This window comes from Scyliorhinus canicula, chromosome 18 (genome assembly GCF_902713615.1).
Source record: "Scyliorhinus canicula chromosome 18, sScyCan1.1, whole genome shotgun sequence".
Taxonomy (NCBI): Eukaryota; Metazoa; Chordata; class Chondrichthyes; order Carcharhiniformes; family Scyliorhinidae; genus Scyliorhinus; species Scyliorhinus canicula.
Window position 1 is genome coordinate 23,978,083 of NC_052163.1, and position 72,089 is coordinate 24,050,171.

General features: G+C 44.0%; 1 protein-coding gene across 1 annotated transcript; it reads right to left on the minus strand.

The window, feature by feature from the left end:
* Positions 1–11,604: 11,604 nt before the first annotated feature.
* Positions 11,605–41,842, minus strand: cbx2 (chromobox homolog 2 (Drosophila Pc class)). The gene is made up of 5 exons (XM_038777118.1): positions 41,717–41,842; positions 41,540–41,583; positions 33,003–33,068; positions 31,844–31,913; positions 11,605–14,446 (listed from the first exon to the last, which is right to left on the minus strand). Exons 1-5 carry the CDS (start codon positions 41,786–41,788, stop codon positions 12,986–12,988), a joined length of 1,713 nt encoding a protein of 570 aa, XP_038633046.1. The 5' UTR covers positions 41,789–41,842; the 3' UTR covers positions 11,605–12,985.
* Between the last annotated feature and the right edge of the window lie 30,247 nt (positions 41,843–72,089).

Consider the following 72,089-nt stretch of genomic DNA (forward strand, 5'->3'; position numbering starts at 1 on the left):
CGGGATTCGAACCCGGGTCCTCAGCGCCGTAGTCAGCAATGCTAACCACTGAGCCAAGGTGCTGCCCTAAAGACGTTTACTATTTATAAGTACATTTGTAATATTGCTGAGTTCAGGAAAGTCACAAATTTGGTTTAAAGCCCAGTTTGTATTTTGAAAAATGGATTTCTGAAATAATTAAAACATAGCAATCTGATCAGGTCAGCTAAGGGAATGCCAAACCATAAAATTAGGTTTAAGCAGTCAACATAATTCATCTAAATCCACAATTAAATTACAGAATTGAGATCATTCTAACATATTAGTTGTTTAGGACATATGGAACTGTAGCTTTCAAACAGTGATGTTATTCTGGTTCTGTTCAATGCACTCCATGTGCCTCACCACAGTTACACCAGGGGATTAATAATTGAACATGAGGCAGGGAATTGGGATTAAAAAGACAGAGCTGACATGACTAACAGATTGATATGGCTGGTTCAATAGTTGAATGGCCTATTTATGTTCCTGTTGCAGCATCAAGGACTTGGAAAACAAACTGCAGCCTTCAATTAAAGCTTCTATATCTAGTTTTCATTGAGCTCCCTTAATCTCAATGAAATGTCAATGATGATAGTACAGATCTGCTCTTGAAGATGTTGCCTAATAGCAAAGAACTTGTCAAGAATGTAGATTTACAGGATTTATTGATGTGCATTTTTCCCAGGGCACAATTATCGAACCTGCTGAAGTGGCTCTGAAAGGAATCTGGTATTATTTTAGAATATAGAAGAGTTTCTTAAACAGTAGGTTATCTTCATGTTGTTTTGAGTCGGAAGCATTAGACGTTTTATTTCTTCTGATAATTTATAACCTAGAAATTACAGTGCACATTTTCAGCATATGAGCACTAGTGTAAAGGAGGTGTTAACCCATTTGAAAGAGAGTAAAATAATCAGGCTAACACCATCATTAAACAGGCAAAATAATTTTGTATAAATGTATTATGTGTTGGTACATTAATATCACATAACGTAATTGCTAGGGTACTCAGTAATTGTCTAATGAACTGCTTATTATAAACTCAGATTTAGTTGAGCGTGGGTTGCAAAGTAAGACATGACTGATTCACAGTAAGTCACATTTAGTGGCAAAGACAAATGCTACAATGTTCAAAGCTGCATGGGTAACCAGCAGGGATTTATTAGCCATTGAAATTTTATTTAAATGGGCTTTCTCACAGGCAACATTGCTTGCCCTTTTGAAATGGCCATAGAAGCTTGTGGTTAGTCTGATCCGTTTGAGTGGGCTCCTGACACACAGGAAGCATTTTTGTCTTAGTTATTTTTGGTCATTGCACTGTTTGATCTAGTTTTCTTATTTGTCTATTTTGTTGCTGTGTCGGCCTGATTCTTTGCAATGCAAGATTTGTATTTTTATTTGCATTTCTTAGAACTGTCGTGTTTTCAGCTGCTATTATATTTGCAGCAACCAAAATGAGTAGGATCAGAATTCCTTTGAGGTGAATAATGAAGGGGAAAGAGCAGTTTTTGAGAGGACAAATGTGGCAGGTGTGTCTCATACATTACATGTGCACCTGTCCTAAAACCACCACCGGCACTAACAGGCCATGAAAATATTTTCTGGGCATATCAAAGAAGATGTGTCTTTGATACTTCACTTAAAAGAAACCAGCACAAAGCTATGCTATAGTTTGCATGTTGAAGAGTGACTAGCTTTGCAGCAAAGATATGACTCTTTCCTTGGCATTAAAGAGTACCACTGAAGTAAACAAAATCACTTTGCTCCAACATAGTTCAGAAAATATTCCAATTTACTTAGATCCAAAATGGATTATCTTACAATTCCCTATACTGAACTCCATTCATTTCCCATTTTGGGTAATGAACCGGGCCTAGTGTTAGATTTGTTTGTGGGAGAGCACTTTAGAGATAGTGACCACAATTCGGTGTCTTTCACTATTGCAATGGCGAGGGATAGGGCCATACGGCAGGGCAAATTTTATAATTGGGGGAGGGGTAATTATGATGCGATTAGGCAAGAATTAGTGAGCATAAGATGGGAACAGAAACTGTCAGGGAAAGGCACAAATGAAAAGTGGAGCTTGTTCAAGGAACAAATACTGCGTGTCCTTCATAGGTATGTCCCTGTCAGGCAGGGAGGAAATGGCCGTGTGAGGGAACCATGGTTCACAAAAGAGGTTGAATGTCTTGTCAAGAGGAAAACGTAAGAAGTCTTACAACACCAGGTTAAAGTCCAACAGGTTTGTTTCAAACACGAGCTTTCGGAGCACTGCTCCTTCCTCCCAAAGTGCTCCGAAAGCTCGTGTTTGAAACAAACCTGTTGGACTTTAACCTGGTGTTGTAAGACTTCTTACTGTGCTCACCCCAGTCCAACGCCGGGATCTCCACATCAAGAGGAAAAAGGAAGAGTATGTAAGGATGAGAAAACAAGGTTCAGTTGGGTCACTTGAGGGTTACAAGGTAGCAAGGAATGAGCTAAAAAAAAAGGGCTTAGGAGAGCTAGGAGGGGATTTGAGAAGTCTTTGGCGGGTCGGATCAAGGAAAACCCCAAGCCTTTTTACTCTTATGTGAGAAATAAAAGAATGACCAGGGTGAGGGTTGGGCCGGTCAAGGACAGTAGTGGGAACTTGTGCATGGAGTCAGAAGAAATAGGAGAGGCGTTGAATGAATACTTTTCTTCAGTGTTCACCAAGGAGAGGGGCCATGTTTTTGAGGATGAGAGTATGATACAGGCGGGTAGGCTGGAGGAGGTAGATGTTCTGAGGAAGGATGTATTAGCAATTTTGAAAAACCTGAGGGTCAACAACTTCCCTGGGCCAGATGGGATATATCCAAGGATTCTTTGTGAGGCAAGGGATGAGATTGCAGAGACTTTGGCTTTGATCTTTGGGTCCTCACTGTCCACGGGGATAGTGCCAGAGGACTGGTCAGTGGCAAATGTTGTTCCTCATTCAAGAAAGGGAATAGGAATGACCCTGGTAATTATAGGCCAGTTAGTCTTACTTCGGTGGTCGGTAAGTTAATGGAAAAGGTCCTGAAGGATAGGATTTATGACCATTTGGAAAGATGCAGCTTAATCCGGGATAGTCAACACGGATTCGTGAAGGGTAAGTCTTGCCTCACAAATTTGATTGAATTTTTTGAGGAGGTAACTAAGGTAACTAAGACCCTGATGAAGGTAGAGCAGTTGATGTCGTATACATGGATTTTAGTAAGGCGTTTGATAAGGTTCCCCATGGTCAGCTCATAAGGAGGTGTGGGATAGAGGGAGATTTGGCCAATTGGATAAGTAACTGGCTATCACAAAGAAGACAGAGGGTGGTGGTGGATGAAAAAATTTCAGTCTGGAGACCAGTTACCCGCGGTGTACCACAGGGGTCAGTGCTGGGTCCTCTGCTATTTGTGATTTTTATCAATGACTTGGAGGAGGGGGCTGAAGGGTGGGTCAGTAAATTTGCTGATGACACCAAGATTGGTGGAGTAGTGGATGAGGTGGAGGGCTGTTGTAGGCTACAAAGAGACATTGATAGGATGCAGAGGTGAGCCGAAAAATGGCAGATGGAGTTTAACCCTGATAAGTGCGAGGTGATTCATTTTGGTGGAAAAAATTTGAATGCGGATTACAGGGTCAATGCCAGGGTTCTGAGGAATGTGGAAGAACAGAGAGATCTTGGGGTTCATGTCCACAGATCTCTGAAGGTTGCCACTCAAGTGGAAAGAGCCGTGAAGAAAGCTTATAGTGTGTTAGCGTTTATTAACAGGGGTTTTGAGTTTAAGAGCTGCGGGGTTATGCTGCAACTATACATGACCCTGGTGAGACCACCGTTTGAGTATTGTGAGCAGTTCTGGTCACCTCATTATTGGAAGGATGTGGAAGCATTGGAAAGGGTGCAAAGGAGATTTACCAGGATGGTGCCTGGTTTGCAGGATAGGTCTTATGAGGGAAGCTTGAGGGAGCTAGGGCTTTTCTCTTTGGAGGAGGATGAGAGGTGACTTAATAGAGGTTTATAAGATGAGGAGGGGATAGATAGAGTGGACGTTCAGAGACTATTTCCTTGGGTGGATGTAGCTGTTACAAGGGGGCATAACTATAAGATTCAGGGTGGGAGATATAGGAGGGATGTCCGAGGTATGTTCTTTACTCAGAGAGTGGTTAGGGTGTAGAATGGACTGCCTGCTGTGATAGTAGAGTCGGACACTTTAGGAACTTTCAAGTGGTTATTGGATAGGAACATGGAGAACACCAGAATGACAGGGAGTGGAATAGCGTAATCTTGGTTTCGGACAATGCTCGGCACAACATCGAGGGCCGAAGGGCCTGTTCTATGCTGTACTGTTCTATGTTCTATGTTCTAAAACATACAACAAGAGATTGGAAAAGAAATGCAATCCTTTGTCAGAGACATTCCTTTTCTTCATTGCTCAGGTGTAACCATGTAGCAGGTTGATCAGGGTAAAAAAGACCAATTTATAGGCATATGACACTATTGGGACAGTTTCGCTCATCAGTAATGCATATCTGGGAGTCATAAATATACTGTGAGTCCTGGTTAGCACTGTTGCCTCATGGCACCAAGGACCCTGATTCGATCCTGGCCCCGGGTCACTGTGTGGACTTTGCACATTCTCCCTGTGTCAGCGTGGGTCTCACCCCCACAACCCAAAGATGTGCAGGGTAGGTGGATTGGCCACACCAAATTGCCCCTTAATTGGAAAATAAAGAATTGGGCACTTTAAATGAGAAAAAAAAAGTATATTGTGACCTTCTTGCCTCTTGCACACAGGCATAAAAGCAACACATTGTCCTATTGTTTGATGATATCAGTTGTAAGAGACTGGTGGAGGTGCTGTTTGTTATTACAGATGATAGATGGATCAAACTGGGGGTTGGTTAGCTCAGTTGGCTGGACGGCTGATTTGTGATGCAGAGTAATGCAAACAATGTGGTTTCAATTCCCATACCAGCTGAGGTAATTCACAAAGTCCTTCTCAACCTTGCCCTTACCTGAAGTGTGGTGACCCTCAGTTTAAATTACCACCAGTCAACTCTTAAAGGGGTGACATTTCCATCTAAACTCTAACTGAGAGTACCCAAGAATCAAGATCCAAATACTGTATTGACTATTTTGCTAAGCTATGATCTCCCAGAATCATCAACAAAAGAGGTGCATTGTGTCTGCTTGGCATCAAGTACCTATCTATTTTAATTCCATTTTCCAGCACTTGTAGGCTATGACTTTTCACGTGCTCATTAAATGCTTCTTAAATATTGTGAGGGTTCCCACCTCTACCATCTTTTCAGGCATCCTCTGAGTGACAAGGGCTTTCCTCAAATCCTCTCTAAATCTCCTGCCCTTGTCTTAAATCTATGTCCCCGGATATTGCACCCTCTACTAAAGGGAAACGCTCCTTCTTTTCTATCTTATCTATGTCTCTCATGATTTTGTACATCTTGATTAGGTCTCGGATTTAAGATAAACGCTGGAGCGTTTCAGTTATGAAGTGGAGTTGGTCGGGCAGCGATTGTTTTCCTGAGAGCAGAGAAGGAAAACAACCGCAGCTTGACCAGCTTCTTTTCATAGAGATGCTCCAGCCCCGGCAACATCTTGATGAATCTCCTCTGCACACTTTCTAGTGCCATCACATCCTTCCCACAGTGTGGTGACCAGAACTGCACACAGTACTGCAGCCAGGGCTTAACGAGCGTTGATACAATTCCATCATTTCTCCCTGCTCTTATATTCTATGCTTCGGCTAATAAAGGCAAGTATCCCATATGCCTTCCTAACCATTTTATCTACCTGTCCTGCTGCCTTCAATGATCTATGCACATGCACCCCAAGGTTCTTCTGGTCCTTTATACTTAGCATCCTACCGTTCATTGTGTATTCCCTTGCCTCATTAGTCCTCCCAATTCACTCAACCACCATCTTTCACAAGGATGCTATTTCATGAAGTGATGTAGTGCAGGCATGCTCCTATGTTTCCTACAAGGTGATTTCATTTGCCATTGTGCCTGTTGCCATTTACCCTGCCCTTATAAAACTGTAGAGCTGAGAGTTCTGAAGAGGTCTTTTGCTTGCTTGCCAGATGTTGTGCAGTCCTGCCTACTAATAATATTTCCTTTCGGAAGAGAAGAAATCGACCTTGCTCCCAGCTTTAGGTGTCAACCTCGGTTTGGTGATGGCATTTCACCTTGGTGAGATTGTGGGGTTTAAGTGCCTGTCCAGAGACATTAGCACATAGTACAAGCTGCTACTTCATATCAGTAGTATGGGGTGGGGTGGTGTGCTGCATTATTAGAGCTGCCATCATCTAGATGAGATGGTAAACCAAAATCCACTTGCCCTCTGATGTGGAGGTAAACACCATCGAGTTTGGGAGTTCCCCAGTGTCACATTCAATACTTAGCATAAACAAAAAGAGATTGAATAGTCACATGCCCCATTTTGCAAATTGGCTGCCACACCACTTGCATTTCAACAAAAATACTTCATTTTGTTTGTAAGATGTTTTGAGACATCTTGATGCCTTGAAATGAAATGTATATATGCACACGAGTTATTTTTCAAAATGTATTTGCTATACGTTTCTTTTAACAAATCATATCGGTTTATAGTTGTTTAAACATATGTAAATTAAGAAACTAAAAATATTCGACAGTAATTATTTGGGTTTATAGAAGGCAGATATTCCACAATCCTTTCAGGATGTCAAATAGCCGAGAACTGTAATGTCACCATAATAATAATCTTTATTGTCACAAGTAGGCTTACATTAACACTGCAATGAAGATACTGTGAAAAACCCCATGTCGCAGATTCTGGCGCCTGTTCAGGTACACAGACGGAGAATTCAGAATGTCCAAATCACCTAACAGCACGTCTTTCAGGACTAGTGGGAGGAAACCGGAGCACCCGGAGAAAACCCACGCAGACACGGGGAGAATATGCAGACTCCACACAGACAGTGACCCAAGTCGGGAATCAAACCTAGGACCCTGGAGCTGTGAAGCAACAGTGCTACCCACTGTGCGACCGTGCTGCCCCTACAAAACAAATGTAATGAGAGTGGGACCCATCAACACAGGCTAACTGTGGGCATTTTTGGACACATTCCCTATGTAAGCAGGAAATATTATGTATCAGATAGAATGAAGAATAGCAATTAACCTGCTAAAGATTTAAAATAAAACCAACTTGGTTGGCAAGCACTGCATGTCACAGTGCCAAACAGACCAGAAAGTCTCAAATTTAATTACCAGCCTATTCCTTTCACTAATCTTTGTGGGGTGGTTTTAGGGTTGCTCCAAGTGGCTTGAGACCAACAAATGCAAAACACACATGACTGTTATTCAGTGATACATGCTGGAAATATGTTTCGGTGTGGATGTAAGGTTAACAGCCTTAGTTGCAAAGCTCCCCATAATAAAATAACCCATGACACCCATCAAGATTTGCAAGTGAAGAGCTAGTACTTGGATGATACCAAAGGAAACTAACACCTATAGAACTGCACCTCAGCAAGGCTTCCACATGCACCCCTCTCCTTAACGTCTCATGATAGATTTCATGAATGTTCATATTGCATCAGGAAGATTATTCCCATCGTCAGGTGGTCAGTTATTGGACCCTTGACTTAAGGCCCAGCTGAGTCTGACCTGGACCATGGTAAGTGCCATTCCCCTTCCTCATACTTGGCCATTGTGTAAATAAGCCAGAATCCAATTTAGGATCACTTACTGCATTGTTTACGCTGGTGCTACCCTTGCGTAAAATGCTGAAGTGTCCACATGCTTCAAGTGGGAGGCAATCTGTGTCCTATTACAAGCATAAGATAAACTTACAAATTTGAGATACAAATGGATGGTGTATGTGCTGCACTTGCATTGAGTATTTAACCGATGATCCTTAAAGTGATTGCCAGAGGAACAGTCATTAGGTCCCAACATTATATAACCTTCTTGTGTCCAGCACTGGAAAATCTCTGGGGGCGATTCTCCGAGCGGCCATGCAGAACAAGCAGAGTCCCACCGGTGTGTTCAGCCCTGGTAGCTGCCGGCGGGAACTCTGCGCGAAGGGCCGGGGTGTGGCTTGTGGAGCGGGGAAAAGTGCTCCTTCACCAGGAAGAAGGGGGGGGGGGTCCAATGGGGTCTAGCCCGCGATTGGGGCCCACCAATCGGCGGGCCGGCCACTCACCCCCACCTCGGGCCTACTTTGTTGCGCGGCCGGCCCCTGAACCCCCACGCCCTGTTGCGTCGAGAGCAGCGCGCTGAAGTCCCCTGCGCATGCGCAGGTTGGCGCGACCCAACTGCGCATGCGTGGGTTGGCACGGAGCCCATTTGGCACCGGGAAGGGAGGCTGGAGCGGCATGAACCACTCCAGTGTTGTGCTGGCCCCGTGGGGACGGAATCGGTCGTCCATGTGCCCGTTTCGTGCCATCGTGAAACGCGACGGCGTTCACTTAAGTCTCCATTTTGGAGAGTCGCCCCCTCTCTCTCCTAATTCAATAACAACTGCAGTCCCAAAATCCTAAATGTCTAGGCTTTCACCCTCTATTCACTTACATTTCTGCAGCTAACTAGCTGCTGAACCACACCTTTATCCCCCCTAGACATCATTGCTTCCTCTCACCCAGGTCATTCCACCAGTAGGCTCGCATCTTTGCTCCTTTAATGGATATGACTTGAAAATGTATTTGGCAGAATGGGATCACTAAATCCGTTGGATCACTTAAACGATTATCTTCTCCTGCTCGCTGTTGAAATTGTTCACTATTCCAGAATCATCCTGGAATGCAAAACTTTCTGCTTTTCTCCATTTCATACCAGTTTTGCAATAACTTTGCCCAGCCTCCCTCACCCTCTTAGTGAGATCATCCACTCGGCTGCCTTCGTTTCCCCTTGAGCATTAGGCTAAACTTCTTCAGGTGTCCCTCTGCCCTCTTCCTGAATTCTCATCATTTTCTTCTTTCTCTCCCATCATCTTGTCCACTAGATCCACTTCCTCCACCCCATTCCCACTAAACTGCCGACCACCCAACTTCCTTCCTCATCCCCAACATCATTCTTATAGTCAACAATTATCTCTCCTCTTTGAATGTCATCAACACCCCTCTTATCTCAAAAACTGTCCCATATCCACCTGCCTTTTCCCCTCTTTTCTCAAAAACTGTCCCATATCCACCTGCCTTTTCCTCTCCAAAGTCCTTGATGTGCTTTTCCCTCCCAAAGCAACATCCACCTTTCTCAGAATTCCACATTTGAATCCTTCTAATCAGGTTTTCATCCTCCCGTACTGAAACAACTCTCAAAGTCACAAGAAATTGTATGTCTGTGGTAATGGTAGATTATATCCTTTCCTGTCATTTTCAATCTGTCTGCAACCTTTTATATAGTTGACCACACAATTGTCATCCAATATAACACCGTAGTCATCCAGTCCGATTCAATTCTCATCTATCTAGTAACCATTGAATCAATTGTAATGGTTTCTCCTTCCAGTCTGCGTCATTAACTTGAGTTCCCAAAGAATCTAGCTTTGCCCTCGCACCTATTTCTCCTCTACATGCCACCCCTCAGCAACATCATCCAAAATCCCATTGGCTTCCACATACATGTTGACAAAATTTGCATCAGTACCACTTCTCTCAACCCTTCCATTGTCTTTAAGTTGTAAAACTGACATCCTCTACTAGCCGAGTAAAAATCTCCAACGAAACAGTGGGAAAATTGAAGCTACTGTTTTTGGTCCCTACCACAAAGTACATTTCCCAACCACTGATTCTATCCCTTTCCCTGGCTGAAAAGGAGTGGTCGCAACTTTAGTATCATATTTTATCCTGAGATAAGCTTCCGACCTTGCACGGTGTCATCGTCAACATTTCAACTCTGTAACACCAAAAATAAAACCATATTCATTTAGAGCCTTTTATGAAATAAAATATCCCATGGTACCTCACAGCAACAATATAATAAAAGAGCAACGTAAGGAGATATTAGGTCAGATTACCAAAAGCTTGATCAAAAAGTAAGGATTTAAGGGACATCTTTTTGGAGGAATGTGGGCTGGAAATTCCACAGATTATAGCCTTGGCAGCTAATGGCATGGTGAAGCTAAACACACACATGGACAGAGCTGCTGGATGCAGGGATTCCAGTGAAAACTCCACCCAGAGAACACCTATGGAGTAAAGCAGCATAAACAGTCCTGTCCTTCTTGGCTGGGAAAGTGGGTGGGGGTTTGAAGAGAAAAAAAAATGAGGTGTAATAAGTGTTATAAGTTTTCCAAAATAATGACTTCATTGTGGTTTGAAATTTTTATTTACCAACTTTCTGCTCCTTTGAAAAAAGAAAACTCGAGTACAAAAACAAATTCACAGTAGCACTTCGATACACATTTTAATTTTATAAAAATTAAGTTAATGCTGAACCTAATGCTGAGAGTTAGCCTAAAGGTTAAATCTACAGCTATTCAATACCTTAATAATAAAAAGTTAGTTTCTCTCCACCCCCCACCCCCCCCCCATATTTTTCTCCTTCCCTCCCTCCACTCCTCCAAGAGATTAACTCCTTTCTCAAATATGATTTCACAACCACCAATCACTATCCAGCACCTCATCCATATGGGCAGTTATCTATTTATTAGACAATGAGCTATTTAATTTTAACATGACATTTCGCGACTTTTATGCCACCAGCCAGCCTGTTAATTAGGTTACGGACTTGGCTGGTGCAGCTACAAATAATGATCAAAAAGGATAATCACATGTTTGTTTTCCAATCCTCTTGAGATGAAGACTAAAGGGGAGGAACCTGTCCTTCAGCTGTTCAGATTCCATCAGAAATACTACATTCAGTTCAGGGCTCATAATATTGGAGGGACTGGAGGTGGTGAAAACAACAGTGTAGAATCGCCCGATTGATAGTGGGTCTTTAAATAGTTAAATTATGAAGCCGTGTTAGGCAACCTAATTTTTGAGGTATTTAAAATGATAATGGGATTCAATAGAGCAAACATATTTCCTCTGCTGGAGGAATTCAGAACAAGGGATGCAATTAAAATTAGAATGAGACCATTCAGGAGTGGTGAGGAATTCTCCCCTCCAAAAAATGATTGATCAATTGAAATTTTAAGATGGAGATTGACATATTAGGCAAGGGGATCAAGTGGGAGAGATGAGGGACACAGATCAACCATAATCCAACTCGTGTGTGAAGAACAGGCTCAAATACTATCCCTGCTCAGATGTACTCTGCACCACCAGAGTCATGGGTTAAAGTCTTGGTGGCCAAAATTCCAGCTATTTGTTTGATTCCACAATGAATCCAATACGTAATTAGGTAATTAGCCATGATCCACAATGGACCACAGACATCTCTCTCCCAATTAGAGAGAGAGAGAGAATTGTTTATGTATAGCTTGAGAAGCACCACTCTGCAAAAATGGGTCTAGGCGAAGAGGTAGGCCACAGGTCGTATGGGGATTGAACTTGCGCTATTGCTGTCATTCTGCATCATCTGAATTAACTGCACCCCCCCCCCCCCCCCCCCCCCCCCCAAAAACAGCTTCTGGTGTTTTTAAAAAACATTTAAATGGCTCATTTGAAAGAAAGCACCTGTGACAGTGCGGCATGGGGACTTGAACCCCACAGCCTTCTGTCTGAGGAGGTGAGAGTTCTATCTGCTGAGCTAGGCTGGCATTGCTGAATCTAACAATGTGGGAGACCACCAGGTTTGAAAAGAATAACAACGAAAAGGGACATAAATAGGAAGCAGTGATTGGTTAGGTTCTAAAAACCTGAAGATTTCAAATAGGACTGAGAGAAATTTGAAAAGATACTTGAATCCACAGGGGATTAAATATCTTCCCAAAAAGTTAAAGTTTAGTATTTTGTTCTATCCTATAACCTAGTTCCTGAGCTCTGTTGCTCTACAAAACAAGCTCAAAATTACATCTTGTAATTTGACACACTGCTGGTGGCCTCAAGGTCATTCTGTTTCTACAACAGAATAGCAGCCTGGATTAAAATTGTGCCCATTAACCAGTGTAATGGGCTCAGTTAACCAAAATAAATGCATGCTCTGTACAGCTTTCCTCATCAAATTGTTGAACAACACATTCTGCTCACCTTGGAGGCATTTCAAGGAGCTTCCATTGTACAAGGATCAAAGATCCACATTATCAACTAGCATTAGTTTGTTCACTTTCTATACTGTGCCCCTATGGAATATTAATTTTAATCAACGCAATTGAAACAAATAATTATGGGTGATGGTGTGAATTTCTACTGGCTGGATAGTGTCATCTCCCAGCTACCCTGCATTTCCACAGCTTGGTCAATACTGGGTCCTTTTTCTGCTGAAAAGGGCATGTACACTTGATTCTGGGTAGCAACTTTCTTCCATTTCCTGACAAATATAAATCATAAATTGTTTCAGCAACAAGTTATACTATTCCTCCCTGGTCACCTTTCCTTCTATACTTAAAAGTTTCATGCACTGACTAAACACCTAGAATATATCACAAACATAACCCTTCCATCATGGCTGGTCTCTCCAGACTCTTAACTGCTCCTGGCATCAATACAAATTATTTATTTGTTCATTTTTTCATTCTTTAACTTTCATTTTATAAAAACGGACAGTCAAATGGGATTATTATTCTGCAGGTACTCAATCAGAATCAGTTCATGTAATGCACACTACAAAATAAAGGTTTCATGAGTTGGGACTGGCGAATGGCAGCACAAATCTGGCAAAAGTAGCCAATTCAAAAGGGGCTACTTTCTACCTAATGCACGCTTTTGTTCAAAGTGGAAGAAACTGTAATTTGTGCATCATTGTAAACGGTGCTTATTGTTGCAAAGTATGGGTCAAAAAGGGCAGAAAGGCCAAGATCAAAACGGATTGCCATGGAAAATTAACAGCCGGTGACTAATAGTTTGTTTTTCAACTACTAACTCTAACAGTGTCGGATGTTGAAAAAGCCCACGCTAGTCGGACTCTCCTTCACCGTCACCGTCACTAAGTTGGCAGTTACATCAGTGACAAACACATGCTCAATCAAACTGCGGGTGGGTTTCCAATCTTGGTTTGTCTGAACCGAAATGGATGGGTTCGGAACCATGCTCGAAAATGAAGAGTCATGATCAGAGTCTGAACTCAGCGTCTCCTCGCCTGTGCTCAGCTCTGTTGGCACGTTGTTGCTCTGTTTGGCTATCTCGGAGGAAACATCCTTTTTGTCGCCGTCTCGGATTTGATGGTCAGAATGAGGGACTGAAGAATTTGTCGTCTCCTTATCCACTTTTATCTGATTCTCCTTCTCACCACCATCTTTTCCACTGCTCTCACACGATGCCTGGCTATTGGCAGCCTGTGAATTTAATACTTTATTGGAAACAACAGCATGCGAGTTCAATTCAGTCGAATTCAGTCCTGAAATCCCGACACTCCTGGAAATCACAAATGGCAAATTGTTGTTGATGTTCTTTGAAGTCAAACCTGATGGACTAGTTACGTTTTTTGAACTCAGCCCCATCTTGTTGGTACTCTGCAGATTTAAGGCATGCGAATTTAACCCCGAGTTAACAGTGTTCTGAGAATTTGGTGCTGCTAAATTACGGCCGAGTAGGCTTGGGCTCTGACTGTTCGCATTCTGGGAATTTGAATTAGCTGAACTACAAACACTGGAATTGTTTTTTATTGCTCCAGGAATATTCAACGCCTTTGAGTCGCAGTCCGATTTGCACAACTCTCCCGAGTTTCTAGCATTTCCAGGATTCTTAATTAATCCAACCTTATTTTTCTCATTCACTCCTTGCGGATTTAGCACTGTTGTATTCCCAGGCTGCATTTCAGAGGTAGATTTATTCAGTGCCATTGGACTGGCAGGATGCAAGCTGGAAGAGTGCTGGCCAGATCCTGTACGATTTGCTGTTTGCAAGGCCGACCTGGAATTATTGGATTTTGACGAATTGAAAATACCTGAATTTAGCATCCCAGTAGATATGCTCAAAGGTTCCAAAGTGCTCTTTTCTGAGCCCAAGTTTTCGTTCAAAGATCCCTCTGGTTTTTCCAGCTTCTCTTTTGTCGATTCATCTGTTCCAGAGTCACCACTTGTATCATTTCCAGATGTTTTTAAAGCTTTTCCTGGTTTGACTTTTATATTCTTTCGAAGTTCACTGCAGATAACTTTGCTGCTGCGTTTCTTTTTGCCAGTGTCTTTCAGATCAGTTTTGGCTTGGCTGATCTCAGTCTGTATCCGTTTTTGAGGGATATGGTCGGATTCCTCCCGCCGCTCATTGTTCCGGGATGTAGCCTGGGTTTGATCATCGCTCTCCTCGTCCTCCTCCTCTTCGTCATCATCATCGTCGTCCTCTTCAGAAGAACTGCTCGACTTTGATGAAAGAGGAGTTTCTTGTTCCTAAGCAAAAAAAACAAAACACAAATTAAGTGTCCCTGGAAAGTTCTACAAACAAAAATAAAAAGAAAGTGGAAATGACAAGATGCTGAAAATATGAAACAAAAGCAGCAAATACTACAAACACTCAGTATCTTTGGAAACTACAGGCAAATTGGGCTCATGAGAACATTCTGGATTCACATCTAAAGGGCGGCATGGTAGCACATTGGTGTTGTGAAACTGTTGTTTCACAGGACCGGGGTCCCAGGTTTGATTCCCACTTGGGTCACTGTCTGCGCAGAGTCTGCATGTTCTCCCTGTGTCTGCGTGGGTTTCCTCCGGGTGCTCCGGTTTCCTCCCACAAGTCCCGAAAGACGTGCTTGTTAGGTGAATTGGACATTCTGAATTCTCCCTCGGTGTCCCCGAACAGGCGCCAGAATGTGGAGAGTTGGGGCTTTTCACAGTAACTTCATTGTAGTGTTAATGTAAGCCGACTTGTGACGACAATAAAAAAGATTATTATTAAGCATCTGATGGTTTGCTCTCTGCTAATGTGTCCCACTGAATATTTCCAGCATTCTTGTTTTGGCACCTTTTAAAAGATGCTCTTGCTGCAAGAGCAAGTGTAAACAATCTATAGATCTTAGTCTTATTGACAAATCAATTTATGGCGAAGACAACTCAGGGCCGACTTTACTGGCCGCCAGGACACGGCACTGGTTCGGAGCGGAGAGATACAGGTCTGTGAACAGACCGAGTAATCAGTCCGCCCACTCTGATGGTCAGCTAACCAACAGCTAAGATCCCTTTTAATGCCGAACCATTTACAATGTATTGTGTAATATGGATGGAAAAACTACCTATAGCATCAGCTCATTTTGGCTGGGTCGTCGGGGCACAGGAAGAACAAGTGTCAAGTCACCCATGGTCGCTGTCTAGGAATACCTTCATTAGTAATTAGTTAGAGAGAGGAACATGCAGAAGTGAACAAGCAGGTTTCCTGCCTGGTTACTCAGCTGGATGATGAGGCATGATGCTGGTAGCAGTGCAGACCAAAACATTTAAATGTAAAGAGAACCTCATTTTAAAACTCTCTTGCCAAAAGCATCTAACTAGCACTTTTGCCTTTCAAATTCAACAACTAAATATTCTCAAATGAGAATTGAGGAATCCTGCCTACAAATGATCGGAAGCAAAAGTACCAGACGCGGGTAAAGACTTGTCTGCCTCTTTTCCATCATTCTTTGGAGATCGAACGACTGAGCTTTAACGTGTAATTTTATTCACAAATGATTCAGTTTTCTTGTAAAACCAAGCAGCTAATGTGATCAGTCATCTAGATTATGCACTAGATGTCGCTGATTCCCTCAAGGTACCAGCTGTGTTAAGTTAGGCTTTGTAATAATAATGCAATAGGGTTTCTGACAGAATGACCAGGTTTAGATTCTTGCTGTCACATTTCTCAACAGACATTTCCTTCACAGTTCTAGCTTTTAAAAAAAAAAGCATAGAATGTTTGGAGGTAGTTAACATTACCTGATGTTAACTTCGCAGAATCTGGATGCAGCAGTTTTGTTACTCTTACACTAGAGAAATAGTAAGGGGTACTGCAATTGTGATCCATTTGCCATAGCTGTAATAAATAACGTCCATTGCTGCCTCCTTTTCTGTATTTCTTCTCTCAACCTTTTGATTTCCCCTGCTCCAGATGGATTAACCTAGTTTAGTCATTTCCAATACTCATTTTAAAGAGGTTAACTTACTATGCTGTGCGTTTTCTGTATCATGCTGCGTATACCTTTCTAGACTAGCAAATCTATTTGACAAATAGATATTTGTATAAAAGGACCACCCAATAATATATTCAATATGTGCTATGATGTAGTTAAGTCACCTTGGGTCATCATGTGGCACATTATCAGAACAGGCAGAAACCCAATCCACCAGCAAGAGCTCCCGAGAAAGTTTGCCCTCGATTTTTGTCTGCATGTTGGGTGAATAGAGTCATGAGAATTCTCGGCTCCGGAAACCTGACTTCTAAAAATGTCTCAAGTGAACATCAGCTTTTTGGTCTGAGGGGGCAGGCTATATTAGCAGTAAGGGCAGGCAGCCCCTGGAAGTAATGAAGGGTCAGAGGAAGGCCTGCCATAGTTTGGGGGACTCGGGCGCAGACAAAGAGTTGGCCCTCAGGCCTATTTGAGAGGTTGATCAGCCATGGTGAAGTCCCTGTGCCTTGGAGGAGACGCCATGGATTTGGCAGGTGAGTGGGATCTCTGTAAACGTTGTCCAACTGGTAGGTGGCTGTGAATCAGATGGCCCGCCATGGGCTTTCCCGGGGGGTAATTGTTGCTGTGTCCATTGGGTGTATTATGGAGTCACAGCTAAGGAGATGGCTCAGACTCCGTGGATGAATAATGAACAGCGCTATGTCATCACCCCAACCATCTGCCCTCTTGTCACCCACCTATCACAATGCACTGCGGCCATCTAAAATGGCCACCTGCAAAGAATGATGGGAATTGCGGTCAGGCTTGGGACACAGACATGCTGCAGCTTGTATATTTGCAAACGGCAGGCGAGAGGGTGCAGGAATTCACACGTGCAAATGGACCAATCAAAGTGATTAAAGTAACAATGGGACCATCAGATTATCTTTCAGACTGAACAGCACTGAGCTCTTGTTCGGAGCCCTCCCAGGATTCGCCAATGAATGCCCACCCCAAAGGCGATGTTGCAGCCCCTGATTGGATTTGACCGATCAGAGGGTGAAGCCCATAGGAACTGATTGACAGTGACCCAGAAACCACCCACAAAAGGGGCAGGGAAACCTCAAACTGGTTAAAGGGCACTGGACCGGCTCCTGACCACCAATCGTAGCTCAGCTCCTAAAATCAGCCAAGTTCAAGGACCTGCAACATCTACCGAAGAACGACCATTCAGCACAGACGACCCAGCCGAGTTCTAGCTGCCATACGTGAGGAAACAGATAAGGCCATATCCACGCTGCACCGAGCAGGTAATTTGGAAGTTAAGTCAAGGTCGTTTAAACGGATAGCTATAGTCTATGTGTGCATGAACGCGTGAATACTTAAGTATATATCTAACCTTGTATCCAATAAATAAACTGTGATTGAACTGAATACTTATGTGGTAATTTGTCCAATCTACGGGGTACGCTCACACACTGTGGTTATTATAAAGAGAGAGAGCAAAGCACCCACACAGTTTGAGCGTTGACCGAGTCCCCATCGTGTGACCCACACCGGCCGACCTTTGCGACTCATGTTGCCCAATCTTCGCGACCCACCATTTTCACTTATCTTTAATGTGACCGGTGAGCCTGCTGGGTCCTCACGACCTCACTTGCTTTATTATTCAATGTTACATTTCTGATAATGACTTCAGCTAAAGATTAAGATCTCACTGCGTCCATTGAAAAAAATAAAGAGGCTTTGTCTCGAACTCGCCATTTTAGTCTTAAAATGACTTTGAAGGTTTCAGGGTGTTAAACCTTCTTTGGCCAGTGCTTCCGTGCATATAGAACATAGAACAGTACAGCACAGAACAGGCCCTTCGGCCCTCGATGTTGTGCCGAGCAATGATGACCCTACTCAAGCCCACGTATCCACCCTATACCCGTAACCCAACAACCCCCCCCCCCCCCCCCCCCTCCCTTAACCTTACTTTTTAGGACACTACGGGCAATTTAGCATAGCCAATCCACCTAACCCGCACATCTTTGGACTGTGGGAGGAAACCGGAGCACCCGGAGGAAACCCACGCACACACGGGGAGGACGTGCAGACTCCACACAGACAGTGACCCAGCCGGGAATCGAACCTGGGACCCTGGAGCTGTGAAGCATTTATGCTAACCACCATGCTACCGTGCTGCCCCCCACCATGCTACCGTGCTACATGAATTTTGAATCCAGATTTCCAGTGGCACAACTAATAATCCACACCTCAAGTAATCCATCTTTATGCTGCTTTGTTCCCGTTTCCAGCTTCTTATTCTTGGGTTGTTCACCAGAAGCCCTCTGGAGCTCGCGCCAGCTCGGCTGGCAGCTGCAAAATGGAGGAATCGCTCTTACGTGCCCAGAGCACATAACATCATTGTTCAGGACATGTGATGTGCTCTCTGCTGCCACTTCAGGCAGGAGGACTCCAGCGATTTAAAAAAAAACTCTGCTCCTGAGTTAGCGTGCTGACGTCTAGAGGTGCCTTTCTGCTCCGCTGGGCTCTGGGACTGCACATTGCTGAGGGAGCGTGCGTGCACGGAACAGCCTGCATTCTGCAAGCAGGTCACAGTCGGCACTTTTAAATGCTGGTTGCGCATTTGAGCGATTCTTCCTGTGATCGGGAATGCCACAACACATGGCCCGCGACTCACGCGCAAATGGGGCGGGGGGGCATAGATCTCACCAGCGCAGATCCAGTTATGGCCCTCTTGTGAGAGGCAGCATCCGCGATGAACGGGCCAAGAAAATTATGGTGCACATCAGAGAACATTTTGAATATATTTGCATCAAGTAATCTAGGAGTGCATTTGTTTGTGTGCTGAAGAACTCCCAACAGAACGTTTGACAATATTGGAGGGGCTTTTGAGGGCTTTGTCTTTCTCTGGTTTATGATAAGAATCGAGTGTTCAAAAACTCAAGCACCAAAATGCTCTTCCCTTCCTTCCTTGACTCTCCCTTAAAGACAGTGATCAGAGTCCATGAACAGATGCTGGGCATCAGGTGAAACTGAAAAACCTGCTTGCTGGGTGCAAGTTACTCATTCACACGGCAGCGTCACATATTAGCCTAGGTGTAGATATCGCGCCTCAATGTTATGTACATTCCAGGGAATATTGCTCACCTGCTGGCCCCACTACTTTAGCAGCATCTGACATTCCAGGTGGCAGAGGATACGCTATGTCATGGAAGCAGAGGTTCATGGAAGCCAGGAGTGTCGCATTTGGCACCCACCTCAGAAACTGGACCACTGGCCGGAACGAATGGTGTGCAAGTTGCTTCACAGTTGTGGGTTCATTCTGCACAATAAGCTGCAAGGATCCTCCTGTCAGTCCCTGTCTGTCCCTTGCTTTTTTTTCCTTTTAATTTCTGTTATTCTGCTATTTCAATTTTTGCGCACGGACAATTAATGTGCCTATGCTTTTAAGATGGACTTCACCTTTAATTAACTAGTGTGGCTGGTAAACGGAGGACTGACCTATGACCTCAGGCAAGGCTGGTCGCAAAGAACTGTTTATATTTCAGATCAGCAGATTAAAGAGAGATCAGCGCCGACACATCGTGATGGACTTGGCTTTTGGCCAATGGACTATTTTGAATTGCCTGGTCTTATCAATGCCCCTGCTGATTGGTCGGGGTTTTCTCTAGAATGTTTTTTCCTCTATGGGATTGAGTTTTCTCTTCACATTCATTTTGATCGGAAGCTGGAGAGTCACAGCCCTGATCCCTCTTTCATCTAATGGATTATTTCTGATGATTCAAAGTAAAGACCTTTTTCTCTCCACAGCCAGGCTGAACTGCAAGGAAATATAATCCATCCACTAGCTAAAGGCAGGTATAGTTGATTTAAAACACTTTCAAAAATCCATGTGGGGAACTCTGTTCTGATCTCAGAAGGCTGCTGGTCATTCTGGTGGAGTTGGAAACGAGTGAGAATTAAACAGGCTTCATCCTTTGAGTGAAGGCGCAGGTTAATAAAAAAAAGTTACAATGAGTCCCCTCCCCAGAGGGAGTCCTACAGCCTGGGAGTTCTGACTGGATGTCACTGCCAGAATCTCTACCTGCAGTCCACCGGTGTCTTTGATCCCCAAGAATCCTGGGAGGACAGCCTGCTGCAACAACCTCAACATCAGAAGCAAGGACACTTATCTTTCATTTCATTTCATTTTAATTTCTATTTCCCCATCCCCTCCCTCTCTGTGTTTGGGTAGAGGGTGGGACGGTTAAAAGAAAGGGGGGAGGGGGGGGGGGGAGCGGTAGTAGACTAGCTGACTGTTATTCTGTTATAATTATTGCGTATTTCAACTTTTGTACGGTTATAAATAAACTGTTGTGTTTAACTTGGGCAGTGAAGGGACCAAAGATTCTGCAAATTTTATATAAATTATTGGTTAACTCACTCGTGTTGGGATGCCGGGGTTAACTGCGTATTTGCTCGAGCTGTCATTCCAATGCCTTATCTGCATGTTTGCTGGCACATTACACCCTTTACAGTATGTAGTGTCTTGGCATTATGGACATGGTTTGACACCTAATTATTTACGGGTGCTGGTGTCCCCCGCCCAGATTGGAATAGCTGAGGACTTTGGGAACTTCTCAATACAAAGGAGTTGTGGCAGCTGCTAGGGCAACCTACGCATACACAAGTGTAGTGGTCACAAACCATATGTATATTGAGTGGAAGGACCGTCAGTTGACAAGCGCGTGCAAATGTGTTTTTATGGCAATATGGGTGCAATCACTGAAAAAAGCCTGCTAATTGGGCAAAGGCTCTGGCTCTTTGCTCCTTAAGATGCCAAATCTACAGAAATGAATGTGACTCCCCACATGAGCAAATAGGGATTAGTTACAGTCTTAATCCAACTGTGCTGCTGCTGACTGAAATATAGCAGAGAGTTCACCCTCATAAAAATTGAGGGGGATGGTTTACTTTACAACCACTGGTGGGTATAACTGCTTTGACCGGTTCTCCAGATCGGTCACTTTCAGCAACTCGGCCTTCAACCAGGCAAACCAATCCTTGTGCTGCGACAAGGCCTTTTCCACCCCCTTCCATATCTCACCCTACACTTTAACCACTTTTGAGATCATCACTGACTGCTCTTAAATTGGGCCCAAAGCTTCCTCGCTAATGGCTTTAAAAGGATTATTTTTTCTTCTTGCCATGCCGCTCGAACTGTCAATTCATTTGCTTGCTAAACTTCTCCAGTAATGGGCGCGACAGTTATCTTCCCTCCTTCACCATCCTTCGAGGTGAGCTTCTTTGCCGACGTATTCGACATGACTCCATTGAGGAACAGTTCATAGCAGGTGTTTGGTCATGAAAAGGGATCTTAGACAAAGACCCAGCCGGGAGCCACTTTACGTGCATCTTGCTCCTACATGACATCACCGGAAGTCGCAATGCACACTTCTGAAGCAATGCTCTTCCTGGGTGCAAAGTCATCAGGGGCAGAAATAACTGGCCTTGGAGTCCAGCCAACCCACCCTCCAAGTTTCCAATGAGTTGTTATTCGTTTTAGGGCAGTTCAAACAACTTTAAAGCAAATTTCACTGGGATACCTGTACCTTTCCAAAGGGGTACCCCAGCTATCCAAAGAATAGCTCCTACCAGGCCCATTCTGTGCACATCACATTTCAGACACTTGTGAAACCAAAATCTGACTCAAGTGGTGACAACTGCTGATTTACATGGGCAGCTAGCTTGATGAAATGCCCATACAAACCCCAATCCAGGCCCCATTCCCACCCCCACAAAAAAATGATAGATGCCACGTTTGAAGGTGGGATGGGACTACCCAATTCCTGGCGAGTCTGGCATTTTCACTGCAACAGAAAGGTGCCCATCGTACTGAAAATTCAGGCCTCTCTCTTTTCAGTGGTTAAAATGCTTGAGAGACAATGATTTTACGTGTAAAAACATGTCATTCCTTTAAATTCAGGTAATCAGATGGCGGCAGAATGGTTAGCACTGCTGCCTCACAGCACCGAGGATCCGGGCTCGATCCCGGCTCTGGGTCACTGTGTGGAGTTTGCACGTTCTTCCCGTGTTTACATGGACTTTGTCCCCACAACCCAAAGATGCGCAGGGTAGGTGAATTGGCCACGCTAAATTGCCCCTTAATTGGTAAAAAATGAATTGGGTACTCTAAATTATTATTTTTAAAAAATAAATACAAACCAAAGATTCAGGTAATCGTATGCACAACCAGAACTACATTTTCCTGAACCGTACAGGAGATTATAAGAAACATTTGCAATACTCCCATGGAAACTATCTCTACTTTGCAGGCATCCCCACAGCAATATAACCCTTTGCATTTCTTCATCCTGAGCATTCTAGAGCTGTTATTAAAAAAAACTACACACCATCAGGTTTGATTTTAAAAAATCATTTTGATCTGCATATCTTAGCATTTCTAACTAATGAACATTTTACAATCTCTGAAAACACCACAAGGTTCAGTACATTTCGTGTTGAAACACTGTAAAGCACTTTACTGAATTAACTTGCAAAGTGCAGCGGCTGTTATGTAGAGAAAATCAGCAGCCATTTTCAGCCAGCATGCTCCCAAAAATCAGCATTCTCGCAAAACAATAATCAGTCCAACACCATATTGACCCGTTTATTGAAAAGAATGTTTTCGGTTGAGGGGCAGATCCTGACCAGGTCACTAAATCACATTCTACTAGTTTCTTCTTTGTGAAACAGGATCTTTTACCACAGGAACAGGGCCTTTACAGTGGGAGGATCCTAGCACAGCATGTCCTTAGTATTGAAATGGGACTGCCAGTCTACATTAATTGACAGCACTTTCCTAAGGAGATTATTTCCACAAAGCTGACATTGGAAACAGATCGTATTTCACTTAGTAAACAAAGCGATAACTCTTCAATTTGAAAGCTACAGGTTTCAGTCAGATTTATTTTAAATGAAGGAGGCAAGAGGTTTAGGATTGCAGTGCACAACTTCTAACTTTGCAGGAAATCCAAAATTCCTACTACTTAATTGGTATTACACCACCCCTTTAGTGATAGCTTGTACTAAAATGGCACAGTTGCAGAATAAATCAATGCAAGGTGGAGTATTATTTGACACAAAAACTATTAGCGCAAATAACCAAAAGCGTGGTCAAAGAAGTAAATGCTAAAGAGTGCCTTAAAGGAGAGAAAAGAGACAGCAAAGTTGAAGAATGGAATTCCAGAGCTTGGCATGTCCATTGATGGTCCAGCGATTAAAAGCAGGATTGTTCAAGAAGTCAGAATTGGAGGTGTGCAGATGGCCCCGAGGGCTGTGGGCTGGAGAATACGGAGATATGGAGGGGCAAGGGCATGAAGGGATTTGAAAACAGGGCTGAGAACTTCGAGGCACTGCTGAACTGGGAGCCAAGTTTAGGTCAGAGAGCATGGGGGAAATGGGGTGAACTGGGTGGTGGGAGATAGGGCACAGCAGCAGATCTTTGGGACAACGTCAAGTTTACAGAGAGTAGAAGTGGGAAGCCAGTCAGGAGTTCTTCGGAATAATCAATTCTAGAGGCAGCAATGGCTGGGGTGAGGATTTCAGCGGCAGTTGAACAGAGATAGCTGTGGAGTTGAGTGATGTTAAAGAAGTTGAACCAAGTGGTCTGTGTGATGGCCTGGATGGGCGGTCGGAATTGGCTTTTAGGGTCAAATATAACGCCACGGCTGTAAACAGTTTGGGCCTGTGCCTGTCAGTTGACAGGGAGATGGATGGAGTAAGTGGTTTAGAAATGGACTTTGTAGCAGGGACCATAGACAAGTGCTTCAATCTTCCCGATATTTAGTTGGAGAGGTTTCTGCTGATCCAGTACGAGACATTGGACAAGCAAATGACAAGCTGAGACACTGCAGGGGTCAAGCGAGGTGATAGTGAATTAGACTGGGTGCCGTCAGCATAATATGTGAATCCGGACACCGTTTGCGGATGGTGTTGCTGAGGGGTAGCAGTTTGTTTTAATTAAGGGTCAAGGATAGATCTCAAGATGCGGGAAGAGAAGGCATTAGAAATAATGCTCTGGCTATGAAGGCAAGTATGGGTAGAGTACATGGAAAACAATAATTAACATCAGCTAACATGGGAGCCAGGAAGAGAAATGGGGTGCGTCGCAGTTTATTGGGAACATGGTGGACTTGCAGGAAGAGAGTCTCATGAACAAGATGACAAGAGTAAGAAGTCTTACAACACCAGGTTAAAGTCCAACAGGTTTGTTTCAAACACAAGCTTTCGGAGCGCAGCTCCTTCCTCAGGTGAATGGAGAGATACCTCTCCATTCACCTGAGGAAGGAGCTGCGCTCCGAAAGCTCGTGTTTGAAACAAACCTGTTGGACTTTAACCTGGTGTTGTAAGACTTCTTACTGTGCTCACCCCAGTCCAACGCCGGCATCTCCACATCAAGATGACAAGAAATGGTGAAAAACTGGAGAAAGAGGGGAATTCAAGGCTAAGACGAGGGAACCTTTGAGAAGTTTGGACCAATGGGTGAGGGGGAGGTGGGAAGCAACTGATTTCAATCTCAGTGAAAAAGAAGTCTAGGAGTTCTCATACTTTTGGAGGGCAAAGTGGAGAAGACAAGGAGAGCTTACTAAGCTGGTTTACAGTAGAGAAAATAATTAAGTGTTAGTTTTGCATTTTTGGAGCAGCATGAGATGGTGCTTTATGGAGGCCAACAAGACCTCAGGGTGATTGACTAAGCTAGTTGTCCATCATATCTGTGCCCTTTGGAATTTAAGGTGGTGGAAATTAGGTTCACATTGGGGTAATGCCTAGGATGAGGAAGAATAATAATTGTAATGGGGACTAGAACAGTAAAGGTGGACGTGAGGGTACAGAGGAGCAGATCAGTAGCTACAGAAATGGCCTGGTGAATGGGGAGCCAAAGGCACTTGAGATTTAGAAAGTACATTTCATAGAATCATAGAATTTACAGTGTAGGAGGCCATTTGGCCCATTGAATCTGCACTGGCTCTTGGAAAGCGAACCCTACCCCAAGCCCATGCCTCTATCCCATCCTCATAACCCAGTAACCCCTCTTAACCCTTTGGACACTAAGGAGCAATTTAGCATGGCCAACCCACCTAACCGTCACATCTTGGACTGTGGGAGGAAACTGGAGCACCCGGAGGAAACCTGCGCAAACATGGGGAGAACGTGCAAACCGAAAACATACAGTCACCCGAGGCCAGAATTAAACCCGAGTCCCTGGAGCTGTGAGGCAGCAGTGCTAACCACTGTGCCACCATGCCACCCCATTTGTTTCACGAATTGGAAGAAATTTTTTCTAGTGGTGGATACAGAGGGAGCGAAGTTGGGAGGCGGTTTGCGAATGTGGGCGAAGAGCAATAGAAGGGAGTGATCAGACTTGGCCTCATCTATGATTGGCATGACAGGAGTAAAGAAGCCATGTGTGACAGCTGGATAGTGTGACAGGTTGGGGAGTTTATATGGGAGGAGAGATTTGGGTAGAATAGGGGGTAGTGAACTCACAGGAAGAAATGCATGATAAAATGAGATGGGGGTTTAAATCACGGAAGATGAGAAGTCACGGTGCAGAAAAAAAAGTAGTGAAGATATCCCATTTTTTTTTCCCTGGTACTTGGGTGGGCAGTCGAGAATGAGAATGTTAAGTGAAAAGAGAGAGTGAAACTAAACGGGATGCATAAAAAGGAGAGTGCCATAAGAGTAGAGGGTTAAGAGCTGCACTTGACAGTTTGGGCAGGGTGAGTGGTGGAAGGTATAACCAGGAATGGAAGCTTTATTTTGGAGGAAGATGACATTACCCCTTAGGGCAGATTTCCTTCAAGACCATGGTGTCAATGCAATCACCCATAACGACCATATACTTACAAGGTGACAAGGGCCTTATTCAGCTGAATCAGCATTTCAGCACATGAAGCGGCATTTGGGGTTGGGGAAGGGGGACAGAGGTGTTGATAGATCATCCATTAGAACATTCCACAGAGTGAATACTGGGAGGTGAGAGGTTGGAGGGGAAAGAGATTGGCGAGATTAGTCCCCAACACATGCACTGGGGAGGTTGGCAGGCAAGTAGGTTGCAGCTCATAAGGGCGGACCGAAGAATGTCTTGATGTGCCCTTTTGGAGGATGTCGAGAGGCAAAGAGGAAAGCTGTACACTTATCTGAGAGGCAGGCAATTCTTGGATGGCAGCTGGAGAATACAGGGCCAATGAATGCTGACGTTTGAGGGCAAGCTTTTGGGAGGCCAGAGTAACCCAAGAGGCTAAATGAAAGGAGGCATGGCAATAGAAACCGTTAGAAATCCATCAGGTCTAGATTTTTCTCTTGAAGCAAACATGGAAGTAATGGGTTGAGGATTAGAGAGTGAGGGGATGTGAAATATATCTCATCATACTATTAGTTCTGTGATACGCCTTGACGTCAGCAGGAGGAGATGCGCCCTCTTATTGCATTTGCCTCGAGATACTTTGGTCGTCAAAGGTCGTCACTTACTCTGAAACAATGGGTGGAAATTTCCAGTCCCGTCAGCAGGATTCTCCAGTCCTGTCAAAGCCAATGGATTTTTGAACGTCACACCACATTTTATGGCCCTGCCCCCACTGGGCTGTAAAATTCCACCCAAAATGTGAAATCACCCATGGGATGTGGACATTGTTGGCAACTCCAGCATTTATTGGTCCTTCTTGATTGTCCTTGAAACTGGTAGTGAGTTTACCTTCTTGAACCATTGTGTTGAAGGTACTTGCAGCACAGTGTTGTTCAGGGGTTTTGACACAGTGACAAATGGGAACGACAAAATGTGTTCAACGCGTGGAGGAGCTGAAGGCTAAATGGGAGGAGGAACTCGGGGAGCAGATAGAGGACGGGACTTGGGCGGATGCCTTGGAGAGAGTCAACTCTTCCTCCTCATGTGCGAGGCTTAGTCTCATCCAATTTAAGGTGCTGCACCGGGCCCACATGTCTGGGACTAGGATGAGTAGGTTCTTCGGGGGTGAGGACAGGTGCACCAGATGTTCGGGGAGTCCTGCGAACCACGCCCATATGTTCTGGGCATGCCCAGCACTGGAATAATTCTGGAAGGGGGTGGCGGGGACGGTGTCGAGGGTGGTTGGATCCAGGGTCAAACCAGGGTGGGGACTCGCGATTTTTGGAGTTGCGGTAGAGCCGGGAGTGCAGGAGGCGAAAGAGGCCGGTGTCCTGGCCTTTGCGTCCCTAGTAGCCCGTCGAAGGATTCTGTTACAATGGAAGGATGCAAGGCCCCCAAGTGTGGAGACCCGGATCAGTGACATGGCGGGATTTATAAAATTGGAAAAGGTCAAATTTGCCCTGAGAGGATCAATACAAGGGTTCTATAAACGATGGCAGCCTTTTTTGGACTTCCTGGCTCAGAGATAGGTAACTGGGTCAATAGCAGCAGCAACCCGGGGGGGGGGGGGGGGGGGGGGCATTATTGTAGTGTTTATTCTGTAACTTTATAGTGTGTTAATATGCGTTGTTGTTAAAATGCTGGGTTGTTCATGGGGATGGGGCGAATGTATATGATTGTTAATATTATTGTTATTTTCGGTATTTTACTAAGGTGCGTCAATGTTGTATAAAATCAAAATTTCTCAATAAAAATGATTTTTAAAAAAAAATTGTGTTCAACGCTTATCCATATTTCTTTTAATGTTGTTGAATGGGTCAAAGTTCAACGTAACTTTATTACAGGCAGACAGTGAGTTTTACTTTTGTCAAGTGCTGCTTGTGGGCTCATTAAAAATGTGAACACAGACAGTAAACAAACACCGATTTAGATTTTAAAATTAGATTTCCTCTCACACATCATTTTCATTTGGTGGTACGGGGGTTTGGATTCCATTAAAAGCCTAACAGGTTTGAAAGTTTATGATGAAAATGGAAAGCTTGCTGGGGAGTCAAGAACATTCTGTAAAGTAGTTTGACGTCTTCAAATGTTACCCCTGGTGTTGCATTGCAACGTAGATGTGTCTCCGATGTGGTTTCTTGGTTTGATTGCACATTCAATAGGCACTTAAAAAGGATTCAAATCTTATTTTCCTTTTTTTTGGTTCTGTGTCAATGATGGGAAGTTTGAATTCAAAGTTTTGTTCGATTGTGAATGGTCAAAACTTATTTTCCTTGGGCAGCACGGTGGCACAGAGGGTTAGCCCTGCTGCCTCACGGCGCTGAGGTCCCAGGTTCGATCCCGGCTCTGGGTCACTGTCTGTGTGGAGTTTGCACATTCTCCCCATGTCTGCGTGGGTTTCGCCCCCACAACCCAAGGATGTGCAAAGATTGGCCACGCTAAATTGCCCCTTAATTGGAAAAAATGAATTGGGTCATCTAAATTTATTAAAAGAAAGAAAAAAAAAATATTTTCCTTTTTTTAGCTCTGTGTCAATGATAGGAAGTCTGAATTCAAAGTTTTGTTTGATTGTGAGGGGTTTAATTTCTTCCCATTTATTTCCCTCCAGAAGGTGGAGCTGAGCTGCTATCTTGAAGCGCTGGAGTCCCATGTGGTGTAGGTACATCCACAATGAGATTAGGGAAGAGTTCCAGGATTTCCAACCAGCAACAGTGAAGACGACAGGAATGTGAGGTGGCATGGGATGCCTATGGTTTATCCGGTGAGCTATAGGCATCCTTCAAACTATGTTGGGAGCTGTGCTGAAGAACTGAGACCAGTCTCCTATCTGGTCCACCTCCACATCCATACTCATCAGTTCATCACAGCTTGCAAAGCACACTCCAACCCAGTCTGCATCCCCTGTAAAATTACACATGGGTCAGAGGTGTGTTTTGGGAATTGAAAAAGTCTGCAGATCGGGAACTCCCCCCACTGCAACCAGGGTCCAGCTGAAAATTCAGCTCCAACTCTTGAATTCTGGTGGTAGACTTTCATCATTAGGCATCAAGCATCATCTACGCAGGAAAGAGAGAGAAAAGCTGGGCAGAGGACTATTATCTTCCCAATTTCTCGACACTATCAATTGTATAAAATGGAAGAAAAATTTAATAGGCTATGTTATGGACCTCAAATCCTCCCCATCCAACTGTACCCAAAGAGTTTGACCCAGGCGATGTTTTATGTACAGGCGGTAAAGACAAAAGGGCCAGATGTTACTGGAACTGGCAGGTGACACTGTTCATTAGACTAGCCCTTGCAAGGTAAGTTTCCATGACATTTTGAAGGGCACATTGTTGTTAAAGGCCACTGAAATGGTGTGTCAGTCTCCAGGACATCTGGGAACAGTGTGAACAGGGCTAGCAACAGTACTTCTCCAATACCAATCTGATTTGAAGAATTATTAACACAGCAGAAGAGTTAAAAATAGGAAGTCTAAGTTAGAAGAGTGAACTCAAATGTCAAATTAAAGCGGGGGGAGGGGGAAAAAAAGTGGATTAAGAGAGCAGGAAGCAATTTATATATCAAATCTCTAATTAAAAGTTGAAGGAATGGGACTCCACACTAATTTTCAATGCCTCTGCAAATATGACAGTTACTATGAGTGGAATTTTACCATCCCGCCCACCGCCAGGTTTGTCTGGTCCTGCCAAGTCTATGGACGTTAGGCTGGGCCGCTAAATCTCCTGTGCCAGGCTGGGCCCATGACTTAGCATGTAGTCAAAATTGGTATCCTCGACTGAAGTGAACAAGTCCTAACTTTTTGTGGGACGTTGTCTAGTCCGTATCTCAACCTAAGCACAGGAACCTCATGCTGACCAATACGTGAACAGGTTCCCACGCAGCTTATGACAGAGTGGTGCATCTTGAACAGCAACTTCTGGATTTCCGCACTTTACCATGCGTCTGTTCTCACCAGAAGTTGTTGTTTGATTTGTGCGTAGGTTACAGTGAGCACCATTAACCTCACCTTGATTTCTTTTGGCAGTAAATTGTGGCCCATTGTGTATTTACAAACATCACCATTCCCTGAGTGCATAACTATAATTTTCCACAGAAATATATTTTCTTATATGAAATCTATCCTTGAGTTGGTATATACTGCATACAATGACATTGCTCACTTTGGCAAGATTTCTCCACTCACTAAGTGTTGAAAGTTAAAACAAAGTTGATCATGGAACATAGGGCAGCATTTCTGTTAGCTTCTTTTTTTTTTAAAAAAGAGAGCTATCCGATTTGTCCCACTCTCCTGCTCTTATCCCGCAGCCCTGCAAATGCATCCTTTACAAGCATATGTCAAATTCCCGATTGAATCTTCGCCCACCACCCTGTCTGGCAGTACATTTCAGGTCAAAGTATCTAAACTCCTCTCTGGTTCTTTTTGCAGTTATCCTAAATCTGTGACCTTTGGTACCAACCCTCTTGCCAGCTGAAACAGTTTATCCTTACTTACTCTACCAAAAGCACTCAATTTTGAACAACTCTGCTGTAACCTTTTCTGCTCTAAAAGGAGAAGGAGGTTATTGGCTCTACACTTTCTATATAACTTAAGTTCCTTATCCCGAATATCAGCTTGGTAAAAAATAATTTCTACTACTTCTCCAAGGTCTTGACATCCTTTCCAAATTGCAGTGCCCAGAATATTATTCAGCACAGGCATTTATTTTTCAAAATTTAGAGTATCCAATTATGTTTTTACTAATTGAGGGGCAATTTGTCATGGCCAATCCACTTACTATGCACATCTTTTGACCCACGCAGACACGGGGAGAATATGCAAACTCCACACAGACAGTGACCCAGGGCCGGGATCGAATCTGGGACCTCAATGCCATGAGGCAGCAGTGCCAACCACTGTGCCACCCCAGCACAGACATTTGAAGCCTAGCCAGTAATTCATAAAAGGTTTGCGAAGCTTCCTTGCTTTGGCACTGTATGCCTCAATTTATAAAGTCAAGGGTCCCATCTGCTGATTTCATTAAAGGTTTTTAAAACTTATCCTGCTACCGTCAAACATTTATGGACGTGAAACACCAGTTATCTCAGTTCCTGGACCATGCCTAAAGCTGAGTTATGCTGTTTCTGTATTATCCCTCCCAAAAAATGCATCACTTCACACTTTGCTGCAATGTGTCTGGTCATTTCACGACCAAAATAATGGAAATAAATCAACGTGAGCATTCCAAACACATCATTGGGGTTTGCTATGGTTGATCAAACAATCACAATGGAATTTGTTCTTTAAACATACATTACATTACACAAAATATCTGGACATCAAAAAGAGTTTAAAAAACTTATTCATTAGAAAGGGGCACAAATTGAGTTATACTGTCTGCTATGCAAGAGAACCTGCTTTTTAGATGAATGAGTCATTGTTATTTTCCACATGAAATGATTCCACTGAAGAGAGATGTGGCTGACTGCTAACTGAACTACCATGCAACCAACAGCAGGAGGTTCTAGTCATCCAAAATTAAAACTCTGGGGAACTAGTCATTAAATATTTATAATACTCTTTACAAATCAGGACAGGATCAAAAATTGATACTTGTTGCCGTTACACATTATTAGCACAATTAACTGATTTAACTTGTACAGTTAACTTACTTTATTAAAGTAGATTATTTGAATTTACAACACTGCTCCTCTGTGGCACTCCAGAAATAGTTTTCTTGTAATTTGACTTGAGCCAATTTAAGCGCCAGCGCTATTGAAAAAAAAATACGCTATTGACCATTGGCCTGACAACAGCAGAAGAAAAATCAATCATACCACATGTTTTCGCGGCCTGCCCCTGGGCCTCTTGCCTCGTTTCCGATTCTGCAGTTCTCTCTCTTGTTGGCTGCAACAAACAACAAAAAAAATGTTTCCATTGTTACTCCCAATGGAACCAAATATTCACGTAGCTATTAATAAATTCAAGCATGTTGCTCAAACACACAATTAAAAAGGTGCAATGAATTCCCACTCCCAGCTGCACCGTCGAGGAGCAGGGAAACCAAGTGGAGGGAAATGGAATTAAATTAAAGATTGGAAGGGGGAGTTGAGCTTTTGAGTTTCAAAGTGTTTGAGTCAACATCAGGACTGGCAAAGGTACGGGTGACCGGCTCATCCTTTTGCCTGGGGTACGGAACAAGAAACAAGGGGTAAAAGGAGAAAGAACAAGAGGACTTTTTCCAATTGCCTACAAAAATAAAGGGCAGCATGATGGTTAGCACTGCTGCCTCACAGCGGCTGGGACCCCGGTTCAATTCCAGCCTAGGGTGATGTCTATATTGAGTGCACTTTCTCCCCATGTCTGCATGGGTTTCCTCTGGGAACTCTGGTTTCCTCCCACAGACCAAAGATGCGCGGGTCAGGTGGACTGGCCATGCTAAATTGTTCCTTAGTGTCCAAAAGATTAGGTGGGGTTACTGGGATAAAGTCGAGATATGAGCCTAGGTAGGGTACTCTTTCCACAGGTCAGTGCAGACTCGATAGGCCAAAAGGCTTCCTTCTGCACTGTACAGATTCTACGATTTTAAGAAAAAAAATAATGCGGTATTCAAATATTATTTTTTTAAATAAATTTAAAGTGCCCAATTATATTTTTCCTCCCAATTAAGGGAGGGGCAATTTAGCGTGGCCAATTCACCTACCCTGCACATCTTTGGGTTGTGGGTTAGCCCTGCTGCCTCACGACGCCGAGGTCCCAAGTTCAATCCCGGCTCTGGGACACTGTCCGTGTGGAGTTTGCACATTCTCCCTGTGTTTGAGTGGGTTTCGCCCCCACAACCCAAAGATGTGCAGGCTAGGTGAATTGGCCACGCTAAATTGCCCCTCAATTGGAAAAAAATGAATTGGGTATTCTAACTTTTTTTTTTAAATTTGGGTTGTGGGGGGTGAGACCCACGCAGACACGGGGAGAATGTGGATATTCAAATATTCTTACCTCCTTTGAAAAGCTAGCAGGAGTCGTGGATCAAGGATATTTTCTTCTGGCTCCCAGCTATTATGTCTATCAAAAAACAAACAATATATTATTAACAAGGCAAAGCAAAATGTAGATGTTGTACTTTATTCTGTGGAGATGCTGAACTCATCCTGTAAACTTGATTACAGCCTACAGTTAAAATTGCCAAAGTTGTGACTGGAGTCAACATGGTAGCTCGACCATTTAAATCTTCCCGAGATGGAAATTCAAAATTACTCTCTGTGTGAATGGAAAACTTGCTGTACACACTTTTGAACTAAATCAAACTTGTCTAAACACAGACCTTGGCCAAATCCACATCACACTATTCTCCTTTTAAATATTCCTTGCTTTATTTTAATGTTAAAAAACAGAAATGTTTAATCTGTTTCATTATTGACTGACACTATTTGGAGTCTATTCCTGAAACTGAAAAATTACATTGAGCGAAGTGTCACAGCCTTTACATGGCCCATTGATACAACAGTGTCCAACAAACTAACATTTTCCTGTAAACTCAGTTTTGTTAATTAAAACGTAACCAGTACATCAAGGCCAACTAAGACTTGTATGCACCAGAAAGTTATTATTGAAAATTATCTGAAACATTACTTTCACACAAGGCATTCATCACAGGTGCTAATGAATTTTTAATTTGCCGTTCTAAATTGCCTTCTAATAATAGTGCACAAATGTTTAGTGGGTCCTCTATCCAAAATATCAATTGAAGAATTAGTCCATTTAAAGGTTTAACATAATTGTTAAAAGAGCAAACAGAAGAATATTGTAGGAAAACGTTTTTCAGCTTTTGTACACAAAAATGACCAGCAGGAATTTTATGGTTAAAAATATGCAGTGCAGCAGAATAATTCCTGCATTTATGTTGCTCACTACTCATGTTAACCCAGGTAAGTTACTACGATCAACACAAAGTGAAATCTTAATGCAGCAATGGAAGAATCTGAATGAATACTAGTGCAATCACAGTTTATAAGAAAACCGTCTTAGGTTGTGGGTAATGGCAGCACTTATTATCCCTCCCTGAATGCTTTGGAAAAAGTGCTGGTGGACCACCTTCTTGAACAGCTGCAGTCCCTGTGGCGAAGGCACTCCCTCAGCATTGTTGGGATTTGACCCAGTGACAATGAAGAAACAGCTGCACATTTCCAAGTCAAAATAGTATGTGCCTTGGAGGTGGTAGCATTCCGGTACACTACTGCCTTCGTCCTTCTGGTTGGTAGAGGTTACCTCACATAGTGCCTTTAGCATATAAAAGCATCCCTTGGCAGTTCACAGAAGGGCAAAAAAATTACAGCTGAACCAAGAAGAGATTATGAAGGGTAGGGAGACCGAAAGATTGTTCAAAAAGATGGGTTTTAACTGGAGTCTTCCTGGAGAGAAATGGAGAGGATGAAAGCTTTAGGGAGAGAATGCCAGGATGTGGGGCACAAGGGCCATTGGCACAACCACCAATGAAGGGATAAAATAGAAGCTAAAGTCGAAGCTAAAGTCAGAAGAATGGAGACTCCTGAGGAGCTATGGCACCGAGCTTTTGGATAAAGGGGGACAGAGCCATGGGAAGATTTAAAGGCAGGGATGATAATCTTAAAATATGGAATTGTAGATTTGGGATCCCGTGTACATCAATAAGGATGGGCAATGGGTAAACAATGGGGGAAATATGATATGTGCTGCACCAGGTGATACGGAGGAGATTGGCTAGGGAGGCATAGAATAGTCAAGTCTGGAGGTGACGGAGGAAGGAATGGTTTTGACATCACACGGGTGTCAGCATAAACGATATGACAAAGTGCAAATAGGCAATTTTCATAATGTAGAGATTCAGAAGCTTAGCTAGGATCAAATACGATATGAAGGCTGTGGACATCAGTCGTCAAGCTTGCAGAATTAATGAAAGTTTAATATTGAGATTTTCAGGACATTTGATTAATTCCAGATTCTGGTCAAAGAAAACTGAAATATACACATAATGCAGATTTTAAATAAGTTAACTTTAAAGCAAAAAGACACTTCATATTGAATGGCACTCATTTCTCAGACTGAGAACTTTTATGCTATTTCAAACATTAGTAAGTAAAGTCCCAGATGGCCACTGGCTGCTTTCCCCTTTGAGGGGGAGAGGTGCCTGGTGGTTGAGAAGGCCTTCATGAATAGCCTCAGCTGCTGCAGGAATTGAACCTGCTCTGCTGGCCTCACTGTGCATCTCGAACCAGCTGTCCAGCCAACTGGGCTAAACAGGCTCCTAAACACGACAACAGTGACTACAGCTCGAAATGTATTTTGAATGCTTCGTGACATTGAGGTTGTAAAACGTGCAATACAAATGCAAGAGGGGCAGCACGGTGGCCTAGTGGTTAGCACATCTGCCTCACGGCGCTGAGGTCCCAGGTTCAACCCCGGCTCTGGGTCACTGTCCGTGTGGAGTTTGCACATTCTCCCCGTGTCAGCGTGGGTTTCGCCCCCCACAACCTAAAAATGTGCAGAGTAGGTGGATTGGCCACACTAAATTGCCCCCTTAATTGGAAAAAATAATTGGATAATCTAAATTTATTTTTAAAAAAATACAAATGCAAGACTTTCTTTCCTTCTGTTGTGAAAAGAATGCAGTTTGGGAAAAAAAACTGGAAAATGCAGAAAGCTTGAATATGAAAAATTAAAGATTAACCAATAATGATTGGCACAGATGCACTGGAAAATAAAGATGCCTCAATATGATTTACCATTTATATTGCAATGTTAAATCTATGAATTATACGTACAGGTTTACTGAGAAAGCACTCTTATTTACAATCACTTTAAAATATCTTAATGGAATGCAACATCATTCTGCTGCCTGCTCTTTAAATAAACTACAGGCACTAGGACCTTGGGGTTATTCTTCGCATCCATTACAATTGCCCAACTGAAACCTCTGTTTTTTTCCCCTGCAGAGCTATACCAGCAACTATTTAGAGATGCGGTAAGCCAGGCAGGCCTGATGAGGTGACTGCTTTAGTGTGTGTGGGGGGAAAATTGGTTTTCTTTCCTGCTTTGTTGGAATGGAATGAAAGGTGAAGAAGGAGGCTTCAGGAATATGCAACAAAGTAACCTTCAGCACTGCACCAGTCTGGGTAAGGAAAAAAAACAGCAGATTAAAGCTGGAGCGAAGGTTGAGTGTCAGAGAGTTAGGAAGCAGAAACAAGCAAGCCAGTGAAACAGAATAGAAAATAAGGAAGCTAGAACAAAAGCAAAAAGAGGAAGAACAACTAGGGCAAAGTGACAAGAAAAGCAAATGGAATGAGAATGAAAAGGTTAAAAAATATATAAAGAAAAATTATAACTTAAAAATGTAGATGCACTCATGTATTTCTCTACCATAATGATTTAGAAAATATACATAATTGCACTGTGCAGTTTACTTTCCCAGGTGTCAGCACTCAAAAATTATTCTCAGATAGGTACAAGAGAACAAACAGGCTGAGGTGACCTGCCTATCAATTGTACACTGATGGCACAAGCAACGTCCAAACTTGCTGAGAGGAGAAACACAAACAGGCAAACCTATTGTGGCACATGAAAGTTTTATCATTGTAAAGTTGTTTGTAACCACCTTTCATTTCCCAAAGCACTTCACAGCCAATCAATTACTTCTGCAGGGTTGTCAGTATTGACAAACACACATCATTTTGCACACAAGGTCTTATAAATAGCACCAGGCGATTTGTTTTGAAGGCACTGGCTAAGGGATGAAGCGCTGGGAGAATTCCACTGTTCTTTTTCAAATAATTCTGTGGGATATTTCTGCCTCCACCTTTTCAAGCCTCTGGTTATCGTCTGATCCCAAAAACAAACAAAATCCTCAAAATTCAGCAGTGCACTTAAACCAAAAACAGTGTGCGTACAAGCCTGTTGTTTGGACTCTTGTTCACCTAAAAATGGAATTTATGTGGGCTGCAGCACCTATTCATAATGATGTTCAGTCGATTCCATAGGGGCCAATATTCTGGACTTCCCTCTATTACACTTTCTTGTACCTGGGAATGCATGCAGACTTTCTGTGGTATCTACTCAAAAGGATAACAAGTTTCTGAAACTTTTTTCAAACCATGGATGCAGTACAACGCTGGCTTGCGTTGGCCTCGAAGGTAGCGGAACTGGTGAACAAGAGAAATGGGTAATAAAAACAAAATGCTGGAAATGTGCATCAGGTCTGGCAGCATCTGTGGAGAAAGAAACAGAAGGCTGGGATTTTCTGGTCCTGCCAAAAGTCAACAGAACTTTGGCTTGTCCACCAAATTTTCCATCCTGCCTGCAATGATTCCCAACAGAGGCAGAACCAGAAATTCCTGCCCAGAGTTAGCATTTCAGGTCATGACCTTTCATCATGGGGTTCCGATGAATGATCATGACTGGAAACATTAAGGGTTTCTCTCAACATGGATGCCACCAGACCAGCTGAGGATCTCCAGCATTTTCTGATTTTAGTTCAGATTTCAAACATGTGATATTTTTCTTTTAGAGCAAAGAAAGGTGTATGTGATCAACTGCAAGATGATCCTCTCCTTGTAATAATAGTCATCTTTTGTCACAAGTAGGCTTACATTATCACTGCAATGAAGTTATTGTGAAAAGCCCCTAGTCGCCACATTCCAGCGCCTGCTTGGGTACACAGAGGGAGGAATTCAGAATGTTCAAATTACCGAACAGCACATCTTTCGGGACTTGTGGGAGGAAACCGGAGCACCCGGAGGAAACCCATGCCAACACAGGTAGAACGTACAGACTCTGCACAGTGACCCAAGCCGGGAATTGAACCTGGGACCCTGACACTGTGAAGCAACAGTGCTAACCACTGTGCTACCGTGCTGCCCAGGGTAGATGACTTAACCAAGAAAAGGAAAACTTCTGAAGTGTACAGGAAAAGGGTAGGGCAATCAGACTCTCAGATCTCCAAAGGTGCATTTGGCCTGTTTCTGCTGCAACTTCATATGAATAACTTCACCATGTAAATACAACACCATTCAATGTACTTTCATAATATGGGCAAACAACACGACAGTCAACATCCAAGTGCACTTTTTCTGGCTAGTAGCAAAAAGTGAAGAACTTGGATTACTCCACAACCTCCCACAATAAGTACATAGATAGATAGAACAGTACAGCACAGAACAGGCCCTTCGGCCCTCGATGTTGTGCCGAGCAATGATCACCCTACTCAAACCCACGTATCCACCCTATACCCGTAACCCAACAACCCCCCCCCCCCCTTAACCTTACTTATTTAGGATACTACGGGCAATTTAGCATGGCCAATCCACCTAACCCGCACATCTTTGGACTGTGGGAGGAAACCGGAGCACCCGGAGGAAACCCACGCACACACGGGGAGGACGTGCAGACTCCACACAGACAGTGACCCAGCCGGGAATCGAACCTGGGACCCTGGAGCTGTGAAGCATTTATGTGAATTATGTGGATTCAATAAGTATGTGGATTAGTACAGCTGTGTGTTCTCTCTCTCTCTTTCCATGTATCATCCTCATGGTCCAAGTGTTGCTAATCATAGTTTATGCCATGAAGTCACAATGGAGCATGGCAAAGTTGTGGGCCCCTGGAATGACCTCAGCTTTAGTGGGAACCCACACTGTTGCCATTATTCTTCACCACATTCTGGTCAACTACTGCCTCGTGGTATTGCTCAACCAGACCGATTGGTGCACGGTTTCTGTTCAAAGAATTAAGAATACCTAACAATTCCTGAATAATTTTTTCTTAAAGATCTTTGCACTTCCCTCGAAGATTAAAATTCAATTTTTGTCATTATCTGAAGTGTCTGTTAGGCCCTTTCGCATGACATGTCTAATGAGGACTTACAATATAAATAGCTCGTGACTCATCAGGCCCCAATTTGGCAGTGAGCCCTGACAATCAACTGTCAATGTATCAATCTGCCTTCAATTCCCTATATTTTTAAAACAGCCAAACCAAGCACAATAGCAACCGCATTGCACAGCTCAAATGAAGGAAGCACTGAACTATGGTTTCACTGGCATATGCAAGTATCATAGATCTCCTAGTCACAGGAGCAGTTTAAGTAAAAATACAATTCTTATCACAAAACATAAAAAAAACTTGTGAATAGTATGTTTTTAAAAAAAAAAAATTTAGAGTACCAATTCATTCTTTCCAATTAAGGGGTAATTTAATGCAGTCAATCCACCTAGCCTGCACATCTTTGGGTTGTGGGGGCAAAACCCACGCAAACACAGGGAGAATGTGCAACCTCCACACGGACAGTGACCCAGAGCCAGATCGAACCTGGGACCTCGGCGCCGTGAGGCAGCGGTGCTAATCACTGCGCCACCATGCAGTCCCTTGTGAATAGTATGTTAAATATCAGTTTGGTAATGCACCCATGCTATTAAGGACATTATAACAGAGGAGTGTAAGGAACTAATTTATGCTCTCCCCCCCCGGCAACAAAGACATATATTTGGAAAGTCACAGTAGAGGGTGAATATTTTATTTGAATTGTAGTGCATAGTTAATGCAATTTTTTTAAATTGCAGTTGTGCACCACTGTTATAATTTGTTTGTTCAGGTTCCTTGCACAATAACGTAATCCTAAAATATTTTGAATTTGGTTGGGGAAGTGAGGAAAGAATAGATCATGTTGCATTTTTGTTCAATGCTGAACAAATTAAAGGTCCGTTAGGTTTTTGTCAACCAGTTCCTACCTCAAGATTACTAAAACTAATAGAATGGATTGCAAATGTGCCATTTAATTATGTTTCAAGGCTTTTAAATAGTTGTACTGTAAAATCTCACAACTTCAAAGAAAGACACAGCCCCAAAGCAAATACCTTCAAAAAACTTTCCACAATGTAGGGTTTTAAGTGACTTCTCACTCAAAAACAAGATTTGCTAAGCAGAAGCGACTGAGCCTAACACGAATAAAGTGTCTCTATGGTTTAGATAGTGAACTGATCATTTGAGCGGGAAAGGAATGTAAAAGGCCACAAAGGATTATGCACAGCTAGGAAAAGAGCAAAGAAATATACTGCAAGGAATTGGAGATGAGGGGATAATGTTTCTTGCAGATTGGTAAGTGGCTTGTAGAAAGTAGCCCCAGGTTAGTTGGTAAGTGGAATGTTTCAGCCATGATTCTGTATCTGTTGCATCTTAAAGCTGAAAGTCTTGTCCTTGCAACAAAAATACAATGATTTGCACTAGTTCTAAAACTAAGCTATTATTATTCAGTTTGGTTTAGATGGTTAAAGAGCATTCTCGTGCACTCAGTCGCAGAAAGACCTAGGCTCTTGTGCCTTCAATACCACTTCCCAACTCCATTTCTCTCTCCTCTAACATGATTTTACTTCTGAGCCCCCCCCCAACTTCGCCATCAAGCAAAAAGATGGCAAACCAAGTATGTTACAGTTTGCAAAAGCTCAAGCCAAAATATATTGTTTTCTTTCTCTTACAGCACATAAAAACTAAACTCCAGTAGCTCACATAAAACAGAATAAGGATTATATCATGTCTTGGTTTAAATACAGAAAAACAGATGCACTTTTAGGGGGGAGGGGTGCGCAGATGGAGTATGTAAACTGTGGAATTGGAACAGCTTGTTATTGTGAAACCACCTGATTATATCAAAACAAAAGCAGATTAGCATGCTATCTACTTGGTCTTCTTTTTAAAAGTAGTTATGACACCCAAAGAGAGGTGTGCACAATCACAATGCATTTTAGAAAACTACAATCTTAAAACAAATATAGGAACTGAATGAAGGTAAATATTAAGCTATTAAGATGCAACAAAACACAGCATGTTTAGTTTTATATCCTAAACAAACAAAAAAAATCTACTTCGTTTGGACAATAACGAATATTCAGAAACCATAAAACCCACAATCCCTAAATGTTAGAATCTAAAACAATTACTGTCTTCATTTTGCAAATGTCACATAACCACAAACATCTTTGGAAATATGTAAATATATTGCTCTGAAGTGTTTAAAGAAAACATGCATCGAGAGATGAAAAAAATAAGGGAAACGTTACAAAATATTTAAAGCATTTTTACAAATAAAAAAGGTATTACCAATCAACAAAAAAAATCAGAATGTAAGCAGAAAAACAAATTGAAAAAGTTACAAAACGAAGTTTTAAATACCAGAGCAAGATATGGCAAGAGAATAATGTATTAGAGGGAATTAGCTCACTTAAAGGATTCCAGAGATGTTAAACAAAAGATAAAACAAATCAACAATTAAAGATCAAAAGGTGGAAAGAGAGCAAAATAGGTGTAATTATAGGGTTGTAAATAAAACAAATATGGGGAAAGAGAACACACAGCACGTTTATTTTTAAATGGAAGTGACGAGAAGAAATAAGATGCAGGGGGAAAAGGGGGGGGGGGGAAACAAAGGAGGAAGCTCGGAGGCCAGCTCGTTGCTGGAGTTGGGAGCACGCTGCTGCTGCTGTTGCTGTATTGTTAAACCTGATGCCACTCACTTGGAGGACCATCCTCTCCACTTCACCAAGTACTCCAGCTTCCCCTGCGCAAAAAAAACAAACAACAATAAATCAGTCTTCACCCCCGAATGAAAAGCCGCTGCCTCCTCGTCAGCCCAGGTTGGCAAAAAGTGCAATTTTCAAATCCCCCCCTTCCCCCGGGGTCCCCGCACCAACCTTTCTCAGTCTTTTCCTCAGAATGCATTCCGCAGCGAAAACTTGCTCTCCAACAGCGCTCAGCTCCTCCATCCCCGCGCCGCTTCGCTTCGCTCCACTTTGTGTCCTCCTCCTCCTCCCCCCCCGGGCGGGCCGTCACTCCGGCCGCGAGCGGTGACGTCACCCACAGCACCCACTGACCAATCGGCTTTCGCCTAGTCTGACCGTTGCTAGGCACGGGTCAGCGGTTGCCAAGCGAATAGAGAACGTTCGGTATCGAGTCATCGGATTAACCCTCTCGGCGCCGCCAGCTCTGCCATCAATCAAGGGCCAGCAGACAAAGGATTTAAAAAAAGGAACCCCCCGCCCGCACTCAACACTAACAGTACAACTTCCAAAGGCACACCGTTAGCGTGGCTTTAAAGCCCTTCTGCATCCTAAATACAGCCAAGTGTCTCAGTGCGGGTGCTTTCCCAAAGACTCATTCAACTTATTTCACTTTAGCCCAAGGGACACAAAAAACATCCCTTAACATTGACAGCCCCGTCAAATCATTCTCACTTGCAACGAAGACCTTTTGCTCCAGTTAAAATCAAATCTAGTCATTAGTTTATTGTGTTCTTTGAATAAGTGTGCAACTTGTCTCCATCGTTTTTAAATGTGGGGTCTTGCTCATAAAGTTCGAGTCCGTGAGGGTTTTCCCCCTTCAAAAGATGCAGTAAGCAGTTGTTGAAAAGATTTTACCAACTGCGGCAAGAGGTTTCTCAGTCACCGGGGTTATCTAATATTGTTGATGCACATGCTTTATTTGCTCATGTAGAAGTTTGCCCAACATAATCGTCAAAAGGCTGTATTGTTAGCAAGCACAGTTAGAACAAAGAAATTCTGGTATTGAGCTGCTTTGCCGCTTTGCAGCAGGTGGCCGATTCCTTTCTTTGGCAATGTTCATTGATAAAGTTGGTCTTAAGTTTATTTTTTCGCACAGCCACCAAAAGTTTAAAGTCTTCAAAAATGTCGCACAATTTCCCGACCAAGGGAGTCTCAGTGAGGTCTGCTACCAAGTTCGCACCGATTTGCGGTGACAGTCTACTGATATTCATTGCCGAGGACAGTGAATGTTGTAACTGCCTTTAACATGAATGCCACAGGTATCGTTGAGGAATCAAAGGGGACATATCAAGAATGGTCTTGTTTCGCTTTTTGACAATGACTCTTCATTTGCTGCACAGTTATATGATGACTGAAGACAACATAAATTAAAGTTAATTTTATTCGGTTATGCAATGCTGGTTTTGTGTATTTGCAATGTATGTGACTTTGTGCAAAACTGAGGGAATGCTGCATTTTTGGAGGTGCTATCGTGTGGATGATACATCGAACAAGATTGCTTCCTTTCATCTCCCCAAGATGGCCAGCATTCACCCCCCTCAAATCTTCTGCCACTGAAATTTATGGGCATGCCTTTGTCACCTCCAAGCTTAATCACTCCAATGTTCCCCCTTATTGTTCTCTTATCCTTCATTAATTTCAATTATTTCAAATCTATGCTGCACACATTCTCTCTTGCAATAAGTCACGCTTACCAATCAACTGTCTCCACCCTGGCCATTACCTCTAACACACTTTTGGCATTGCATTACATTCAAAAAATGTATCCTTCCCTTTAAATAGATTGCATTGCATCTCCTCCTTAATATCCCATTCCACAAACTCCAGGATTGTGTTACAGGGAGATGCAAAGATGCAAACATTAAAGAGTAGTTTAAAGGGACTTTAATTACCCAAATGTAAACTGGGACAGTGGTAGTGTAAAGGTCAGAGAAGAGCAAAAGTTCCTAGATTGTATTCTGGAAAATTTTCTACAGCAGCTATGTGTCCACTCCAGCAAGAAATGATGCACTGCTGGACCTGGTTCATAGAAATGAGGTGGACCAAATAGATCAAGTGTCAGTACGGGAACATTGAGGAGACAGGGACAGAGAGGTTTAGGATGATGATAAAAAAAATAGGCAATACAGAGTAAAAATAATTAATTGGGGGAGAGCCGACTTCAAAGGAGCAAGAACGGAACTGAACCAGTTAGACTGGAACGGAAGGTTGAGCGAGGTGTGTGTGGGGGGGTGGGGGTGGGGGGGGGGGGGGGGGGGACGGTAGCTGAACAATGGGCCACCTTCAAACAGAAATGGTCCAGACACAGTCAAGGTATATTCCCTTCAAAGATAAATGGAGGGTAAACAAATCCAGAGCTTTCTGGATGAAAAAATTAAGACAAGGAAGAAAAAGTCTACTTATGATAGGTGTAAAATAGAAAATACAGTTGAACCAAGGGAAATGCAGGAGGTTCAGAGTGGTGGTGAAAAAGCACATTAGAGAAACGAGGAAGGATTATGAGAAAAGACTGGCAGTCAACACAAAGATGAATCCCAAAGTCTTCTATTGGCACATAAATAATAAAAGAGTGGTAAAATGAAGATTAGAACCTATAAGAATCTAAATCGAAATTTACACATGGAGGCAGTGGGCAGTGGCTCAGGCATTAAATGAATACTTTGCATCCATCTTTACCAAGGAGGTGGATGCTACCCATGACATGGTAACAGATGAGGAAATTCTCTCCCTAAAAATGTTCAAAATTGATAAGAAGGAAGTGTTAAATAGACTGTCAATACTGAAAGTTCACAAGGCACCGGGACTGGATAAGATGCATCCAAGGATATTGAAGGGAATGAGAAGGGAAATTGCAGGGGTGCTGGCCAGAATCTTCAAGTCTTCTCTGGACTCAGGGAAGGTGCCAGAGGACTGAAGAGTTGCAAACCTTATACCCTTCTTCAAAAAAGCTGTAAAGAAAGTCCCAGCAATTACAGACCAGTCAGTTTAGTATCAGTGGTGGGTAAGCTTCTAGAAACAATTATTTAGGATAGAATTAGTAGTCACATGGAAAAATGTGGATTGATTAGGAAGAGCCAGCATGGATTTCTAAAGGAGAAATCGTGAACTTGCTGGTGTTTTTTGATGAGGGACAGAAAACATAGATATGGGTAATGCCGTCGATGTGGTATACAGGTGTTTTCAAACTGCATTTCATTCAGTGCCACATGACAGACTTGTGAGAACAGTTATAGCTCATGAGCAAAAGGGACAGTAGCAATGAGGACACAAAATTGGCTGAATAATAGGGAGCAGAGAGTAATGGTCAATGGATATTTTTCAGGCTGGAGGAAGGTTTGTAGTGGTGCTCCCTGGGGGTTAGGATTGTGACCCTTGTTTTTCCTGAAATATTAATAATCTAGATCTTGGTGTGCAGGGGACAATTTAAAATGTTGCAGTTGACACACAATTTGGAAGTATTGTAAATGGTGGAGAGGACAGTGGACATGGACAAGTTGGTGGAGTGGGCAGATAGATGGCAGATGAAGTTTTTAAAAATAAATTTAGAGTACCAAATTCATTTTTCCAATTAAGGGGCAATTTAGCATGGCCAATCCACCTAACCAGCACTTCTTTGGGTTGTGGGGGTGAAACCCATGCAAACATGGGGAGAATGTGCAAACTCCACGCAGACAGTGACCCAGAGCCAGGTTCGAACCTGGGACCTTGGCGCCTTGAGGCAACAGAGCTAACCCCTGCGCTACCATGCTGCCCTGGCAGATGAAGTTTAACGCAGAGAAGTGTGCGGCGATCCATTTTAGTAGGAAGAACACGAAGAAACAATATAAAATGAGGGACAAAAATTCTTTAAAACTGCAGAAGCAGAGAGATGGGTGTACATGTGCATAGATCATTGAAGGTGGCAAGAAAGGCGGAGAGACCAGTTAATAAAGCATATAATATTCTGGGCTTTATTAATAGGTGCATAGAGTACAAGAGCAAGGATGTTATGCTGAACTTATACAAGATACTAGTTAGACCTTAGACTGTCAGTACTGTAAGTTAACAAGGCACTGGGGCTGGATCAGATGCAACCAGATATATTGAAGGAAGTGATTTCAGTTCTGGGTACCACACTATAGGAAGGATGTGAAGGCATTAGAACATAGAACATAGAACAGTACAGCACAGAACAGGCCCTTCGGCCCTCAATGTTGTGCCGAGCCATGATCACCCTACTCAAACCCACGTATCCACCCTATACCCATAACCCAACAACCCCCTCCCCCTGAACCTTACTTTTATTAGGACACTACGGGCAATTTAGCATGGCCAATCCACCTAACCCGCACATCTTTGGACTGTGGGAGGAAACCGGAGCACCCGGAGGAAACCCACGCACACAGGGGGAGGACGTGCAGACTCCACACAGACAGTGACCCAGACGGGAATCGAACCTGAGACCTTGGAGCTGTGAAGCATTTATGCTAACCACCATGCTACCCTGCTGCCCCAAAGCTGCATTGGAGAGAGTGCAGGAGGTTTACAAGAATGGTTCCAGGAATGAGAAACGTCAGTTATGAGGATAATTTGGAGAGGTTGTGACTGTTCTCCTCAGAGAGAAGGAGATTTGATAGAGATGTTCAAAATCATCAGGGGGATGGACAGAGTAAGACAGGGAGAAACTGTTCCCACTAATAGAAGGGTCAAGAACGAAAGAGCACAGATGTAAAATGATTTGCAAAAGAAACAAGTGTGATGTGAGAACACATTTTTCACACAATGAATGGTTTGGATCTGGAATGCACTGCCTGGGAGTGTGCTGGAGGCAGGTTCGATCGAGACATTCAAGAGGACATTAGATGATGATTTGAATAAAACAATGTTCAGGGATATGGGAAAAAGGCAGGGGAATAGCACTAAGCCATGATGCTCGTTTGGAGAGCCGGTGCAGACACAATGGGCCGAATGGCTTCCTTCTGCACCGTAACAATTCTGTAATTCTGTGTATCTTGCCATCCTTGGTCATTGACCTTTTAGTCACAATGCACATACGCTACAGAACTGCCTTGCTAAAAATTTCTGTTTCTCCATCTCTCAACCGTTGAAAACTTTCTCAAGTCCATTTCTTCAACCAAGATTTTGGTGTCCCCTTCCATTATCTTCCTTCCTGGGTCCAGCACCTTTTGGTTGCATCTATTTGTGATGTGTATATTTTTCATATATACAGTCACAAATGCTATGGAAATTCGGGTTGCTTTTTTGTATCTCTGATGGACCTGCACTGGCACCAGGTTTTTCCATTGCTTTGGTTGCTGCAGGCTCATTGTTTTAGTGGCAATGGTTATTTCCATTTTTGTGCAGAATTGCTACTGATAAAAGTTGCAACTGACTTCAACTACTTTGTCCCACACAATGTTTTACTTCAGCCATAGGTGGAGGGGATCTCCTCATGATGCTCACTGATCTGCATTTGCACATAAATATGATCACAGTTAGAAGTATTACAACACAGGTTAAAGTCCAACATGTTTGTTTCAAGCACTAGCTTTCGGAGCACTGCTCCTTCCTCACCTGAGGAAGGAGCAGTGCTCCAAAAGCTAGTGTTTGAAACAAACATGTTGGACTTTAACCTGGTGCTGTAAGACTTCTTACTGTGCTCACCCCAGTCCAAAGCCGGCATCTCCACATCATTATAAATATGATGATTTGAGATCTCGGAATCTCTCTGTTTTGGTTACTTATTGCTGTTCCCCAATTGCAACTTGGAAATTTAGTCCTCAAAGATTCCAGAGCAGCAGTGAGAACATTCATGGTAACAAAAAAGTATTCTGTGGTCTGCTTAAGGGGCTTTTCACAGTAACCTCATTGCAGTGTTAATGTAAGCCTACTTGTGACAATAAAGATTATTATGAAGTGAAGTCTACAATGCAGATTGCACTAATAATGCAACATGCTCACCAGCAGTTTGCAATGATGATAAACCGGTGTTGCATGACATGACTCATATGGGAGGTTGCAAAGCATGAACTCCTCCCACTAGCTAGACACCTTTCAATGCAAAGTACACAGAGGTAAGTGCTGCTCCTGAAATAACTTGTGTGTTGTTGAAACTAAACTGCCAGGATGAATTTCTCTTAAAACCCAGTATACTGGACCTTCCTGGGTACCAGGTAGTTCTGAGCAACCATTATATCTGCTAACTCTTGTCGACTATGGATAAATAAGCTTTTACCCATACTATACTTCCTTGTCCTTAATGCTGTGCCACTCCTATAGAATATATGTATGCAAATGTGGTTGGTTTCAATGAGGGTGGTGGTGGATACTAAGGTATGTGATGCTGATTGGGTGTGACTGAAGGCCAATTGCAGTCTTCTTGTGCTCTGAAGAATGTCAATGGTACATTATAGAGTTGTGGATTCTCAGTCATTGAACATTTCCAAGACAAAGATCAATCAATAAGTTTTGAGTACTCAGGGAATTAAGGGATGGGGACAGTGTGGGAGGGCGGAATTGAGGGAGGGTTCAGCTGTAATTGTATTATCGCAGATTAGACGCGAAGAGCCGAATATCTTATTCCTGCTCCTATTCTTGTGTTCTTATGCTATGTGCATTAATTTGGAAATTGTAATGTAATTTATTTTCTATCAATATGTGCTTCTGGACTGGCTCCTTGGAAATTTGATTTATCCAATGTTAATATGGCATAAGGCAATAGTTCTACACTCTCCTCTATTCAGTGTTGTTGCAGCATCTTTCAAACTCCCCACCTTAAATAAACCAGTAATAAGAAGTAAGTTTTATACAATGGAATCTAACCCCTTCCATGCTGTGCTTCCCGCTGTCATGTCTGAGTTTCACCTTTAAACGCTGAGAGAAGTGGAAATTTAGACAATTTGACCCATGGAAAATCCTAACCTCCTCTTTCCCATTATGACATTAACCATCTATGCATGATTCAACTGATCTTTTCATTTGGTACCTTAGATAGCATTTTCTGGTGTCAGGGCAGCACTTTTAATAACTGGTAGCTTTCTTTACTTTGGTCTATGTATTCATATATATGTAGATATCCCTGATTCCCACTTCTACTTTGGTGGAAGCTCCAGTGTAAACAGAATGCGGAGTGAAGAGAACTATAGTGGAAATTACAGTAATGTTGACTTCTTACCTTTATGTACTTCTTAAAAATGTGCAATCCTCTAAATGCTTGAGATCAAGCGCACTTTGCCAGTGACATATTGCTATGCTTGCTGTCTCCTTAGCAAACTTGGGAGCTATCATGTCGTTGTTTTCAATATGCTTGTGTTACTCCAGTACAGAAATTAACAGCATTTGCCAGGCTTTGCTGTTAATCAGCCTCATATCAATGGTAATTTACGCCTAAATTGAATATGCCATAGGCTGGATTAATATACTTCTTAATATTTATATCTGTTAATTGAAACATTAGCTACTTGAAAAACATTTGCCATGATTGGCTGTTAGATTTTCATTGTGACTAACAAAATCTCTTAGACATTGTAGAAACTGTTCCCTCAAGTTCATTCCTACTTTCTTAATTATGTTGAAACATGGGCATTTCTCCAAGTTTTAATTAGAAGATGAATATCAGGCTTTTTATTCCTTAACACTATCACACTACTGAACCTTGGCTTATCTGAAACCACAGGCATTTTTAAAATTCTATTTCAGATTTTTGATGTAAATGTTATTTTGGATCTATTTATGGGATATTTTTGTCAGATTATCAGGAATGTTTTGATGCTATATTGTGGCAACATATATAAGTGCTAGTTATAGTGATAATAAATGTTACAACCTGTCTGAAACAGAGGGCTGTTGACTAATAAAAACCACAGGCAGCCAAATTCTTTTTTCATTCCCATGAAAAATATGGTGTAATAATCGTTATTGCCATTACTTTAATATGGGAATTCAAGGAATGCAGCCTATGTAACACATGAATGTCTCACTGCCTCATCCAATTAGATCTGCTAATTGATAATCATAGCATTCTTTTTCTAAACCAAATATAATCTACATTTTCATGTCCGGATTTACTAGTTTAGCTATTAGTTTTTCTATTGTAAATGGCAGTGGGTAAAGTAGAATTTGTTCTTATAGAGTATCATATTGCAGAATGTGATTTAATTTGGTCTCATACACCCAAATACCAGCCCGCATCTTACATTAGAAAATATTAAACAATCGTTTTAATTTGGGTCACGATTCAGACGAGTAGTAAATCTCCATGATGTTTTCGATATGAGGCACAGAAAACTTTTATTTCTTAGTCACATTTTAGTATGAGTATCCCATCCACATGACGTACACAATTTCTAATTTGAGTTCCAGGGCCTACTAAAAGTAGGAATGCATCTCTTAAAGCAAGGTTACGTTCTTTGCTTGGATTTTTAATTGGACAACTCTTTGAACACATATTACCTTCAGAGATGAGTCGAAGGATTTTGTCTCTTTTCTGCTGCTTGCTTGGAAACCCTAGTGGAGGAAATTAACCAATGAAGGAGCAACTATTACCCAGAAGCCAGAAAAGTGTTGCCCAAATTACAATGAAGCTGACAAGAATATAGGAGGCTGAAAGGGTCAGTTCCCTCAGCTTCACCTCCAGGACCTGAGTTCATTGCAGAAAGAGGTTCGATGATCAGTTAAGAGCAACATGTTGAGTACAGCTCTTTACCTTTCCATTTTCTCAACAGCACCTGACGATATTCCTGCCACTGATCTCTTTTCACAGTCTACCTCTTGTACGTGCATCAAATTCCAGTGCTTCTTCCTCACATACATGTTTCCCATTATCTTCATAACGTCCTATCTTCATTCCATTTTATTTCTTCCCCATCTTGCAACACCTGCACTATGTTTATAAGTTTTTAACATTTCCACTTACCTTTTCAACATTCGCTCTGTCATGCTAGAGAGAGGAACAAGATGGCTAAGGAGTTGGCATCATTACTATCCCCTGTCCTCACTCATGCAGAGCAGGACTCTGGAGTTTTAAAAATATTTTTATTCCAATGTTCACCATTTTACATTTTACGACAACAAAAAACATACCCACCATATTAAAACCCCCACACAAGACCACATTCCCTCCCCTTAACAGTCAACAGTAACCAGCTCTCCAAAATTTAAAATGAACAAACCCCAACCCTATGGAACCCATAATCTGCTCCCCCCCCCCCACCAACCCCTTAGGGGAAATTTCACCTTCTGCAGCGATAAGAACTCCATTAGGTTCCCCAGCCAGGCTGAAGCACAGGATAGAGAAGCTGAACTCCACCCCAACAGAACCTGCCTGTGAGCAATCATCAAGGGGAAGGCTAACGCATCTCCGACAGGTCTGACACCCCAAATATGGCCCCAGGAGACCTGGCTCCAAGCCTACATGCCCCTGACACCTTCATGTGCGGGAAGTGTGTCCAGCTGCAGCTCCTGTTAGACCGCATGATGGCTCTGGAGCTGCGGATGGACTCACTTTGGAGCATCTGCGATGCTGAGGAGGTCATGGATAGCATGTTCAGTGAGTTGGTCACACCGCAGATTAGAATTGGTGAGGGAGACAGGGAATGGGTGACCAAAAGGCAGAGAAAGAGCAGGAAGGCAGTGCAGGTGTCCCCTGCGGTCATCTCCCTCCAAAACCGGTATACCGTTTTGGATACTGTCGGGGGAGATGACTCAGCAGGGGAAGACAGTAGTAGCCAGGCTAATGGCACCGTGGCTGGATCTGCTGCACAGAAGGGTGGGAAAAAGACTGGCAGGGCTATAGTCATAGGGTATTCAATCGTGAGGGGAGTAGACAGGCGTTTCTGTGGTCGAAAACGAGACTCCCGAATGGTATGTTGCCTCCCGGGTGCACAGGTCAGGGATGTCTCAGATCGGCTGCAGGACATACTGAAGGGGGAGGGTGAACAGCCAGTTGTCGTGGTGCATATAGGCACCAACGATATAGGTAAAAAACGGGATGAGGTACTACAATCAGAACTTAGGGAGTTAGGAGATAAGTTAAAAAGTAGGACCTCAAAGGTAGTAATCTCAGGATTGCTACCAGTGCCACGAGACAGTCAGAGTAGAAATTCAAGAATAGTCAGAATGAATACATGGCTTGAGAGATGGTGCAAGAGGGAGTGGTTCAGATTTTTGGGACATTGGAACCGGTTCTGGGGGTGGTGGGACCATTACAAATCGGATGGTCTACATCTGGGCAGGACTGGAACCAATGTCCTAGGGGGTGCTTTTGCTAACACTGTTGGGGAGGTTTTAAACTAATGTGGCAGGGGGATGGTAACCAGATTAGGAAGTTAGAGGTCAGTAGAGAGGCAGCAACTAAAGCCAGTAAGGTACTAGATAATAAACTCAATGTGACTAAGGGGAAGAGTAGACAGTAGACAGGGAAGTTATGATGAACGCAAAGGGACAGATGGTCTGAGGTGCATTTGTTTTAATGCGAGAAGTGTAGCAGGTAAGGCAGATGAATTTAGGGCTTGGATTAGTACCTGGGAATATGATGTTATTGGTATTACTGAGACTTGGTTGAGGGAAGGGCAAGACTGGCAACTAAATATCCCAGGGTATAGATGCTTCAGGAGGGATAGAGAGGGAGGTAAAAGGGGTGGAGGAGTTGCATTACTGGTCAGAGATGATATCATAGCTGTGATTAAGGAGAGCCCAATGGAGGATTCGAGCACTGAGGCAATATGGGTAGAGCTAAGAAATAGGAAGTGTGCAGTAACATTGTTGGGACTTTACTACAGGCCTCCCAAAAGCGAGCGTGAAGTATAGGTACAAATATGTAGACAGATTATAGAAAAATGTAGGAGCAATAGGGTGGTCGTGATGGGAGATTTTAACTTCCCCAACATTCAATGGGATGTAGTGTTGTAGTGTAGTGTTGGAGGTGTAGATGGAGCAGAATTTGTAAGGAGCATCCAGGAGAGTTTTTTAGAGCAGTATGTAAATAGTCCAACTTGGGAAGGGGCCATACTGGACCTGGTATTGGGGAATGATCCCGGCCAGGTGGTTGACGTTTCAGTCAGCGATTACTTTGGGAATAGCGATCACAATTCCATAAGTTTTAGAATACTCATGGACAAAGGCGAGAGTGATCCTTCAGGAAGAGTGCTAAATTGGGGAAAGGCCAAGTATAACAAAATTCGGCAGGAGCAAGGGAATGTGGATTGGGAGCAGCTGTTTAAGGGTAAATCCACATTTGAAATGTGGGAGTCTCTTAAGGAAAGGTTGATTAGAGTGCAGGACAGACATGTCCCTGTGAAAATGAGGGATAGAAATGGCAAGATTAGGGAACCATGGATGACGGGTGGAATTGTGAGACTAGCTAAAATGAAAAAGGAAGCATACATAAGATCTAGGCGACTTAAAACTGATGAAGCTTTGGAGGAATATCGGGAAAGTAGGACAAATCTCAAACGTGCAATAAAGAGGGCTAAAAGGGGTCATGAAATATCTTTGGCTAACAGTGTTAAGGAAAATCCCAAAGCCTTTTATTCGTATATAAGGAGCAAGAGGGTAACTAGAGAAAGGATTGGCCCACTCAAAGACAAAAGAGGGAATTTATGCGTGGAGTCAGAGGAAATGGGTGAGATTCTTAATGAATACTTTGCATCGGTATTCACAAAGAAGAGAGACAAGACGGATGTTGAGGCTAGGGATGGATGTTTAAATACTCTAGGTCAAGTCGGCATAAGGAAGGGGGAAGTTTTGGGTATTCTAAAAGGCATTAAGGTGGACAAGTCCCCAGGTCCGGATGGGATCTATCCCAGGTTACTGAGGGAAGCAAGGGATGAAATAGCTGGGGTCTTAACAGATATCTTTGCAGCATCTTTGAGCACGAGTGAGGTCCCGGAGGACTGGAGAATTGCTAATGTTGTCCCCTTGTTTAAGAAGAGTAGCAGGGATAATCCAGGGAATTATAGACCTGTGAGCTTGACGTCAGTGGTAGAACATAGAACATAGAACAGTACAGCACAGAACAGGCCCTTCGGCCCTCAATGTTGTGCCGAGCCATGATCACCCTACTCAAACCCACGTATCCACCCTATACCCGTAACCCAATAACCCCCCCCTTAACCTTACTTTTTTAGGACACTACGGGCAATATAGCATGGCCAATCCACCTAACCCGCACATCTTTGGACTGTGGGAGGAAATGAGGAGGCAGGCGCTATCGGAAAGGTCAGAAAGACTTTCTTAACGGGATCTGGAAGCACCACTAGCACTGGGAGAGATCATGGACAGCATTAGCTCCATGCAGGCGGGGAAGGCGCCGGGACCGGACGGATTCCCGGCGGACTTCTACAAAAAATTTGCGACAGCGCTGGCCCCGCACATGCGGGAGATGTTCACAGACTCGCTAGCTAGGGGCACGTTGCCACCCACGTTAGCACAGGCCTCAATCTCGCTGATACCTAAGAAAGACAAAGACCCAACGGAATGTGGGTCATACAGACCCATATCTCTGCTGAATGCAGACGCCAAAATACTGGCCAAAATCCTAGCCAAAAGGCTAGAAGACTGTGTACCTGAGGTGGTCACAGAGGACCAGACGGGCTTTGTCAAAGGTAGACAGCTGACCGCGAACATCAGGCGCCTGCTGAACGTGATAATGACCCCCTCCGGGGAGAGAACACAAGAGGTGATCGTCTCCCTGGACGCAGAAAAGGCCTTCGACAGAGTCGAATGGAAATACCTCATAGAGGTACTGGAGCGGTTCGGGCTTGGAACAGGGTTCACCGCTTGGGTAAAGCTCCTGTACAACGCTCCCATGGCGAGTGTACAGACCAACAATACCAACTCCCAATACTTCCAGCTGCACAGGGGCACCAGACAAGGATGCCCACTGTCCCCGCTGCTGTTCGCACTAGCAATCGAACCGCTAGCAATCGCGCTCAGGGCAGCAAAAAATTGGAGGGGGATCCGAAGGGGAGGTAGAGAGCACAGAGTCTCACTCTATGCGGATGATCTGCTCCTCTATATCTCGGACCCACAAAGCAGCATGGACGGAATCATCGCGCTCCTGAAAGAGTTTGGAGCCTTCTCGGGCTACAAACTCAACATGAGCAAAAGTGAGATCTTCCCATTACACCCGCAAGGGGGGGGGGGGGGGCAGCACTAAAGGGGCTGCCGTTCAAACAAGCCCGACATAAATTCCGCTACCTGGGGATCCAAATAGCCCATGACTGGAAAGGGATCCACAAATGGAACCTCACCAGCCTGACGGAGGAAGTTAAAAAGGACCTGCAAAGATGGAACACACTCCCGCTCTCCCTCGCGGGGAGAGTTCAGACGATCAAAATGAACGTACTGCCCAGGTTCCTCTTCCTGTTTAGATCCATTCCGATCTACATCCCCAAGGCCTTTTTCAAAGCGCTGGACAAACTCATCATGGCGTTCGTATGGGGGGGTAAAAATGCTAGGATCCCAAAGAAGGTCTTACAAAAAACAAAAACCAGGGGAGGGTTAGCCCTCCCGAATCTACAATTCTACCACTGGGCAGCAACAGCCGAGCGAGTAAGGGGATGGATCCAGGAGCCAGAAGCTGAGTGGGTGCGTGCGGAGGAGGCCTCCTGCATGGGAACCTCCCTCCGGGCCCTCGCCACGGCAGCACTCCCATCCCCACCCAAAAAACACTCCAGCAGCCCAGTGGTGACAGCCACCCTCCAATCCTGGAACCAACTGCGGCAGCAACTTGGCCTGACCAAAATGTCGAACAGGGCTCCCATCTGCAACAACCATAGGTTCAAACCAGCACTGACCGACGCCACCTTCAAAAGGTGGAGGCAGGACGGGGGGACACTGACAGTCAGGGACCTATACACGGACGACAGGATCGCAACACTGGACGAACTGACAGAGAAATTTCAGCTAGCTGGGGGGAACGAGCTACGGTACCTGCAGCTCAAAAACTTCCTACGAAAGGAGACAAGGACGTACCCACAACCGCCACGACAGACACTACTGGAAGACCTACTGGACGCAAGTATCCTAGAGAAAGGGAACTGTAGTGACATGTATGACCGACTGGTAGATAGGGACGACACCGTACTGGACGCAACAAGGAGGAAATGGGAGGACGACCTGGGGATGGAGATCGGGTGGGGACTCTGGAGCGAAGCACTGCATAGGGTCAACTCCACCTCCACGTGCGCAAGGCTCAGCCTGACGCAACTAAAAGTGGTACATAGAGCCCACTTAACAAGAACCCGTATGAGTAGGTTCTTCCCGGAGGTGGAAGACAGATGTGAACGGTGCCAAAGAGGCCCGGCCAACCACGCCCACATGTTCTGGTCCTGCCCCAGACTCGTGGAGTACTGGACAGCCTTCTTCGAGGTAATGTCCAAAGTGGTGGGAGTGAGGGTGGAGCCATGCCCGATAGTGGCGGTCTTCGGGGTTTCAGAACAGCCAGATCTATTCCTGGGGAGGAGGGCGGATGCCCTTGCCTTTGCCTCCCTGATCGCCCGCCGTAGAATCCTGTTTGGCTGGCGGTCAGCAGCACCGCCCAGAGCTGCGGACTGGCTGTCCGACCTCTCGGAATCTCTCCAAATGGAGAAAATCAAATTTGCCATCCGAGGGTCGGACGACGGCTTCCACAGAACGTGGGAGCCATTCATGCGACTGTTCCGGGACCTATTTGTGGCCAATGTACAAGAGGAAGAATAGTCGGGGGAAGGTAGCGGGAGGGGGGGGTGGGCTACAGGTTCGTTACGGGGGTTCGATGGCTAGCTAAGGCCCAAAACCAAGCTAAATAAACATGTTGAGGGGGGGGGGGGGGGGGGGGGGGGGGGCGCAGTTACTACTACGAAGATGCTTACCTGTAAATATGTGTGTTAATTTTTGCGTGTTTGTTTTTGTTTGTTTTTTTTTTCTCTCTCCTAACAATTTGTAATTTGTTCAATATAAAATACGAAAACTGAATAAAAACATTTATAAAAAAAAAAAGAAAGACTTTCTTTGCAAAGTCCCGGACCTGCATGTACAGAAAGCTCTCCTTCCACATCAGTCTAAACTTCTCATTCAGCTTCTCAAAGCTCACAAACTGCCCTCCCAGAAACAGATCTCCCTGGCCCCTCTCTCCTTCAACCCCGGATCCTCGCATCCATCCACCCTGGCTCGAATCTGTGATTCCCCCTGCTCGGCATCACTCTGGAACCCGCTCCCAACCTAAACTGTGCCGCAATTGCCTCCAAATCTTCAGCATGGCCCCACCATCAGATTTCCTAGATACTTCCCTGGAGCCAACATGAGCGGCGCCGTTATCAAAGACCGCAACCCTTGTTGAAAAAAAAATATTTATGCCTATATTTACACATCAAACACAACGATAAAACAAAACAAGCTAACAGGGCTGTAACTAATCAAACCAACTAAATACTTAACCCCTCACCATCCCGCCTCCCGCTCCTCAACTCCCCTACCTCCTTTTTTAACCGCCCCTCTCCACCCCCTCCCCTCACTACTGACATCTTAACTGTTCTCCACACCCCCGGTTTCGTCAGCCCCGAGTCCCTCCATTCCAATAGGATCTGTCTCCGGGCTACTAGGGAGGCAAAGGCCAAGACATCGGCCTCTCTCGCCTCCTGGACTCCCGGGTCTTCTGACACTCCAAAGATCGCAACTTCTGGACTTGAGTCCACCTTTACCTTCAAGACCTTCGACAAAACGTCGGCAAACCCTTGCCACAATCCCCCAAGCTTCGGACAGGCCCAAAACATGTGGACATGATTCACAGGCCCACCCGTGCACCGTCCAGACCTATCCTCCACCCCTTCAAAAAACCTGCTCGTCAGAGCCCGCAACCCTGACCCCCTACATGAGCCTGCCTGCATCCTCACCCACAAAGCCTCCGCCTCCCTATTCCAACCCTGTATCTTCTCTGCATTCACTGCCCAGTAATAAGACACCAAATTCGGGAGGCCGAACCCCCCACAACTGCCATCCCCTCTGAAGTACCACCTTCCTTATCCTTACCACCTTCTCCGCCAAAATGAACAAAGAAACCAGCCTTTCTACCCCCTTGAAAAACGCCTTGGGCACAAATAGAAACAAAAACTGGCAAAATGTTAATTTTAACTGCCTGCAGCCGACCTGTTAATGACAGGGGAGGTCTATCCCACCTCAACAATTCCGCTTCCACTCTCCCCACCGACCTCGAGAAATTCAATTTCCGAAGACTTGCCCAATCCCCAAATACCTAAAATGAGATTCTGCCACATGGACTATCAACCCCCCCCCCCCCCCCCCCCCCCTTACTCAACCCCATCCCTGGTACCACAAAATACTCACCTTTCCAAAAATTCAGCTTATACCCTAAAAATACCCCAAATGTTTTCAGCAAACCAATTATGTCCCCCACCGAGGAGCCCGGCTCCGAAATGAATAACAACAAATCATCCACAGAGACTGGAGTTTTAGTCTGAGCCTGCAACATCAGGGAAGATTGCAACATTAGAGTATATTACTTATAACCCTTTATCCCCCTCAGAAATATGCTGCAGTTTCATAGCTTTAAGCTCTATATTCAATTATCAGCCACAAATATTCCATTTGCACTTGACAACATAACCCCTGTCCCTTTTCTCTTCTCGGCTCCTGCACAGCAAGAGGAGGAGAATCCTCCTGTGGATGCACGTCACTTGCTTCACCCCCCCTCCCTGCTAGTCACCAGCTCTGACACTGCCATTCCATATGGGTTAGATAGTGAGCTAGATGGGTCTGCATATGGTAAAACACTAGGCATCAGTGAGAAGCAACACTTACTGATTTGTGTCCTGCAGACTCTAGACTCCAGTCCCACAAACAGATGTGCACAGATCTGGATTGGGGAGGATAAAATCAGCCAAATTCACCATTTTTGATCACTTGTAACTCTCAGTACACTAATTTAGACATTAGCTGGCTCATCAGAAAATGAAACCCATCGCACATCATAATATCAAGTTTGGCTACACTAATCTCTTCCAGCCACCCTTTTCTGATCAAATAGCCTTTTGATGTTCACTGTTAATGCTCATAGATGCTTAATGACCATTTGGGCAACTTACTGGAGGGCAATCAATATTCATGGCATCGTATTCTCACACGAGAGAAGCGGGGAGTGGGATAATTGATGGGAAAAAATTGCAAATAAACAAATACCCCTTCACGCTCAATCTCTTTGTATAATTGCTTCATATTAACTTCAGATTTCTACACTCTGGGATTTGCTTATTGTTTATTTATATTATACTCCCAAACCTGAGCTTGATTCCACTGTGATGTGTTTTTTGGAATAATTGCAAACTCATCAGGCTCTCTGTGAAGAAGTGCAAAACCATTTACTACAGGTCTCTGATGATTAATAGACTGCTGGAAACCAGCTTGGGTAGAATGGAAATAAAAATGGAATGATTTTGGATCACACACATATGGAACTAATATGAACAGGCATAAGTTGTTACCATAATTGGGTTTCCTCACATCTTTTCAAGTAGGATGACATTTGGCATTGAATAGGCCAGCAAATTATGGCCCTTTCAGTTCCTTGTACATTGATAGGCTGTAATTTTACATTTATATCAGGTTTAACAGTAAATTAGTCCTTTATAAAAAATACCAAACCAGTGACACACAATTTCCAACAATACACAATGATCTCTCTTTATGTTTGAGAGTTTCATTGCATATATTGAAAGGGAAGAGCAGTATTCTCCTTTGCATTAGTTTACTGAATACAATTCATTGAAAGTAGAAAAAACTCAGGCAAACTAAAAAAAAACTCCATGTTTTAAAATACAAACTATTTTAAAATAATTGGTGTGATTAAAGATTTCAGTGTGAATTATTGAAAATAAAGAATTGTTGCAAGGATGGAGCTCAAAAGAATGGGTAGTCTTTTATTTTTTTTTAAATTTAGAGTACCCAATTATTTTTTTTCCAATTAAGGGGCATTTTGGCATGGCCAATCCACCTAACCTGCACATCTTTGGGTTGTGGGGGTGAAACCCACGCAAACACGGTGAGAATGTGCAAACTCCGCACGAACAGTGACCGAGGGCTGGGATTCAAAACCGGGTCCTCAGCTCCGCAGCCCCAGTGCTAACCTCTGTGCCACGTGCCACCCCTGAGTAATCTTCTATAATAGTAAAACACTAACAAACAATTTTATCAAAAGAACATTGCAAAATATTAGGCTTAAAGATAGAGCTACTTCACATTAGTAAGGAATATCACCTAAGATGAACATTAGTCTATGAACAGTTGTTTTTAAGCATTCAATCTTACAGTAAATTGTTTCAGAAGTGCCTGTGAATAGGTCTTTTTGTTTTTTTCAGCTGCCTAGTACTGTAAGGCAAATTATTTTATGCCCTTATAAGGGGAGCCCCATTAATCTTTCATTAATATGTTTTCAAATTACAAATCGTTCATTATTTTTGTGTATGTTGTGACATATCACGAAGGATCATTTGATGAAATAGAAGGAAAATTGTTTTAGAAAGTCACAAAATATTTGGAGCAATTGTAAAAAGGAATTCAACATCTATCTCTTGAACTAAAGGACCTCTAAAGGCTTTATTTCAGATCCGAGTGTTATAGATTGCTTGCTGATAGTGAGAAGTAGACCCAATCTTAATTGAGGGGTTGTTACTTAACGTTTTCAGCCACGATTAGCACTTAGTTGCCCCAGCATAAACCAGGTAAAGGGAAAATAATTCCTCAGTGCATGAGGTACAGCAAAGTTGTGACTGCATTTATTAAGGGACGATGATGCTGCACCTGGTTCCCAGAAGACATCTACCCAATGATCACCTAAAGTAAAGATCTGAATATTTCTAATGTCCAATGGACATTTCAAAATGGGCATTGATTTAATTATGTCACATCAGGTGCATGAGATATGTCAAGCATTTGCTCTGAAACAATATGAACACTTCTGTCAGGATATGCAAACATGCAGCTAATGAACACATAGAATAGGACATGATCAATGAGCAGTCAGGGCACTCGGGGGTGGTATCTCAGTATAAAAGGGATGAGGCACTCATACCCCGCCTCTTTCCACAGACCAACATCTACAGAGTGAGACAGGGTGTATCCTCAGCATCACACCTCAGCACGTGGCTTAGAGCAAGGCTGGTTCAGTTAGATTGAGTTACTACATTTAGATTAGCAGAGAGTTGAACTCATTGAGAACTGTGTTAATAGTTCAATAAAACACATTGAACTCACTTCAAAGTCTGGAGCATCTTTTACTCAAAACTGCATCAAGTGGCAGCTTGTGTTATTCCAAATTACATAACACAACAGGATACCAGGAGTCTGTTCAATCTAGTTAATTAAACTCAGCAAGATCCGTGAAGACCAGTGAATGTATACCGGCACAATAGAACAGATTCAGGCTCCTCACCAGCTCAGGACCTCCGGCAATCTCAATGCCAACTGGCGGACATTCAAGCAGAAATTTCAGCTTTACATCGAAGCATCAGACCTCAATGGTGCGTCTGACACACGGAAGACAGCTCTTTTCCTCACCACAGCGGTTGATCACACATGGGAAATATTCAACTCCTTTCACTTCGCCGAAGACCAGGACAAGACAAAGTTTCAGACCTTCCTGGACATGTTTGACAGCCACTGTGAGGTGGACACCAACAAAATCTTCGAGCGCTACATATTCAAGCAGTGATGAAGGAATTGACGGGCACTGCGCAAAGTTGCCTGCCCACAACCACTTTCTCTCCATTTCCATATTGCCACCTCCTGATATCTCGCACCACGAGGCCACCAGTCAGGCTTCCATCCCGCCTGTCAAGGCGCTGTTGTCCCCTCCGCCACCTCTCCGGCGGTCGACCAGGATCAGACGCAAGCCTCAGAGACTGGACTTGTGAACATTTGTTTTGTTTGCTCTGTTCTGTTGTCCTCCATCAGTCACGTTAGTCAGACTCATTCACATGTAAATACATACACATACACCAACAAAACATAAAAAAGGGGAGATGTCATGATATGCAAACATGCAGCGAATGAAGACATAGAATAGGACACGACCAATGAGCAGTCAGGACACTCAGGGGTGGTACCTCACTATAAATGGGATGAGGCACTCACACCCCTCCTCTTTCCACAGACCAACATCTACAGAGTGAGACAGGGTGTATCCTCAGTATCCTCACCCCAGCACGTGGCTTAGAGCAAGGCTGGTTCAGTCAGACTGAGTTACTACATTTAGATTGGCAGAGAGTCGAACTCATTGAGAACTGTGCTAATAGTTCAATAAAACACTTCAAAGTCTGGAGCATCTTTTACTCAAAACGGCATCAAGTGGCAGCTTGTGTTATTCCAATTTACATAAAACAACAACTTCAGACCTATTTCCATCCACAATAATTCCAAATAGGACTTTTACAGCCAACAAAAATAACTTAATTTCTTCATTCTAGGCTAGATTTGAACCCACACAGCAACCAAAGCTCGAGGTAACTCAATCCGGAATTTGCAGGTCCAATTCCATTGTGAAACTTATCTTTATCTCACATTTCACTCAGAAAATGAAACCCATCGCACATCATAATAATAGGCTTATATGAACACCGCAATGAAGTTATTGTGAAAATCCTCTAGTCGCCACACTACGGCGCCTGTTTTGGGACACTGAGTGAGAATTCAGAATGTCTAATTCAGCAAACAAGCCTGTCTTTCGGGACTTGTGGGGGGAAACTGGAGAACCCGGAATAAACCCAAGCAGACACGGGGAGAACGTACAGACTCCGCACACACAGTGACCTAAGCCAGGAATCGAACCTGGGTCCCTGCCGTTGTGAAGCAACAGTGCTGACCACTGTTCTACCATGCCGCCCATACAATCCACACATATTTATATCTCCCCCTCCTGCCATTGCAGCACAAACAAGTTTAGATAAAATTTGTGACTTCGTTCAAATCAATCATCATGTGTTACTGATCATCGGACTGATATTCAAACAGATGTATCAGAGCAATTTGTGACAATGGCGGGTAAGCACAAAATAAAAAGGCTTAGCTGTGTATCGGATACTGAATAATTAACTAATTTTCATGGCATTCATAATTTGTCATCTTAACAGATAAACCAACTTTCAAAATCCCATTCCAGGCATATACTACAAGAGCTGCCGTTTCCATTCATCCCCTTCTTATAACTCTGCTGTATGAACATTTCTACCCACGTTGAGATTCTCAAGGTATGTTGGTGTATATATGGGAAACATTTACTATCTAGAAGCCTAATAATCCTTTTCATACCAAAATATGTTGCTCTCCAAAATTTCTGAACTGCTAATGCAATTGCAGGTTTCCAACATGATTCTAACTGGCTAATTAAAAAAAGATTCTTCCACCTTTTAACAATTGTAGTCATTTTCTTTTCCATACTAATAGGCGTTATAGGTTTTTTTTGTGCCAATTTCCTTTCATCCAGTGTTTCCCTGAAATTTGCATTGTTATGTAAGAAGTAATTTTATTTGCAATGAGAAAGCAGTGTATCATGATGGTCCTGCAATAATGATTCTATGATGTTTCTCCAGCAACTAACTAACCACTTGACAGGCATAAATGTCGCTAAAGTTCAACAACTCAGCTACGGCGTGTACAATTGTTCAAAAACATGTTTGAGTGTCAACACTGATGAAAGTTAGTTCGGGCATGGGGCCTCCATATGCTGGTAGGCATAATAAAGCAGCAATGTTGCGGTAGAACAATCCATTAAGTCTCAAAGGGCCAGATTTTTCTAAAGTGGGACAACATATGGCATGTACCATTCGTTGTTTGTGCACATTTACATTTAAAAAGCTTTTACCTACTAAGTTGCTGGAAATGTGAACTGGTGATGGTGCAGCAAGGGTAACAGGATATCTGGGACCCTGATTAATATCAGGACAGACAGTGTTTGTACTCAAAAAATGAGAATTAAGGGTTGATTTAAAAAAAAATGTATTTTATTACAAACATGTATCAAAACAGGTTACAGCGAATAAACACTCCAGGAAACATATTTCCCAACAATTTTTTTTTTTAAATTTATAAATTTAGAGTACCCAATTCATTTTTTCCAATTAAGGGGCAATTTAGCCTGGCCAATCCACCTGCACATCTTTGGGTTGTGGGGGCGAAACCCACGCAAACACGGGGAGAATGTGCAAACTCCACACGGACAGTGACCCAGAGCCGGGATCGAACCTGGGACCTTGGGGCCGTGAGGCAGCAATGCTAACCACTGCACCACCGTGCTGCCCCCCAACAATTAACTACACAGTCTGTACAGATTTTTCCCCTTTATCACCCCCCCCTCCCCTGCGACGAACAGCCCCTCAAACACGGTCACAAACATCCCCCGCCTGAATCAAACCCCCTTGAAGAGCTCCTTAACTCATACTTTATCTTCTTTAATCGCAGGAAGTCGGACAGGTCACCCAACCAAACCGCCACTGCAGAAAAATCTGCCGCCATGCAATCGGAGAGGCGGAGGCCAAGACATCAGCCTTCCTCTTCTTAATGAGCTCCGGCTCCCCCAAATATCGCCACCAAAGGGTCCGGGTCCACCTTCTCCTCCACTACCCTGGCTAAGACTGCGAACACTCCCGCCCAGAATCTTCCCAATTTGTCGCAACCCCAAAACATGTGCACGTAATTCACTGGCCCCCACCCACATCTCTCACACTCATCTGGCTACCCCCTGAAAGAACCCATCATTCTCGCCCAAGTCATATGCACTTTCTGCACCACCTTATTCTGTATTAGGCTCATCCTTGCACAAGAGGATGTCCCGTTTACCCTATGCAGTGCCTCACTCCATACTCCCCAATTGATCTTCCCTTCCAACTCCGCTTACTATTTTTGCTTGACCTTCACCACCCGCTCGCCTCCCTGCTCCCCCATCCACTTGTATATATTCCCAATTCTTCCCTCCCCTTCCACATCTGGAATCAGCAGTCGCTCCAGCAGGGTGTATCTCGGCAACCAGGGAACTCCTCCAGACCTTTTACCCAAAGTCCCTAACCTGCAGATACCTGAACTCACTCCCCCTCGGCAGCTCTACCCTCCTCTCCCTGAGCTCCTCCAGACTGGCGAACCCTTCCTCCAAATAGGGATCCCTCACTTTGACCAGCCCCATTTCTCTCCACCTCCTGTATACACTATCCACCCCCCCCGGCCTAAACCCATGATTCTCGCACAGCGGCGTTAGCACCGACATCCCTTCCACTCTAAAATGCCTCCTCAACTGATTCCATATCTTTACTGTGGACTGCACCACCGGACTCCCTGAATACCTACTCGGAGCCATTGGCAATGCTGCTGTCACCAGAGCCCTCAAACTAGACCCCTTACAAGATTTCTCCTCCATCCTAACCCACTCTACCCCTTCTCCTTCCCACCACCGCCACACCTTGTCCGCATTCGTCGCCGAATAATAATGAAGCAAGTTCGACAATGCCAACACCCCCCCCCCCCCCCCCCCCGCTGCCTCTGCCTCTGTTGCAGGGTTCTCCCCACCCTCAGAACCTTCCCCACCCATACAAAGTCAGAAAAGATCATGTTCACTTTCCAAAAAAAAGCCTTTGGTGTAAAGATCGGGAGAGCTTGAAAGACAAACAAGGACCTCGGAATAATATTCATTTTCATCACTTGGACCCTCCCTGCCAGCATTAAGTGCCGTGTATCCCACCTCTTAAGATCCTTCCTAGTCCCTCCACCAGCTTCGTTAAGTTCCACTTATGGAGCCCCATCCATCCCCTTGCTACCTGAATCCCCAAATATCTACACCTATCCATCGCTACCGTAAATGGCACCCCCCCTAAATTAGTCCGTGATGCCAGCTCATTCACCGGGAATACCTCTCTATTCCCTACATTCAGCTTGTACCCTGAGAACCCTCCAAACCTCCCCAGCAGGCCCATAATCTTTCCCATACTCTCCAACGTATCCAAAACATACAGCAAGAGGTCATCGGCATAGAGCGACACCCGATGCTCCCTCTGTCCCCTCATAATCCCCCGCCACTTTGCCGACCCCCTGAGAGCCATTGCCAATGGCTCTATGGCCAGCGCAAATTGCAGCAGTGACAGCGGGCACCCCTGCCTCGTACCCTTGCCTCGTACCCCTGTGTAAGTCAAAGCTTTGTGAGCTCATATCATTTGTCCTCACCCTTGCCCTTGGTGCTACATACAGCATGGCATTTGTACCCATGCCACAAATCTCGGCCCAAATCCAAACCTTCCCGAAACCTCGAACAAGTACTACCACTCCACCCGATCAAATGCCTTCTCCGCATCCATGGACACCACCATCTCCGCTACCAGAGCCCCCAACGGATTCATCACCACATTCAACAGCCATCTTATATTACTTGTGAGCTGCCTGCCCTTCACGAAGCCTGTTTGATCCTCTGCCACCACCCCGGGGATACATTTCTCTATCCTTGTTGCATTTTTTACCTGCTATGAATATGGCAATCAATAAGGTTGCCCTTCTTTCTTTGGATATCAATATTATATTGCTCAGAGTCGCCAGGTATCAGATGATACCACCACAAAGTTCAACCGGATATCGATCAAAGAGCCAAACACCAGTTAGTTAGCTGAAGATCAAGGGTACTTTATTTACACACACAATTAATCATGCAACATAGACACTATTAGTTAAACTACACCTTTCAACTATGACAACCTGTACTTAACTTCAGGCACCCAGCTTCAATCAGAGGAAAAGTGGCCGTTGTTCGAATCTGGGTCTATTAGGTCTGGAGAAGTAACTGCTGCTCAGCTGGGCTCATCCGTCTGGTAGCGGGCGTTGAACTGGAACTTGCTTCTGGTGGTGCTGCAATTGGAAGTAGACGTTGCCGGAGCGCCAGGTTCAAGAGAGGCCGAACACATGGTGGTCTCTCTCTTTATCCTTGGGGGTTTTCACGCTCTTTTGGGCAGTCCTTCAGTTTGGACCCCACTAATTGGGTAATTCTTGATCACTGTGTTCGATTTGAACCAATAAAGGGGCGAGTGCCTTGATGGCTAGGCATGTCCTAAGCGGTCATTGACCCTTTTGTTTACGCTTCCCGAGTACAGGGAGTGGAGCCGAAATGTATGGGATTGTATCGGTTGCTCAAGTATCAGTCCTTTGTCTGACGGAGATGGGCCATCAAAATGCTAATCGGTTGGGGGTTTTGATACCATCTGAAATGAAAATCGCTTATTGTCACAAGTAGGCTTCAAATGAAGTTCCTGTGAAAAGCCCCTAGTCGCCACATTCCGGCGCCTTTTCGGGGAGGCTGGTACGAGGCTGGTTCGCTCACAAATATACATTCAGGCTCTGAGCCTGCCTGAACCTTACATTGGCCATTTTTCTCAGTAATGCTTTGTGACTGTCCATGTTTCTTATTGTAAATGGCCATCCCAGGTGGCTACATCCTCCCTGCCAATAACGTAGCCAATACTTTCACATCCATGTTCAATAGTGATATGGGTCTATACGACCCACATTCCACCGGGTCCTTCCCCTTTTTTGCGATTAGTGTGATTACTGCCTGCGTCATCGTCTCCTGCAACTCCCCCTTCTCCAGTGCTTTATTAAACGCCCCCAACAGATGTGGTGCCAGGTCCGTCGTAAATTCCCTATAAAATTCCGCTGGGTACCCATCCGGCCCAGGAGCCTGGCCCGACTTCAGACCTCTGATACTATCCAGCACCTCCCTCAGCCCCAGGGGCTCTTCCAACACCTGCCTCTTGGCTTCCTCCACCTGGGAAAATTCCAGCTTGTCCAGAAACCACCCCATGTCCTCCTCTTCTCCTCCCAGGTCTGCCTCATAAAGGCCCTGGTAGTACTCCCTAAATGCCTCATTTGATTTAAGGATTGATAATTAAGCAGAGGAAGGATGGTGAAGGAGAGTGGTTTTGAATGGATAAATTTAATATCAGGTCTGGCAGAGAAAAGAAAAAGATATAAATATAGAGAAAGAAAGATTGGAGAAAAAAGATGAAAGGGAAATGTAAGAATTTTTGTTTTTAGTTTAACTTTTTCAAATCAGATAAAACCGTTCACCTTGGAAGTAATGAGACTCCACATTTATTTTTATGCACTTTCTGGGCAAGAGAGGTTGATTGGCAGTCAACCCGATTGCAACATTGTTCAAAATCTACTTATACTTATATAAAGAATGTGCAAATGCAGTAATTTCATGAAAATCCTTGAGCTGTTAAGCATGACGTTCCATTTTTGAAAAGCTAATGGAAGAGCAGAATTTATGGTTGTTCAGAATTTACAGGGTACCTGTTCCTTGCTACAATTGGCTAACTGTTTTGCACATTAATAATGCGACACATTGTTCAGGCACCATTTTTTTCCAGTAATGTCTGTCCTATTCAAAGGATATAAGGGTTGTACTGTAATTTCACAATAGAATTTCATAGAATTTACAGAGCAGAAGGAGGCCATTCTGCCCATCGAGTCTGCACCTGCTCTTGGAAAGAGCACCCTACCCAAGGTCAACACCTCCACCCTATCCGCATAACCCAGTAACCCCAACCAACACAAAGGGCAATTTTGGACACTAAGGGCAATTTATCATGGCCAATCCACCTAACCTGCACATCTTTGGACTGTGGGAGGAAACCAGATCACCCGGAGGAAACCCACGCACACATGGGGAGGATGTGCAGACTCCGCACAGACAGTGACCCAAGCTGGAATCGAACCCGGGACCCTGGAGGTGTGAAGCAGTTGTGCTATCCACAATGCTACCGTGCTGTCCATGGTGGAGTAATAACTCCACCAAGGCCAGGCTGCATACAAACTGTAGTTTGTTTGGATCAGGAAAGAGCAGCAGCCGTGGGGTACAGTGCTTGCATCCCAACCCGGGGACCATCAGAAATGTCGGTCCAGGTCTGAGCTGCAGGTTTTAAACTCCCACAGCATAGTTCCTATTGGGTGAGCCTCTGCGTGCTCAATATGGTAACGCACCTTCCATGAACTCCGTGAGGAGAGCTATCAATGATCCCCAATGACCTTCCTGGCCATCATAACATCTCTCCCCCCTTAGGTCTCTTTTACCCCTGATGTTTTCACAGCGAGGAGATCTCCTCTGCCTCTTTGCACTTGGCCTTGGGTTCGTGGCAGGTGTAGCTGGATTGGGGGTTGTGATGTGGATCAGCGATCTTCGCTTCCACGGGCAGCACCTAAGGGTCACCGACATCAGTTCTTCTTCGGTATTGGCTATTGAGGAAACCCCAATTCCTCAGCCTCTATATCTGAACCCGAATCCTTACAATCGGGAGAGACGGGCATTGGGTCCTCTACGGTGGTAGTCCTGCACCAACAACGGTCACCACTGGAGTCGGAAGTGAGGCCTCAATGGGGGCAAATTCCCTTCTTTGGAGGTGCTCCAGGTGCTGCCTCAGAATTTTGTCTGGGACCTTCACCTTATAAGGTCCAGCCCCTGTTTGTTCTACAATTGGTCCAGCAACCCAACTAGAGCCACCTCAGTATGTAGACTGCATCCGCAGTCTTAGACATTCTCTCAGATCTTCTAGCATTGTGATTTATTTTTTTGATTTTCCTGTTGGGACTCTATCCTCCCCGCTATATTCAGAAATAACAAGCTTAACCTGGTGCAAAGCCTTCATCCCATCAGTAGTTCCACCGGGGCGACTCCTGTTGTGGTATGGGGAGTGATTCTGTAATCAAAGAAGTATCGTGCCAACCTAGCTTCTATAGATGCGGCTGGCTGCTTCTTCATACCATTTTTGAAGGTCTGTACTGCTCGCTCTGCCAAATCGTTGGATGACGGATGATATGGTGCTGTCCTAATGTGCTTGATGCCATTTGATTTCATGAAGGCCTGGAACACCCCACTAGTGAAGATTGTGCCATTGTCGGAGGCTAAGAATTCCGGTAGGTGTGTATACAGCAACTCTGTCAAAATGTCTTATTCGTGGAACGGGAGGTTGTAGAGATTCTATGAATCTCCATCCACTTGGAATATGCATCCACCAAAATCAGGAACATAGAACCCAAGAAAGGCCCGGCAAAGTCCTGGCCACTCCCTTCGGTGTAGGGAAATCAAAGGAGGGAGTTTCTGGTTTTCCATGGGAAGGTTTTGCTCTTTCTTCTTGTGCCTCACAAGACCATTTCTGGTATTTCTTCAATAGCAGATGCAAAGACGACGGCAAGGAGACCAAGTTCAGGATGAAATTCCCATAATAATTGACTAATCCAAAGGAAGGTTTCAATTCTGTGGCTTTTGTGGGATAGGTTCTTCCCTAAATGGCTTTGATTTTGTCTTCCAAGGGGTGCAGGCCTTTTTTTTCCTACCTGGTAGCCTAGATAGGTTACTTCACTCACCTGGAAAGCACACTTTTCTCTTTTAAGATGTACTCTTGCTTTTGAAAATTGCTGCAAGACCTCATTTGGGTATGCCAGGTTCTCCTGCTCTGTAGTCCCTGTAATCAGAACATCATCCATGTACATTGCCATCTTGGGTAACCGCTAGAGTATATTCTCCATGACTCACTGAAACATGGCGCACACCAACCAGACCCCAAAGGGTAGGCGAGTATACTTGTACAGGCCCTTATAGACGTTAATATTGACGTATTTATGGGAGGTTTTCTGTAGTTTGAGCTGGAGGTAGGTGTGGCTTATATCTGGTTTTGTGTAAGCCTGGCCATATGCTAGTTTGGGTTGAAGTCCTTTATATGTGGTGTGGTGTACCTGTCCAATTTTGAGACCCAGCTGACTGAGTTTAAAATCCCCATAGAGATGGACTGATTCATCGGGTTTGAGGACCCGAATGATGGTTGTGCCTCAATTTGCGAATTGCAAGGATTTTATTATCCCTAAACCCTCCAGATGCCTAAGCTCAGTCTCTACTTTCTCTAGCAGCACGTGTGGAACTGCTCATGCCCTGAAATATTTTGGCATGGCATTGGGTCGACAAGGATTCTGGCTCTGACTCCTTTTATTTTTCCGAGCCTCTCTTGGAAACCTAGAGGGTATTTACTGATAATTTAGCAAAGTCCTCCAACGCCCAATCTGAAAATTTCCAACCAACCTGTCAGATTTACCAGAGCCAATATCTGTGCATAAGACTTGGTCACTTGGTCCACACACAACAATGTCTGATAATCAGGCTGATTGTTGTCTGTAGGTCACTGGGATCATCGTGGTTCCCATAATCAGTAAAGATTCCCCCTTGTACGTGGCCAATCTAGTTCTGGTGTCTTCTCAACTCAAAGGTGTGTTGCCAGGCTGGAGGTGATTAAAGATCTGTTCTCCAATGATGGAGACAACAGCCCCTATGTCCACCTCCACCTCTAATGGATGACCATTCACAGTTAGCCTTATCATTATTGGGGCAACCTTAGTTGTAATGATACATTTTAATTGCATCACCTTGCTGTCTATTGCTGAGTAAAGCAGCATTGCTTTGATTGTGCCCTTCTACAGTGCTTCCAGTAGTCCATTAGCTGGCACTTACATTCCTCCAGAGTGGTTTATCTTGTATACTGGGGGTTATCAAGTGATTTCCTTGACTACCAGGGAGACCCTGCGGAGTTTTGGGTAACTTCCAGAGGCGCCTTCATCTAAGGTGTGACCTTTCAGCTTGAGGCTCCTCCATCAACCTGAAGATGCTACTGTCCGAAGCCCCTTGTAGTTCTTGAGCCCCTTTCTCTGCGTTCTCCAGGTGGCACGGCTATCTCAGTGGCCTTTTTCATGTCTACACTACGTTCCACCAGCAATTTCTTTTGAGTGGTGACATTTTTTATCACACACACCATCACGTGGCATCTTGGACAGGGATGGGTCGAAATCGCAATATTCTGCCAATTTTCACAACCTGCTGAAGACTTCCGTGGCTGGTTCCTTCCTGCTGTATTAAAGTTTGATTGATGGCTTTGGGTCATAGTGATTTCACATTAGGTCTACGAGCTTGTCCAACGTTTTTGAGTTGGGGCCTCTGGGTAGGTTAGGTTTTTTATTATGCTGAACGTTGGTGCCCTGCAATCAGTCAGGGAGATTACTTTCTGTTTCTTGCCTACCACTATGTCATTAACCTGAAAGAAATAATGCATTGGGCACAGTCTTCTCTGTTAATATTGTCTGGCTCAAGTTTACCGAAAAACAGCATTTTGCGTTGCTTATCGGAGGGCTGTTTCTTTCACTCTGAAGACTGCTCAGGAAGGCGGCACGGTGGCACAGTGGTTAGCACTGCTGCCTCACAGCATGAGGGACCCGGGTTCGATTCTGACCTTGGGTGACTCTCTGTGTGGAGTATGCACTTTCTTCCCAAAAGCTGGTAATTGGAAGCTTAAGTAATTCAGCAAAAGACACAAGTGAATGAAAACCAGGAGGGAAACTGAAAAGTAATACTTAGAGATGGACAGTAAAGGAGATTAAAGGGCAATCTCATCTGCGTGGGTTTCCTCCGTGTGCTCCGGTTTCCTCCCACAGTCCAAAGATGTGCGGGTTAGGTGGATTGGCCATGCTA

What these genes read in the sequence shown, in the direction of transcription:
- cbx2 (XM_038777118.1), bottom strand. Translation starts at nt 41,788, where the DNA reads ATGGAGGAGCTGAGCGCTGTTGGAGAGCAAGTTTTCGCTGCGGAATGC. An exon ending in TGAGGAAAAGACTGAGAAAG is followed by an intron (nt 41,584 to 41,716) that starts GTTGGTGCGGGG and finishes TTTTTTGCGCAG; the next exon opens with GGGAAGCTGGAGTACTTGGT. An exon ending in TGGAGAGGATGGTCCTCCAA is followed by an intron (nt 33,069 to 41,539) that starts GTGAGTGGCATC and finishes GTTTTTTGATAG; the next exon opens with ACATAATAGCTGGGAGCCAG.